This window comes from Nelumbo lutea, chromosome 3 (genome assembly GCF_056320005.1).
Source record: "Nelumbo lutea isolate HS-2025 chromosome 3, American lotus-T2T, whole genome shotgun sequence".
NCBI classification, from domain to species: Eukaryota; Viridiplantae; Streptophyta; class Magnoliopsida; order Proteales; family Nelumbonaceae; genus Nelumbo; species Nelumbo lutea.
In genome coordinates this window covers 14910938-14972963 of record NC_142686.1, presented here as the reverse complement: position 1 = coordinate 14972963, position 62026 = coordinate 14910938, and the positions used below count along the sequence as shown (strand labels likewise).

At 38.7% G+C, this 62026-nt stretch overlaps 3 protein-coding genes and 1 pseudogene across 7 annotated transcripts; 3 read left to right on the top strand and 1 right to left on the bottom strand.

Moving 5' to 3' along the window:
* Window positions 1-8168: 8168 nt before the first annotated feature.
* On the top strand, window positions 8169-10912 carry LOC148863118 (transcription factor TCP15-like). 2 transcript variants are annotated; one of them, XM_088974176.1, is made up of 3 exons: window positions 8220-8411; window positions 8515-9690; window positions 10335-10912. In XM_088974176.1, the coding sequence occupies exon 2, from the start codon at window positions 8631-8633 to the stop codon at window positions 9675-9677; it is 1047 nt and encodes a 348-aa protein (XP_088830302.1). In that variant the 5' UTR covers window positions 8220-8411; window positions 8515-8630; the 3' UTR covers window positions 9678-9690; window positions 10335-10912. The 2 variants fall into 2 exon arrangements, with proteins under 2 accessions (XP_088830301.1, XP_088830302.1); XM_088974175.1 differs by having other exon boundaries at window positions 8169-9690.
* Window positions 10913-27466: 16554 nt separating this feature from the next.
* Window positions 27467-36060, top strand: LOC148863117 (uncharacterized). 2 transcript variants are annotated; one of them, XM_088979425.1, is made up of 10 exons: window positions 27467-28203; window positions 28376-28539; window positions 28676-28740; window positions 29691-29731; window positions 29944-30032; window positions 30127-30240; window positions 31950-32027; window positions 32931-32996; window positions 34540-34620; window positions 35664-36060. In XM_088979425.1, exons 1-10 carry the CDS (start codon window positions 28065-28067, stop codon window positions 35769-35771), a joined length of 945 nt encoding a protein of 314 aa, XP_088835551.1. In that variant the 5' UTR covers window positions 27467-28064; the 3' UTR covers window positions 35772-36060. The 2 variants fall into 2 exon arrangements, with proteins under 2 accessions (XP_088835551.1, XP_088835552.1); XM_088979426.1 differs by having other exon boundaries at window positions 27845-28209.
* A 6815-nt stretch (window positions 36061-42875) lies between these two features.
* LOC148863116 (transcription factor BHLH062-like) lies at window positions 42876-49915 on the top strand. 3 transcript variants are annotated; one of them, XM_088981234.1, is made up of 6 exons: window positions 42876-43052; window positions 43201-43245; window positions 43903-44029; window positions 45625-45743; window positions 45965-46092; window positions 49387-49915. In XM_088981234.1, the coding sequence occupies exons 3-6, from the start codon at window positions 43956-43958 to the stop codon at window positions 49834-49836; spliced, it is 771 nt and encodes a 256-aa protein (XP_088837360.1). In that variant the 5' UTR covers window positions 42876-43052; window positions 43201-43245; window positions 43903-43955; the 3' UTR covers window positions 49837-49915. The 3 variants fall into 3 exon arrangements, with proteins under 3 accessions (XP_088837360.1, XP_088837361.1, XP_088837359.1); XM_088981235.1 differs by lacking the exon at window positions 43201-43245 and having other exon boundaries at window positions 42895-43052; XM_088981233.1 differs by having other exon boundaries at window positions 42904-43245.
* A 1409-nt stretch (window positions 49916-51324) lies between these two features.
* Window positions 51325-52489, bottom strand: LOC148863115 (pentatricopeptide repeat-containing protein At4g13650-like; annotated as a pseudogene).
* Window positions 52490-62026: the final 9537 nt, after the last annotated feature.

Here is a 62026-nt window from a genome sequence, read left to right as displayed (position 1 = left end):
CATTCTATTTGGTGCTTCACTTGTCCATGATGTAAACGACGGTGTCAAGTTGAGTATTTCTTTTTTGCATGTCCACAAAATTCACATGGGTGTATGTCTTTCACCTTCCTGATTTACTGCATACTTTGATTTACAGTTCCGAGTCTCTTGTGATTCTCGGTTTGTTTTCTTACACTTGACATGCTTGATGGAAGGAGAATAAGGAGGTTAGGAATTGGGGAATCAAGCATGCTGGGTGATGGGGATTGGTAACAATTTAACTGAAAAATACACTAGTTGCTTGTTACCATGACTTAACTTATTGACAGTTTTGTTCTTATATATCAACTCTGCAAGTATGTTATTACGCTGCTGAGCCAGTACCTCTGATTTATGTTCTCCAATTATTAGAATTATTCCCCTTTTCCTGTTCCTATTTGTTACTACTGAAAATACCCAAGAGCTCAACTGCAATTATAGCAAACTGTCTCACGTTTTCCAACACTGGATCCCACAATCCCTGGCGCTTGAACCGTGTTGACGTAAGTGGCCAATATGGGTGGTTAACAAGCAACCAAATGTCTTCATATGATTGACTAGAGAAAACTTGGCATATTCTGCAGAGGGGCCTCAGCTTTACATGGATGTGTGCTGAACATTTAACCTTCATGTCCTTAATGAAGATCGACCATGTAGCATAGGGTGGTCATTCCTTGACGGGCCACCTCTCCACCTTTATGCAGGTCGCATGGTCATAGTCCTCTCATTAGCTTGATACCTAAGAAGAATTGGACCCCAGAAAATTCATACATCAGATGGTTAAAATTGTCCGATTGTTGGAATTTGGACATACCCCACCAAAGATTCCCCAATTGCATATTGGTTACATGCCTCTGCCATATATGCGATGCCAAATACTACTGATCTCTCTCTCTTTTAGGGGGTTGGGGGCACATCTTATTGCAAGTGTCCATGATGTTTATTTTTGCCCAGAAAACAGGGCACTTTTGTAGGGGAAAGCATTATGCAGAGGTGTGTAGGGTATAAGGCTGGAGAAAGTAGAATTGAGAATTCTTTTTTTTTTTTCTTTTACATATATATTTTATGGAAAGAACCCAAGACCGCGTATATAGAAGTGACATCGTTTTCAAACCAAATCTTAGCACCAAAAAGTACAATATAAAGATAGGGATTTTATCGTTCTCATTTGGGTGCAATCTGTATATCTTTTGCTTATAAAAGTAAGAAAGTACTTCTCCTACTTTGCCCAGGACTACTTCATTTCAGCCAAAATATGATTAGGCAAAACGGCATCTGATATAATGCTCGTTTATATGTGTGTACACACGAGTATGAGAGAGATGGTATCATGCATTGTTATTGACTCCATAAAGGGGTGTCCAGACAATTTACCATTGATATTAAGACAATACTTTCCCGTATTGGAACACTATGGTTGATGCTTTTTTAGCTCATGTTGCATTATTATATTTTACATGTAGAATAATAGCATATGGAAACTTCTTTTGATAGCCTTAATCGTGGTGGTGCTTGACAATCATTGACTAGCCCCTCTAAGTGGTGAGGGAATTTCAATGGTCTGCCTCTTATTAAAGTAATAGTTGCTGACTTTTTTATAGGTATTTTAAGGAAGCAAATCACACAAATCATGCAAATATAAACTCGATAAGTTTAATTAGATAAACCTAAGTTGCTTATATATATATATATATATATATATATATATGTTTTTTTTGAAGTATTATGTCATTTGAAAACATGGGCTAATTAACAACTGTTCTTGAAGTTCTAACCTCCTTTTTTAACTAAAATTTTTAAGTACTGTCAGTGACAACTGATAACCCATTATTTCAGTTTTTTGTACTAAGCATGCAGCAGCAAATTCAGTTGCAGCCTGCAGGCCCTCTTCTGTTCTGAGGCTGTGAGCACCTTATCTATTTATTTGTCTATTATGGTTTATTTTATTCGGCACGAACCACTCCAAGCTGGGGATGTCTTTTATGGATTAGTCGCCATTGGGATTTTAACCCTTTTAGTCTTCTACGTGTCAACTGAAGTGGCAAGTTCATAGTGTTGAGTCTTTGCCACCTCATAACCCTGGCATATGGCAAGTATCAACTAATCAACTATAAACCAATTAACCCTCCACCATGTGGTGGAAAAGGAGCTCATTTTCATTGTTTATTAAATGTAAAAAAAAGGAAAGAAAAGAAAACCAAGAACATCAGTTTGTGCCTTAGTGGTAGAAAAGCCAAAAACACAGGACACAACTGTTGAAGAGGGTATCTTACAAACAACCTATCCAGAGGGTTTTTTGTCAGAGGGCTGTTTGGATTGGCCATGTCGTCTCCTCATACAGCTGAGAAAAAAAGGATGGGGGGATTCCGAGGTCTCTTTTCTATAGGGCCCTTTTATAAATAGTTTCCCTTGAATAATAGTGAATTCATTTGTTTACCTTGACGTGAATTCATCACTTCGTGCCAACATATTTTTATTCTATCCTAGATTTCGAATCTTATCCTATGCCATTGTCTTTCTCGGTGATCTGGGGAGATTAGACTTTAAAGGGATAGAAGAAACTCACCACTATAAAAAAGTTGGAATTTACATCCGCCACTCGATGCTAGTGTCCCAGTACTCCTTTGCTAATTAATTTACTATTCTCCCATGAAACATGGACATGCCCGAGATGAGAATTAAAAAGTAGTTCATGTGATGTTTTAAATTTATTTCCATTGCTGAGTTGTCTGTGGTTCATTGGGGGTTGTACGTGAATGTGCCATAAAAAATGACGTTTACTTGGGCTCAGTTTAAAAATAACAGAATACAAAGTAATACAAATACATGGTTACATACAAGGTTTTGCACTCTACATATTTGATTTTATACTTCTTCCAAACTGAGCCTTAGACTTAAGAATGGATAATCTGGGTTATCATTTTATTGCTCTAGTTCTTTGCTCTGTTATGTGTTGTCTTAGAATCCAATCTTGGTCCTGGGTCATGGAGTTCTTAAAGGATGTAATCCATAAAGAGATGTATTCTGAGCTCTCTTAATGCAAAGTATTGCAGTTTTATCTAAAAAATAAAGAAAAAAAACTCTTTTAATTTGCAATAATTATGCCATTGCCTTAGGTATATTCTGGTCAGATTACACTGCTTCGCTTATGCAAGAAAATTGGTTGCTATGGAACTGTATGACTACTTGACAAATGGTTGAATTTGAAAGAATTCCTTCCGATTTGTTTGTTAAGTAGATGTAACCAAGAATTAAAATATTAACATGATACAGCTAATGTTTTCAAAACTGACCCAGAGATCAAACCATTTTTGCCTCTGGGTCATGGGTCACCGGTTTGACTGGCTGGATTGAACAGTTTAGATTGTGCCACATCAACATATATTGACCAACTTAATGGTTTTTGACTGTATGACAGGTTTTGACTAAACTATACTTGAAATCCTAGCTGAGTGGGTGACAGTTCGAACGGTTCCACTGACTGGGGCAATGGCGAGTTAAAACATTGGATACACCTGATATGAGACATATCATATTGATTTCGAATGTCACTGATGTAAAAAATATTCAGAGTTAGGAGATAATAACAAACTAGTTTTCAAGGATCAAATTAAAAAAAAAAAAAAAGAGTATATAGCAATTGATACATATGATACTCAATTTTTATAGTCATTTTGTTTTTGGATTTATGTGCATCGATATTTTTAACCTTGATTGTAACTTGTAAGAATTTGGTCACTTGGTTAGCAATAAGAGCTATAGTATGTTTTCTTGGATAGCATTGCCTTCTAATGAGTTGACACTTTAGTATCCTTAAAACCTTACAGATAGATTCCAAAAGTAGACGCATTGGATCCATAAGAATAAGAGCTATAGTATGTTTATTTCAGCCTGTTCAATTTAAAGCGTCATGGTACAAGGTTTAAATAGTGTTAGAACTTAGAACAGTGTATGTTCTGTCTTCAAAAGCTTATTTAATATATACTAATATGACAGTCATGACATTAGCGCAGGTTGACTTGCCAAGACCCAACTAACCCGGCCCGGAGCTATTCCCCATGTGATGTTCAGTCATCCAGTTCTGATAACTACGGAGTGGATAGCGTAATTCATGACAAAACTACATCATCAAGAGGGAATTTCTTACTACTATCGTTATTCCTCGACTATGTCAAAGAAACAAGATAGAATCGTATATTAATCTAGTGACTTAAAATTTTTGAAGAAATCAGAGGAATCTGGGAATCGACACAGGAAACGTCACATGTGATTGTACACTTCAGAGCTTTCTGAAGCAGAGAACCATGGGCACCCTTTTGGAGTTTTAATTTGTCCAGAATCGTTTCTTGTGTGTTCAGAGCACAAAACAGAATATGAAGCTCACGCAAAATTTTGGATAGAAAATTGCTTGAATTCTCCCTTCGATAAACCAATTTCTCTGTTATGTTAACACACACAGACACACGTATCAACTCCAGTTTTCTTAGTAACAACTCACTTCATGTCTGCCTGCCAAAAATACAGTGTTTATAAAACATTCTCCTACAAAGAAAAAAAAAACCCAAAATTGTTCTTGGCATATAAAGAAATACAACCCTTCTCATTAAATTTCTTTCTAAACTCAGAAATTTTAATCATTCAACAAGATTTGGCCGAGATATTTGTGTTCCTTCTTGTTTTTGCTCTCTTTCTTTTAAATGTTTGGCCTCTGAAAAAGTTATTAGAAAAAAATACATACAACTTGAATACTACTAGCAGTAATAATGGTGAACTGGCTGTCGACTACACTGTGGACTTCTCATAAAGTCTTTTGATCAAATGGACAGTCAATTGTGTCTACTACTTGAAATATAGCAGTGCTTACTGCTCAGAGGGACCACTGCCTCAAGTATCAGTGATTTTTTCCACATTTTATTGTTATTATTATTATAATAATATCCCATCAAGAACTAAAGAGCCATTACAATTGTCCATGTCCATGATGTTGACTCCTATTGAAATTTGTGGTACCCAATTCCTATCAAATAATTGCTAAATCTAGATAATAATAAAATTTTTTCAAAGAAAAACAAGTCTTAATAATTTCTGCAGTGGCCCCACGCTTGACTCTCCCAACTCCGTAGTCCGTATTAATCCGTTCTTTTCATCTTTGGCATCTAGATTAACTAAAGATAAGCTTTGGGTAGGCTTGGTAATTATGGAAAAATAGAGGGGCAAGAGCAGAGACGACCCACTAATTGAAATGGATAGAATTATGTGGAGAAAAAAGATTAAAACAAGAAAAAAAAAAGTTAGTAGATAGCAGGAGGGACTGGCCGCCAGCTTATATGAGTCCGGAATAGCGGCAGGCAAAGTCGGGGAGTGATGTGACCCAACTGCCAGTTTTAAAGTCGTGTGACGTCAGCCCTAAGCGGTAGAGTCTAAGAGGAGAGTCTAGATGACGCAAGCCCTAAAGAGTGTGAATTGGTTGGTTGTTCCCCCAGGCAAGAAGATTCCAACTGTCGAGTCGACGTGGCGTTGTCAGCCCACCCACCATCCTCGCCAGAGGGGACTCGAGAAGGACATTCCTTTAGCGAGCTGGACCGTGGGTCCCTCCCCTAACTGCTTCTCTGTCCCCGAATAAATGGAGCCCAAGCCCCCTCCCCCCCCCCCGCTTTTGTCTCGGAACGGCTCCTACTTCGACTCCGGCTCGGCTCTCCCTTCTCAGTCCCTACCTACTAAAAGTTACTTTACCTCATTCAATGCCGAAACTGTCCTTATCCCTTTCCTTGGATATGGTGATTAGTACTGAATCATTAAGGGTACAATCGTCCTTGAGGAATCAACCCTGTTATTACTCTTTCTTATTTTTTACTTTGTTGATTTCCCTACGGTAGGGAATTTCCGTATGACGGAGAGTAGCCATACACGTGTCGGGCATGAAGGGAAGGAGAATCCCTAAGTAATGAGTCCCACCTACTAGATCTGCTAGGGTTGTAGGCTATAGGTCAACAACTAGGCTACTATGAGAATCAGATGATGGGAATGTGAGAGCTTTTACTTAATCCCTTCATCATATTCTGGCAGCATAAAAGTTCGAACTAAGATCAGACGGCTGTTTTGGAATGGTGAAAGGGTTTCCGTTTTCCGCACGTGTACTTTTTTATTATTTATTATTTTTACTGCATCTAAATAAACATCGCATTAAGCCTACGCCAGAACAAATATATTTAATTGAATGTTTGTAGGGTTCCTCATGAGGAGAGTCTCCTTGTATTATCCTCCTCCTTTTGTTTTGTCAAGGAAAGACTCCTTTGATGAGAACTCTCGCCTAAACTTCTTTTCAACCCTCTACTGGCCCCATCCCCATCTCTCTCCTCTCTCTCCTCTCTCTATCCATGTTCCCTATGACACCCACATACCACACTCCCTTCTTTAGAGATAAAATTGTAAATAGAATTCTCCCTGGTTTTAACTTTGTGATTAACAACATTACTTTGTACATGTCTTTGTCACTTGGACTATTTGTTTCCTAGAATAGAAAGAAGTACAATTACCATTGCACCCTTTTAGCTAATTTCGACAGATTAGATTAGGTAAATGGTTGTTAAGTTTGTAATCTTCTGTCGAGAATAGACCAGCTTAATCAACCGTTTAAGAGGTAGGGTTTTGAGGCCCAATTCGAAGCAGCATCCAAGCAAAAATTGATTTGGAATTGGGCAGAAAAGTATGCATATATATATATATATATGCATATATGTAGTGTGTTTGTGTATGGTAAGCCATCTTAGTCACCGGAAAAGGCGGCAAAGGCCGTGGTTTCACTATTAGCAGCACTGGGCTAAACCATGGGTCCCTTAATTCTGATAGGTGGTTCTCAATGTCATGGGTGTGGGACAGCGCACCGAGGGCAACAGCTTCGTCGGTAGTACCATGCAATGACGTTGTAATGTTGCCTAGAGTTTATAGAGACACAAATGTGGTATGTATCTGCCTCTATCCCTCAATAAAAAAGGCATCTAAGCTGAAAATATGTGGGTGCTCCCTTCACCTAATAGGCCTGCACCTTGTTCTCATTCTCATGCACAACTATTCTTACTTCTCTATTAGATCTATAACTGAATGTGATTATGTCGTTGGCTCATTTGGACGGTGCTAATGCTGATGCCTTGATGAGATTATATATCAATCTGCTGTTTGATTCTAAGTTTCCATCCATATCTGCCAAGGCCAAAAGGAGAGAGAGAAGATAGAAAGATACCTTCGCGTAAATGCGACAGGTTTGGACAATTACTCTATTGTCAGAGGTGAGAAGTACAGGTTGATGGCGATCCACCACGAGTTATATGACTGAGCATCATGTGATCAAGTTAATTCCGTAGCATGAACTTAATTGCAAAATAAATAAATAAATAAATAAATAATAATCATGTGAAATGGGCCCTCATCTCCCCTCCGTCTCTAGAGTACTGTTATGTTCATATCGAAGAAGAGCTTAATTAAGTTTTTGTTAACTAATTACACCATATATCTAACTCCAGACTCTCCAGTGAAAAGTAGTTTGCTGCACAATGAACAAGTGCAGCTCTTTCTGTTAAATTTACAACCTATTCAGGGAAAAGGGAAAAAGGGAAAAATAAGAATGGGAGAGAAAGAAGAAAAAATATGAAGAATAATAATCTAAATGGAGGACTGAGACTAAGAGGGCATCTCTCCAACTCCAAGTCCAAGGAGGAGAGACCAAAAAGTTAAAAACCCTGAACCCTAACGGGTGTAAGGGGGTGGTTTATTAATCTCAACCATGGTTAAGAACAAAGGCAAAGGCCAAAGGCAAAAGGCAATGATTACTTGAATGATATGGGACCCACTTGATTATCTTTTCTTTCTAATCTCTCGTTTTTTTGACTTGGGATCGGGTCCCACCTCGGCCACCACTGTCTTTATGGATTGAATGATAAAGAGCACCGCACGTGGAGTCTGAACCAAGGACCTGTCCAGCCACAATAAAAGGAAGCAAGATTTAGAAAGGGGAGAGAAAAAAATTTATTGTGTAAACTGAAAATTACGAAAAAAAAATGAAAATTTAAAGGGGGAAAATAAAGCTTATAGTAAAGCATTTTTTTTTTCAGAAAACATTGCTTTTCAAGCCCACCATATAATTCCCACTCATTGTATTTGTTGCTTAAAGCTTGCCCTCCTCCCTTATCTTCTAGAGTCTAGAGGGAGACCCAACCGAGCTCTCAAACGAATATGAAAGCTGTTGCAGGCTAACGGTAGAGCGACTACTCTAATCCCATCTCACTGCTGAGTGCTGACTTGATGTTGATGAGGGAGAGAGAGAGTAAGAGAGACCCACAACCAGAAGAGATTAAATTAAGTAGGAGTCATCCCTTCTACAGGTCACAGAATCACAGGTGATTATTAATTCATTGTATGTATTCTTCTTCTCCTTCTTCCTCTTCTTGTTATTATTATTAGCAGGAGTAGTTCATCTGTATGTAATCGATCAAATGGAAGGAGAAAATGAGATCCGTAGGCCGAACTTTCCACTGCAATTACTAGAGAAGAAGGAGGACGAGGATATCTGTTCAAGCTCAGGCTACCCATCTCTAGCTATATCCGCTGAGACAAGCATGATCCGATCCAATTCCAGTCTACAAACGGTCGACCCAGCAGCGAAGAAACCCCCTCCAAAGAGGACTTCGACCAAAGATCGACACACCAAGGTTGATGGAAGGGGACGACGCATCCGTATGCCTGCTACATGTGCGGCTAGGGTGTTCCAGCTCACCAGAGAACTGGGCCACAAGTCCGACGGCGAAACTATCGAGTGGTTGCTACAGCAGGCGGAGCCGGCGGTGATTGCCGCCACGGGTACGGGCACAATTCCTGCCAATTTCACGTCCCTCAACATTTCACTCCGTAGCTCGGGGTCCAGTATGTCGGCCCCGTCTCAGCTGAGGACCACGTACTTCAATCCAAGCTTCGCGACAACGCCACAATTGAGGATGAGAAGCGAATGGGAACGCAACATCATGGACGAGTCTCAACAACGTCGAATTCTATTCCCAGGCGTTGGGTTGTCATCGGATAACTCCTCCTCCACCTCCTCCACCTCTACACTGCTAAATTTTCACACCAACAATGTAAACCCCATGATACAAGCTAAGCAGGAGCTGCGTGACCCATGCCTAGACATGTCAGATACTGATACTAGTATTGGCGGGAGAAAGCGTCGACCAGAGCAGGATCCTTCGTCTCAACAACATCAAATGGGAAACTACCTGTTGCAATCAAGCGCAGGCCCAATTCCGGCCAGCCATGGTCAGATTCCGGCGAATTTTTGGATGGTTACTAACCCTAACAACCAAGTGATGAGTGGTGATCCCATATGGACATTCCCTTCGGTTAGTAATACTACTATGTATAGAGGGTCCATGTCCAGTGGGCTACATTTCATGAATTTCCCTACCCCAATGGCTCTCTTGCCAAGCCAACAGTTATCTCCTTCGGGCATCGGTGGTAGCGGTGGCTCATCCGAGGGACACTTGGGCATGCTTGCCGCCCTCAATGCTTATCGGCCGTTGCCGGGCACCGGCGCTTCTGAATCTCAGGCGAGTGGGTCCCAACAGCATCACGGGGGGAGTGAACGACATGACACGCCTGGTCACCATTCCTAGATCATTTACACATGTATGGCTTGATTTTTTTTTTCTTTTTAAATATATAATATGCACTTGCAACACACGTGCCGTTTGATTGCTCGAAATTTGAATTCACTATCCCCCTTTCTATTTCTTCTAGTTGTGTGTGTTTTTGAGTAGTAACTGGTAAGGATTCTAGCTAGCTAGCTTATTCTAGGGTATTGGAAGACAGAATTTAACAATGGGATATTGGCTGCTGTTTTCTTTCTAAGGGTCTATTGCGGTGTTATTCAGCATTAATTTCTTATCACTATTTATTGTTTATTATATTTCATTAAGGTCACTCTACGACTCTTGCAATTGCAAATTAAATGTAAGCTTTCGATGATTCAACATGCATGCAATGCTTCAGGCTTATTCTTACTTGCTTTAGGGTTTATTTCACGAGTTTAACTAGCCTGCACATTACATAAGAGAAGTTGATAATCTCTCTCTCTCTCTCTCTCTCTCTCTCTCTCTCTGTGCCTGCGTGCTTTTGTGTGGGTGGGTGAAACACTGAACCTGGGAAATTTAGATAGAGGGTGAAAGATGCAAAGTACTATATTGCACTGTATTATACAAGTACTGCTTTCCTATTTGATTCTCTAGCTATATCTCTTCCATGCATCTCACGTTACTGTGGCTGTGGTTTAGGTACTACCAGAGTCGTAGTGGGTCCGTCTATTTACTATAAGATGGTGGGAACCACATCTTATCAGTTTCAGGTGTTGCTCAGGATGGTGAGCCCCAGTTGCTAGTTATTGTCTAAACCAATGTACAATGTCACTGACTAACAAGAGGATCATTCCTCCCTTTTTATACACGGTGATTGATGGCACACTTGATCGGTTGTGGCTGTTCTTGACCCTCCACATGGTCCTCCATCTGACCAATCAGGAGCATTCTTCCTCTTGGACGGGATACTACACATAAAATATGCTTATACACATCTTCTTTGACAGTTCTATAACTATCATATCAATTTTATATTTTATTTCTTCTCTTATATATGTGTCCATTTAAGAGGAAGGATGCTAACTTTTGAGCCTTCCTTAATAGTATATGTAGTCTCCAAAGGGGGCGTTTTTCTGCAACATACCTGTACTCTGATGAGCTTGTAGGGACTACAAGTCTGTACCTCTTTACAGAGAATATAATATATTACATTCTCTGAAGATGAACATACATGATTTTATTTATAGTGTTAAGCTATCTGGATTGCTTTTACAAGCAAACTCACTCTTGTTATAACTGTTGCATTAGTATCATTATAAACATAGTGCACCTAGAGGATTAGATACTGCTTTTTTTTGGAGGGTATTAGAATGTGAGTTGTGTCTATAGCTAGGCATAATCATATATATAATTTGGACGGGTGAGTAAAATATCTAATAACTTTTTATCAAGTTGTTATTGTTCTTTTCTTTTGTTTAGTTTCAGTTTTACAGATTGACACAATATTGTAATGCTTTGAATAATTTGCTCCACATGGCTATGGGCGGTTCTAGGTGTAAGCTTTTGAACAGAAAGGCCCAACTCATAAGATCCCATGGATGATCTTGACCGTCTATGCAATTAGGTTGTTTGGACAAAACGGTCGAGAAACATATAGGTGCCAACCCAAGGAATTGGAGACATGATGGCCATTAATTAGGGTGTAATAGTGCTTTATTTGTTAATTTATACAACTTCCACATCATCAAAAGCAATATGATTTTGCTGATATGGCAGTTGTTTTTGTTTTCAAAAACAATAACCTAAACATTTACAAACACCCACTAGATGATTAGGTCCAACTAGTTCTGCTAAATTTTTCAGTAGGGAGATCCTTTAGCTTGGGTCCATCAACTGGTCAATAGAAATCAATAAGCATGTGCACCCCATATTAAAGAACCTTGCTATTATATATAGGCATAATAGTGTTACAGAATCCCATCATTCCCCCTTTAGTTTTTCCCCATATGGTCTAGATTTTCCCTTTGTTTCACAAAAATAAGATGTTTGAAATAAATTTGAAGATGGTTAGGATTTGGTGGATTTCAGTGGGTGAGTTGGCTTTTTTCCGAATAGTGGGTCCAGATTTTAAATGCCATAACTATAATGTTTCTGGTGCTTTTATTTACTTATTTCTAGTTAGAGAATGTCTACATATACACTTTTTTTTTGGTAAAATGCTGTCTTGCTGATCAAGGAAAAAAAGGCTAAGTTTTTAATTATTAAGTTGGTAAATGAAGATTTTCTTTCAGACTAATTAATGGAGCTTGAACACCCTTTATTGAAAGCTTTGATTTCTAATTTTTACCTAATATAAATCAAACTATAATTCTGTTTTATGTTAACATCAACTTTGAAAAATAAAAAGAAGCTATCACTTTGATTATTAGATGTAACAAATTTAAATTCATAAATAACAAATTAGGTTTATATTTTTGGTGATTAATTAGGTTTGCCTTCATTTTTTAAGTATTATATCTTTGTTGAAAACAATTCTGTTGTCTTTGTACCTAATATTACTCAAGTTAACTGTAATTATCATAAAATCAAAGTCATAAGATTTATATTGGGTTTAATATATTGGTGGTTTAGTTTGCTTTTTTTTTTTCTGCAAGGTGGTTTAGTTTGCTTTGAGTTGTTTAATCCCATTTCATGATTTGGGTTATATATCTCAATACAATATGTCCAGGTTCTTGTTAAAAATAATAAAATATGGCCAGGTTGGGTATTGGCCGATATGTACGAAACCCTAAAATGCAATCTATTGGCACCTCTATTAAACTATCCATGCACTTTAATTATAGCTTTTTATTACCATCTTGCCTTTGTCCGTAGGGCTACAACTTTGTATTCAAAAGTGCCCTATCATGATTTATGAGTAGTGATCTGGTAGCTATCTATCCTAACAGCTCAAAGTTTCCAGATCTTATGAGCTCAAAAGCTTTGTATAACTCCACTTTTGGTATCTGAATTACGCTGAGCATTCCAGCTTTTAGATGTGTAAATTATCTTGTCAGTCCACTAGCTTTATATGTGTAGAGATCCATGGCGTCCAACAAAGAAGCTAATTTATTGTGTCCATGTTAGAGCGCAGACTAATCTTATTCATATAAATCCTATAATTTGAATAACTAATTTCTATATGTCTGCAAATTTCTAATACTAAACTGCAACTCAATAAAAGGATCTTATATGTACTTGCTTTTAGTATTCCTTCTATTTTATAGAAATGCTTTCTTTTTCCTTGTTTTTGAATAAATATAAAAACCTTTTCCTTAAAATTTGGTTCCTCTACTAAGGAATAGCAATTAACCCCTATCTCCCTACACACACGTGGGGTGGGGTGGGGTGGGGGGTTGGAATATTCGTGTTGTGTTGCCATTGCATTTTTGGTTATTAATAAAAATTTATCAGAAATATATGCTGGCACATCATATATAAGTGTCATTTTAATTTGAAAACTGCATGTGTATGAGAAACATTAATTTGACCATTTAGATAAACTATTAAGTGTGTACATATTTTGTATGCGGAAATTTTTGATAGTGGCAATTTTTTATGATGATGATGATGATAGAAAATAATATGCTTTTAAAATTTTCTACAATTTTTTTATATTTTTATGTATATAAAAGTTATTCTTACTTGTCACACTTATTTTAGTTTAATATGATGAATATACAATATTAGAGATGTGCCCAAATGTTTTTTACAATTTTTTAAATATTTTTTATACTTTTATATGTTTTTTATTTTTTAATTATTATTTAATTATGACATCAAGGATTTATACATTTGACTCAAGAGGTTGAATTGTTGACTTGCCACCAAAACGGGAAAATGACTGCATTTTGTGTTGGTTTTAAATTTGTCTTTTATTTCTCATTAATAAAAACATTTATTCCTTATCATACTTAAATTTTCTTTAACATAGTTAATTAATATAGGATTCAATGAAAGAATGAGAGTTAATACCATAAAGTTAATGAGAGGGACTTGATCAATGTGAATAAATGTAATAGTTGAATTTATATTTTGCACGGGCATTCTAGTCAAGAACAAGATTCTATGAATGTTGATGGGAGTTAATATCTTAAGTATATGACTTAATGAGAGGACTTTGAATAAGGAAAAAATTGGTTATTCAAATTACATTTTTATCCTTATAATTAAAGCACACCCAAATTCAAAAATTTGGGTATCTTAATCAAACAAAAGTTTCACACTCTTCAAAATTTATGACATATTTCCTATTCTCATTTGTTTGGCTTCCACTTGTAAAATTTGCATGTGCATTGCAGGCAATATGTTTCCATTAGTACCAAAAGTACAGTATTCTAAAAACAGTTAATAAAAATCATTAATATTTTAAAGTTTCACAGATAATGGTTCAATATCATCGACCTTTTTATTTGGAGCCATTAAACAGTTTGAGTAAAATGAACAAAGAAAAGAGAAAAAATTGAGTACACATATACCTATCAAACAAATACTTCACATCAAAATGCAGTATGATTTGAATTTTTGAAAGAAAAATGCAAGACAAGTTTTAGATTCCACTAACAAACAATTTAGATGCATGCAGTGTAGCCAGCCAAAAATGGGAACACTTTGCTTTAGCAAAACCCCATCTTTTCCAGGTGGCAAATATCAGCTTAGTACCCCTCAGCTTCATGGCAAAGGAGTCCTTTGCTTCGCCTAAATGGTCACTACCATTAGTAGTACAGTTTTGAACGTCCAGGTGCAAATTAAATACTGTCCAGCTGCAAAGCATGGAAGCTATCATACTACAACTCATCTACCTCCAAGAAGGTGCATAAGCTTTGGATCCTTTTACCAACTCAGCTGGCTATAAAGCCATAATTCTCTTTCCTAGTTGTAAACCAGTTAGAGCTATCCAGGCGCTTTTTTAATTTTTTATTTTTGGTAAACTAAGGAAAATCCTTTTGTGGCGAACTAAAATCCTTCTTCAAGAAAGCCCTTCCAATACTGCAACAGTATATGGTTGAATGGATAGAAGGATTGGCTCTTTGGGATGCATTTAATATAATTTTCGTCATTTTTTGTGGACCCTGGACTTAATGATATCTTGAGAGCTGAGAATATTAACCGATACTCCCCTACTGTCGCATGTGATACCGTGGTGTAGTGGTTATCACGTTAGTCTTACACATTAAAGGTCTCCAGTTCAATCCTGGGCAGCATCATTAATTTCACTTTTAACTAATTTTTTGTTTACATTGGGAAGCTTTGCATCTTTGGAACTGATCTTAGATCATGTCCTCTCTACTAGGGAATGCTAGGGCAAGTCTTTTTTATTTTTTTAACTTCTCCAAGACTGGATTTTCTTCCCCCATCACCCTTAAAAAGAGATTGGATTTGCTCCTCATAGAGCACGCTTTGCATCAATCTCACAGTCCATCGAAGCAGTGTGTTGATATCATCTTTTGCACACATGATGTTATCATTTATGGGAAGATGTTCCCAATGCATGACTAAGATGCACTGTGAGAATGGTGTGAGGCAGGCTTTGTGGAGCAGATCTGAACTCCTTTAATAATGAGAGTCTGATATGAAATCAACCGGTACCATGGAAATATAAACTATCAATTGGCATTCATCAAAATTCATGGGATGTTTTGATTGGTCAAACTTCTGGAGTATCATATCCTTTCCAGCATAAAAAATGCAAACAAAGTTTAGCTGAATGTTTTAGCTGTTCAACGGGTTGTTTCATGTCAGATTTGAAATACATAAGGCCCGCATCTTTTTCCATTGGGCCCATAAATATTTTACTGATGTAGAAGCTCATCATTGGTTTCACAGCCGACTGAACATTTAAAGCCTTCAGCTAATCCAAATTCAGAAAATGCACTAATAATGCATTTAAAAAAAATACTACCTTCATCATTATTAATCATTAACAGTTGTATGGTACAGTAACATGTTTTTCTGTAGTGGTACTATGAAATGCACCTTATGCTATAGATGTTACACCCTTACCTGTTACATCAATATTGCAAATACATGAGGTGCACCATCACGATGTCTTGTTGTGGCATTTATAGCTCATCATGGTATTGGTATAGACTTGAGTGGGGTGTTTTTGAACACATGGCAGGTTCTTTCAAGCAGAAATTTGTTTCATGAATATAAAATATGTGTTTGGATTTATTGGCCTTTATTGAAAAAATGCCGCCACATCAACGCCACATAGGCATTAGCATTTATTGCATATGAAGCAAAATGAATCAACTGTTTGGTTTCATCGTTTATCAAATAAATGGTAAAAAACTAAAACGGTTTGATTTTTGTGCATGGGACATTTGGGGAAACGTCAAATTCTTGTTTCCCCCAATGCCCCAGCGTTTCTTGAAACTAAATGTTGATGTGTCACACTTTAATGGGTATTAATCTGAGGTGGAGAATAAAAAATATTTAAAATGAATCCCAACCAAACAACAAAAACAGAAAATGTTTAAAGTTAAAAAATATAAATAAGCATTTAAAGTAAAAAAGTACAAACAAACAACCACCCATAAACATAAACAGAACCAAACACCCTCTTTAATTGGAGAGGAATAAAACTCCAAAGTAAGTTGCCATGCAAATAATTCCTGTATTATTTAGACTTCTCCACAAATTACTTGTCTTGCTGACTGAACTCTTGCCCTGTTTATTATTATTGTATGGCATCAGACTTCTTATATAATCTTATTATGTAATGTTACATAGTGGTATATAGTTTGATATAAATATAGAATATTTTATATCTTTGGTTTATCATTCTTTAGAGAGGGGACTGATGGCACATCCTCAATTTCTAATAAACTTGCTTCATCCCTAGTGAGAAGACAGAGAAATCCCTATATTTCATAATAGAAATCAATATATAGTTCTTTTTGCCTAATGATACGGGCATGTCATATATATATATATATATATATATATATATATAATTGTTAATAAGTTAGGATTTTATAGTGCCACTCTTTCTCCGTATTTTTTTATTCTAACTTTTCTCCCTTTAGGCTCAATTTTGATATATATATATATATATATAATGCATTTACAAAAGAAATATATATAATTGTTAATAAGTTAGGATTTTATAGTGCCACTCTTTCTCCGTATTTTTTTTTTATTCCAAGTTTTCTCCCTTTAGGCTCAATTTTGATATATATATATATATATATATATATATATAGAGAGAGAGAGAGAGAGAGAGAGAGAGAGAGAGAGAGAATAATGCATTTACAAAAGAAATATATATAATTGTTAATAAGTTAGGATTTTATAGTGCCACTCTTTCTCCGTATTTTTTTATTCCAAGTTTTCTCCCTTTAGGCTCAATTTTGAATGAGTACAAAAACAAATATATATGGTATAAATATATATAAAATACAAGGTTTTTCATTCTACATATTTGTATTTGTATTCCTCCCAAACCGAGTCTTAGGGGACATTTGATAACATTTTTTAAACGTCTGAAGTTTAAAAACGTTACTTTTCAAATGTCAAAACTGTTTGAAAATGCATTTGAATTTGGATCTGAAATAAATTTTCAGATCTGAACTAATAAGTCATAAGCCAGGTGCTGAATGGGGTCAGATGCGTTTTAAAAATTGGATCTGAAATGGACTAACCTCGTTGTATAGCCCCTTGGAGGAAAAAAAAAAACTAGTAGAAGTGTTGGTTTTTTCTGGGTACTTTTTGTTGCGTTGTAAAGTGTTGGCTTTTAACTTTTCTTTTATTCTTGTAAAACATTAGAGGAGCTTATAAATTAATGTACATGACTCTACCTACAGTTGCATATATAGAGATAGGGTGACAAAGGCCGGCTGCCTTTTTTCAGCCCTTTGGGTGGTAGAAATTGAAACCAAGGCTCAGTTTGGAAAGAGTATAAATACAAATATGTATAGTGTAAATACATACAAAATATATGATTTTGCACTCTACATATTCCTATCTGTACTCCTTCTAAATTGAGCCCAAGGAAATCATTGTGAACATTCATTAGATGTTTGAGTAAGGGTGTCAATACACCAGTTTTGGATTAGATTCTGTGCAGTCCAAAATCAATTTGTATGTATTGGATGGACTAATAAGACATTTACTTGGACCAATATGGTCTAAAATATTTATTAGATTGGATTAGACCTGGTCTGTCTATAATAAATTTATATTAGATTGGGTTAGATTAAGCCAATATTTAGCCCATTGATATAAGATAAGAATATAAATGTCAATGGACCAGATTTGAGTTAAAACCAATCTAAATCAAAATGAATTTAAACTTACTGAACAGTCCCAACATTGAATTGGACCGGTCCAAAATATTCATTGGATTGGACTGGACCTAATTCATTTATAATGGACTTACATTGGACTGAATTGGATTGGACCAAACCTCGTCCAATTGACACCCCTATGTATGAGGTTATGAACAAACTTACTTTTGTTATAAAAAACAAAGTTTTCCTTCCAACCAGGGTGCTTAGAAGTTCATGAGCCAATATGCTCTCTTGAAAAGATTGTTTCTTTAATATGCGAAGATATTGCTTTTTATTGTTTTTCCTTCTTTTCTCCATAAAGAAGGTACTTCAGTAGTTCAATTAACCAAGCTATTGGAAATAATCTTATGGGAAAAGTCAAAGAAGCTCACTTGTCTACATTAATAATTGATGATGAAAACATTTTGTTCCCTAGGAATAACGTATATGCTCGCTAGTATACATTATTTAATTTGCTAGGACCACTCTCATGATACCATGATCTGCAATGCAAATGGCTTTGGTTCCTTTGAGGGTCCCAACTTAATGATGCCATTCTCGTAGTAATTAAACTCAATACCTGCATAAATGTGAATGAAACCATTTTTTGGTCACCCATTCTATGTCAATTTAGAGAGGACTTGTACTGCATAATTGTAGTCTCTCTTCTCTTGTTGATGTTGTAGGTTGCTTAGCTGTATGAAAAACTTTACTTCATTTTGAAGTTATCAATACTTGCGTATTTGACATCAGTCACTAATTATACTCTAAAATAATAATGACTAGAGGATGGACAGAGAGGGAGAGAGAAGCAAATGGTATGTGAGGGTCATAGGCCAGTAAACAAGAAGATTTACTTTCCTTATATGTATGATGATTGTAATAAGCAAATAATTTTTTATGAGGGATGATTTTGCCTTTTAATGACATCGTGACATGTAGCAATATAGAACAGTCAAGTGACACCTCAGTGCTATGTAAACATTGGACACATTGCACCCGTCTTGGCCTCTTTGACCCCACCTCGGCAGGCCAATCTGTGAGCCCCAAATAGTGTTAGGTTGGCGTAAGTGGCGACCTGCCTCCGTCAATCTGACTGTGGCCCAATTAGCAACCTGCATGACATGCCTAGCAACCTCACAAGCGGGTTATCATCTCCGATTCTTCCGGGCTTATGTCACAACATCAGCGGAACTGAGTCATGCCTCATCCGCTTTGGAGGCAACCAAATAAGTATTACTGTTTTATGCAGAGTCTGCTTCCGGGCATAAAACCACCTTCGAATTAGATGGGTCGATAATCTAGACGTGCTATGTGAAGACCACAGTAAACTGGACCTATATAAAAGAGCACCCATTCTTTAGAAAAGGTAAGCACAATTTAGTTCTCACTGTTCTCAAACTTATTTGCTTTTTATCTCTCCAAACACTCTTCTCTGACTTAAGCATTAGAGTATCTACCCCGAATAAAGCAAATCAGACATTCCGATTCTATCCTTTTGCAACTCAACTAGAGAACCTCATCAACTAGATCACGCATCACCAGTTTTAAAATTTTTTCTCCACTGTTAACTATGAAACCTTAATCTTTATCCTATGATTGATAAACCAAAAAACAATACAACCCTATGAATTTAACCTAAGAAAATTAAACCTATAATTGTCGTCCTTCCAATGAAGAGGCCACCAGCCATACCATATTTTTTAAGTCTTTAACCATTCAGGTACTTTGAAGGGAAAAGTAATGGAAGATATTAAAAGGCGGAAAGGAGAAAATATAGCCTAATTGACACACACAATATTTAATTTTAGCACTAGGACAATAATTCACAATAAAACTATCATGGAAAGTGCCTAGAAGATCCATAACCATCCATGAATGATGGTTTCCTCAAGGTGCCTAACATCATTTTTCCATAATTTCCATCCATGAAAGATGATGCATTTGTACAATTGGACAAAAAATAAAAGAAAAAGGGAGTGATTGGGGCACATCCATGAGTTTATAGGACAACGAAGCCACTGTTTCCTGATGGTAAAAGGGTTGTCAATGCATGGGCCGTGTCTACCATACATAACCGAACCAACCGATCATTATGTTGGTTCCGGTCTGTGGTTTTGTCTTGATTAATAATTCGATCGGAACTGGTTTTTGTTGTTCTGAGCCAATTAAGACCTGAATTTATTATATAATTAATAATATATGAAAGGTCTCCTGGTTTTCTTGTAAATTAAAATTTACAAGAAACACTTGTTTCTTGTTTTATCAATATATAAGCAATCTATTATATAATATATATATAAGATAATTTTGGTTAAAAACACTTGTTTTATCAATATATAAACAATTTTTTATTTTCTGTTGATGATTTTATTAAAGTTATATTCAATGTTCAAAATTTTCTCACATATTGTGGTGTATTGTATAGTATTGACCCAACACCAATATGTGAAATATTAAGTATATTAATATTTTAATATAACACGGGGCAGACCTTTCTATGACTACCCACCTATAAAATTTTGGGAAAAATTAAAAGAAAATATGAAGTGCGTTGGTGAAAAGCTGAATACGGTGTATTGGGGTGTATTAATATTTTGAACCTTGATTATATTATAAGAAATGAAGTATTGTTTTTAACCTAAGAAATTATAGATGGTAAGGCCGTTTCCGGGATTCTATTGGAGGGAGACTCTCTCATACAATCCCATTTACCGATTCCTCTATGTTCTTTTTGAGGATTTAGGTGGGACTGACAATAAATATCGTTTTCCCTAGGTATTAGTTTGTTGTTGGGTAAGTGTTACCTTTTCCGATTTGAAAAGTCTTGAGTGGAGAGTAACCGCTCGGAATGCAATTTGTCAAAAATACCTATTAAAAACAATATAATCTAAAAAGCATAGACTTGAATTCAAGGGTAAGAATGCCAAAAAAATGCAAGATTTAACTATTTATTCAAGAAAATGAATAAGACAAAAAGAACATGAAAAAGTTGAAAAACCTCATTTACCTATATAAATTTTACTAAAAAATACCCGGTCAAGTAAGTGATAAATGCACTTATCCAGATAAATAGCCTCTTGAGAAACGAACGACGCCTAAGTATAATCAGGTGTTATGGGTCAAACCCGATTATCCTGTTTCGACCCATTAATAATCGGGCTGGGACCGATACACCCTGTACCGAAGCAGACGCAACCCATTGACAGCATGGGTAAAAATCTATAAGGCATGGAGTATTTTCTGTCAGTTTCTTTTTGAAAGCGTATTTCTGTCATTTTAAACATATAGAACGAGACGCGCCCAAATCGGTTATCAGTCTGAAAAAATTGAAGGGAGGAGGTAAAAACTGATATTATATAATTCTGATCCGAGTGATATGATTTCTGAACGAAGCGTACGCTAAGGTGGCGGTGGGGATGATCAAGTGATTTGATTTGATTTTGACAGCCTTGATAAATAAACGAAGTATGTATAGATAGATTTCTAAGGTCTCGGGCCTCTCGGCGTCTCGCATCTGCAGTTACAGCGAACGCGTGTGAGCGGGCGGCAGAAATCCAAGAATATCTTTTTCCATGCAAAAGACCATCCCGAAAAGTGAATTGATGTAACCGCGAAAGCAATCAATCCCCAACGCCAACCCCTGATCCTGATGTTACGCCAATGACTTTTGGTCCACCAATTACAATACCACCACTGAGTACTGAGTGAGTAGTGAGTAGTACTGACTCTCCCCACTGTAAACACTAACTAATATTACTATTTTTTTTCTTTTTTTTTGGGTTTGCTTATTAATGGCGAGTACGGTTTCAGGGCATGTGAGGTTGCATATCCCTGTCAGTTTTCTTGGCTCCCACCCACCGAACGAAAAACTTTTGCAGGAAGAAGCACAATAAAAAAAAAAGGACTAAAGGAGTCCTCTGAAATGAGTCAATGACACGAGCCACACCAATCGCGATGACTCTTTTGGATTATTTCTCAACGCCCAACATCGCGGTCCCCAGATTTAAAATTCGAAATTATGATGGAACAGGGCGTTTTCGTATTAATAGACCATAATGAGTCTAGTCAATTTTCATCTCGACACTTTTACTATCCTTCTTTAATGGTTTACTGGATTAAGGTATTGGAGTGGTTTTGTCTTGTGGCAGTTGTGTACAGTTCAACCAGGCAAACTTTAGCAACTGGACGCATTTCTTTATGGTTTGATTTCCAGACCACCATTTACGGGTGCTAACAGTTTAATATTATGATTATATATATGAGCATGCCAGGTGCCAACTTGTTAGTTGATCAGGTTTCTGCCTGAATTAGGAATTAGGATTGTTCGTAAGACCCGAATTATTAGGTTTTTAATTATTTTTAGTCGGCTTCGATTCATACATTATGTATAATCGATATGATCCGATTATATATATTTATGATAATGTTTTATATTTTAAATTAAAATTTTTTATATAAAAATGGGAAATTTTTCATATTTCTTATTTTAAAATATTTTATATTTTAAATTTAAATTTTAATAATATTATTATAATTATTAATTTTAACTTTGTTGTTTTAAATTTTTTATCCAATCAAATCATGTTTCTTAGTTTAACAAACTAGTTTTGGGTTATTTCATCAAATTGACTCAAATTGACACAATTAAAGTTGATCGGTTTTCATTAATGATTGATCAGTTTTAAGTAGTTAATTTCTCAAAACAGATCGATTTGATTGGACAAATAACATGAAATCGAACTGAACCAACCTGTGAACACCCCTAGATCAAATTATGTTTACAACAAGGTTTGGGGATGGGCTGCCTGTTGTATAAATTGAACCAATTGATTCGATTAACTAGATTTTGTTCGGTTTTTTTATTATTTATGAGCACCCCTGCCAATATTGATTTAAACCAGTGATCGAATGATTTAACTAGTCCTAAAATCAATTAAATGAATGGGCCATAAAACAAGTTATTTTTCTAAGTTTCATTTGGTTTAATCTGGTAACATTGCACATTATTCGTGGACCTGTGGATTTGCGTCTAAAATTGGTGGGCTTTATAGGACTTTGCTAGTGGACCTCTTGCTTGGATCTGATCGTGTAAAAAGTTGAGGTATGGGCCTAAGAGTTGGTTAGGGAAATTGGATGCATATGATGGTCTGGGGGCCCAAGCAACATGCACATGCCGTGCATGTATTTCGATTTCAGAGGAACTGAACCTAGTTCTGTTCAGCGGGGCCAATGCCTAATAATTATTCTTTTGCTAATTCATCGCATCAAATCATCTATAAAAAAAGTACAGAGTTGAGAAAATCAGGAATTAAAGATCATGTGATTGTTGTTTGAACATCACAGAAAATTTAGCAAATATTGTGAATTGCCATGTTGCCTGCACAAGAACCTTAACACCGATCTCATAGACATCCTATCGAATATTACAATTACATGTAAATCCAGGAAATGCTCCCGATATACGATTAGAACATGCTGTGAAACTGCTGTGAGGAGTGCTCTGCGAGAGCAGATCCAGACTCTACGCACAAAGGATGTGGGGAGATTAAGGCTTGCTGAAAAGCGAAAACCATGCAAAGGGTCTTGCAATCTGAGATGATAGAGTTTTAAATCACCATACCTCATATAGAGATCGAAAAACCTATGATGTGGAAAGATATGACACCGGAAAGGTTTTGACCAATCAAAACCCTTATAAAATTTGATAAAAATTTACATGACTGGTTCTTTTATGATACGAATTGATTGGTTATAATTTTTTTTTTTATCATGTCTTTCCATCATAAATTCATAATAGTAGAACTCAAAACAGAAACCAGAGAAGGTTAATTAAGGGCTGGAAATGTTTTGAGCAATCAAAACCCTTGTAAAATTTGATGAAAATAGGTTAATTGATTGGTTATAATTTTTTTTTATCGTGTCTTTTCATCATATCAAAAGAGAATCCAGAGAAGGTTAATTGCGGGCTGTTTGGTAATTCTTTTTAGGTAGATCTTTCAACAATCCAATAGATAAGAAAATGGATTGAGATTTTGGACTCTTATCTTTAAAGACCAAGACTGTTTGGTTAGATGGTGAATTCAGTTCTCACAAAATTGTGTTTACACCATTCTCATAGCCTTTTTCACCATGCACTGAGAACATCTCCATATTTATATTTTTTATTGGAGATATTCTTAATACATGGTTGAAAAGGGCGGTGAGAATGGTATAAGCACACTTTTGTAAGCACCAAATTTGCTTTCATTTGATTCACATAATGGTCTAATTGACTGTTAAAAACAGATGAAAAAGCTATTTTCACCACGGAAAGACCAAAACCTTCATTTAAAGCTTCCCGTTTTTTGATATTTTCAGTTTCTCCAGCACTCATCTTCGGGTCTTTTGGCCTACATGATACGAAGGGAAAAAGACCATTTTTTGGTCTTTTAAACTTTTGTAGACCAAAAGACGCACTGAAAAGACACGCCAAATATCACCTTAACTTTGATCCATCTTTTTCAACATATCATGTTAGCGCTATAATTGGATTGGATTTAGCTACACCTGAATCTATTCCGATTATTGAAAGTTCAAATTGGTCCCATTCTACTTTACATCCATTAAAATAAAATAAAATAAAAACTACTTATTCTTTAACTTATACATATATAGAAAAAGGTATATAAATATAAAATGCCATATATAAAATATATATTAATGCATTATTATATATATTACATATCATCGGATCCAAATCAGCCTTATTTATGTTCTAATTCCTTTAAACTAGGGGTAATCATTTCAGCCCGACCTGTACAAGTTAGGCCTGAAAATTATAGATTTGGGCATGGGTTTTGTGTTCAGGCTCGAGCTGAACACACACATACACACACATATATATATATAAGGTTCAAAATATCGATATGTATCATTTCGGGAGTTCCTCGATACGCCCCTAAAGAGGGTGTATCGAGTTTCTGACTGGTTTAGGGGGTGGAAGAGTCTTAAACTGGCCCCGTTGAACCGGTTTTGAAAAAATAAAAAAGTAAAAAAAAAAAGTACCGATATAGCCTAATACACCCCTACCGACATATATATATATATATATAGAGAGAGAGAGAGAGAGAGAGAGAGAGTACACATGTTACATGATATTACATTATATATATTTTATATATTAATATTATAATATGATACGCATAATTTATATTATGGTTAATATTTTATATTAGATAATGTATAAAATAAATTTATATGCATGCTATATGTCTTTTATATGTATAATGTTTTATATATGAAAGACATAATTCGAGAGTCATGACCACCCCGGCCCAGGCCTGTATAGACCTGGGCCCGGGCTTATATTTCAAACTCATAACCCCAGTACAGGTCGGGCGTGCAAAGCTTGGCCCGCCCCATGATCACTGCTACTTTAAACTATAAAGCAAAGCCCATACAACAATGCAAAGGAAAACGCGAAAGAAAGAAGCTACACTAATACACAACTCTCGTCTCAAACAAGTAACAAATTGCAACTTCTCCATTTAAAGTCGTCCCCTAGAAGCCCATATCTTTAAACCAGGTGGCGTTTGGTGGTGTGTAAATATCGTGGACGGGACCGTTTTGATCATGTCCATGGTAAGATATGGTGTTCTGCTATGTGTGGGCGGCCCCGTCTACAAAATAGTGTGGACAGGGATGGGGCCACACCCCAATTTTTTGTGGGAAGGTTTCAGTGTAACGCACCTGTGTTACATTACATTGGTCCAATTACTCCGATGATTATCCTTTTTCACTATTTTTTTCATTATTTAAATATTATTTTTTATTTAAAATAATACTTTTTAATTATTTAAAAAATGCAATTTGATGTAGTGCGACCTGACTGCTCCCTGCTGGAGGATGATCTGGATTCCAGTCGGTCGGCGAGATAGGTGGATCTACAAGATAAGACCAGAGAACCCGAGGTGGCTAGTCCGGCGAGGTTGCTCTGATGCTTAAGTTAGTAAGCTTGTTGCAAGCTGAAGTAGCTTTTTGGAAATATAGAGAGCTAAAGAGCAGAGAAATCACATGTACCTTATGCCCTCGGGGTTGGAGCCTTTATATAGCTTAGTCCTCGCGGGTTTTGCAGATCGGTTCCGAGATCTTCGTCATGATGGGATCCGTTTCCACTTTAATTAGAAGATAATGCTACCAACTGATAAGGCTTATCAATTCCTCCCGAACCGGGCGGGGAGGAGATAAGGCTTGCCGTTATGCGGCATGATCCCGCGAGGTTTGGGGTCTATTAGAGAGATTTCCGAGGTTGCCACGTAGTGGTCTGGATCGGTATCCCCGAGCTGATACTTTTTAGTTCCAAACTGACTAAATGTCGAAGTGCCTTAGGACCGAGGTGGCCTTGTCCTGAGGTGACTTAATGCCGAACTGGTTGGGGGTCCGAGCTCAATTCTGTTGCCACGTAGTGGTCTGGATCGGTATCCCCGAGTTGATACTTTTTAGTTTCGAAATGACTAAATGCCGAAGTGCCTTGGGACCGAGGTGGCCTTGTCCCGAGGTGACTTAATGCCGAACTGGTTGGGGGTTTGTGCTCAACTATTGCGAACTAGGCATGTCGGGCTGAGTTGTCATCTCTTGGTCAAGTTGTGTCCACGTGTCCCCTTTATACTAGGTCGGGCCAATCACCCTTAATCACAATACTTGCCAAAATATTATTTTATTGATGCCTTTTTTTTCAATTTATTTACTATATAAAATGTAAACATTAAATAACATGATTGAATATATAGATCTTCTATAAAATATATATGAGATATGTAGAATAAAAAAGTGTGATATGAACTAATCCACACCATACCATTTTAATGCCACTATAAATATGAACTCATCCCGTCCACACAATCTATTCACAACTAGACCTGTTCATGGGCTGGGTAGCCCGATGGCCCGACCCGCACCCCGGTCGGGCTTGGTCATGTAATTAGGCCCGCGGGCCTGACCTCAGGCCTAACATAGTAAGCCCGACTGTGTTACAGGTCGGGCTCGGGATTTGTCAAAAAAGCCCAACCCGAGCCCGACCTGGCTCGACTTAGCATTATATATTTTATAAAATACATAATATGTATTTTATATATTATATAAAATATATAAATAATATATATTTATAATTTAATATATACATTTTTTAATTTTTTCTTTATAATTTCTCTCTCTCTATTCAGCCACTTCAGTAATAGTAACAACATGGGCTAAATTTCGGACTCAGGCCCAGGCCCGGACTTCGGGCTTTTTATGAGGGCCAGGCTTGGACCCAAATTATAGGCCCGATGGTCAAGTCGGGCTCGGGCTTAGACCTTAAAATAATCTATTAATACAGAGTGAAAGCCGGGCCTAACCCGGCCCGGGCCATGAACATGTCTATTCACAATTTAAAAAAACTGTGGATTGTGTAGTGTGTACCTGTCACATGGTGTAGGTGTGATGCGGACAAGGACACCCCCCTCAATCTATGTTTTAGATCAAACTGTCTAGAATGTATCATTGAGTGAGAGCAGCCACATGGATTTTCTTTCCGGCCTCTCTCCGGAGGTTCCGTTGTTTACCATCTGCGTGAATTTCGTACCGTCGATTAAGGATTATCATTTCGTGTTATTTCTAATTCCACGCAATGCACATCGGATGATCGGAATCATTGGCCGGAAATGATCAAGCCCTAATATCCCTCCCCTCCAATTTGCAAAATTGCAGGAGAATTCATCCTTTTCTTTGCCACGTGTCCCTAACAGTCTGTATCATTTGTAATTTTGGAAAACAGAAATTCTTTGGATTATGTATCAACCGAATCCAGAATTCCAGATCTGAGTTCTCGGAAAATTAATGTGAATAATAAATGCAGCTTGTTCAAGTGTTACTGTTATGGATAGATTTCAACAAGCCTATGATGTGCGGAGTTTGATACTAACAGATCCGCTCCCATATCAACCTCCAATCCTATCGGCCAAGAGGATAAGATTCAAAATGAGCGGTTCTGATCTGCTGCACGATCATGAATTGCCTACAACGGGTCCGGCGCGTAACCCAACCACTGTTTAAGTTTTAGAACAGAAGACTTCCGAGCTCCCCTTGACGCATAAAAATGGCGAGGACGATTAGAATTTGTAAGAGTCATGTTAGAAGAGCAGCTCTGGTTTGGTTTCTCTCTGCTCTTCTGTTCTTTCTGCTGTTTCGAATGGCCGTCCGATCCTCATCCCAAAATGATCGATTTACTGATTCAGGTACTTGTAAGTTTCCCTTTTCAGATTTTCTGATTGGTCTGTGAAATTTAGAGCTTTGCACTTGAAATAGTATTTTAATAGGAACTAGTCTATGTGCTGTAAATGATAGCTCCATCCTAACAGCTTCTCTTAAGGTTGTTGCTTAACAAGTTTCACGTTTTAAACTCATCAGAATCCCCCAGTTTGAATTCCGAAAGGTCGAAACTGTACGATAAAATGGCACGAGATTTGGATGAACATGGAGCGGTTTTCCTTCGAGGCGGAGAAACTTCTCAGTCGTTATCCATTTCTGATATTTTTTCTCTCAAGGATGGGGCTGTCACTCCTATACTTAAGGTTGTAAACTTGAAATAAGAGGAAAAAGAAAAGGGAATTAGTTAACCTCACTAGATTGCGTAAGTAACCTTAATTATTTCACCAACATCGTAATTATACTATTTCTTTATCTTCTGTTTTTTCTAAACTTGTTTAGGCTGCAAATCCTCCTGTTCGAGCTAATGTTCTATACATGAGTCCAGAATTCTCGGTTCCTATCTCGTAAGTTTATCTTATTCTTCCCCTTATTGGATTAGTCAATTACCGTCTTCATATGCCAAAATTTAAACTTGTGCTTGCATTGCTTGATATTCATCAATATGTCAATCAGTAGCAGCCCAACTTTTACATTTCACATGTCTCACTAAACCAAAATCAACCATTCGCTAAACTAGCAAAAACATGAATAGGGAATGCATTGTCTGATTACCCATAACACAAACATGTTCATGTATGTAGGTATGTGGCAAGAACACAAGGATGAATACCTCAATCTTTTAATGGATCCAACTTAAGATGTCAACAGGAACAGAAATTAATAAACTTGATGATGCAACAATTTAATTCTACACTAGTTCTTAGGTTGGAGGGAGAAGCTCTGTTGAAAGGTTCTAGAAAATCTTTAGTTGGATTGTCATAGTATTTATGCTCTCTTTTTTATCTTGGAAATCTCCCAGCTAGGGCCCACTGTGTGGCAGGTTTTCACCTTGCAAGTAAATACCTGGGCTAGATCGTATGATTTTAGATGCTAGATTTGTGATATCAGACAAGAAGTGGTGACAATTATGCAATAATAGATGACTAGGAGAAGCCATGACCATGGCGGCGAATTCAGATTAAATAGTAATTAAAAGGACCAAAGATGCTTGAAAAATGATTATTCAGATAAAAAACAAAAAGATAACGATGAGGAGATTGATACCATGGCTCTATCCCAATCCTACAGGATTTTGTCTTTCCATCTTGATATCCTTAGGTTGATTGGCAGTATGTCTAAAAATGTACCAGCAAAAAATCCGGTGTAATGTTTTGCTGATTTTCATTTCTTGGATTTATAAGAATAGAACTGATTTAATGTGCTTTTCAGTTTCTTCTGTTTTCTTCCTTTTGTTCTTTAATCTACTGATATTGAATGTTGCATGGGTCATACTTGCATCCTTGGCTTGCTGCAGGCAGGCTGTAAGGGATGTATTTCTTCCCTACTTTGATAAAGGTGATGTGTCTTTCCATTTGGACCATCTTTTCACTTGAGTGTTGTAGTTTGAGACTGAAGGTATATAAGATTCAATTGTTACTGCTTAAATAAAAGATTGGTTTAGGTTCAGTCACAAGTGAGTATTCTATTACCCGCTCCTGAACCTTTGCCATTCTTTCTTTTATCTTTCTCTTATCATTCATTGACATTCTTCCTCTTTTCTTGGCCAGCAATCTGGTTCCAGAACTCTAGTTTATATCACTTCAGTATGTTTCATGCCTCACATCATATAGAACCTGTTCCTGCTACAAATGATGAGGTATTTGGGTATTCTGAGGCATTTTAAATATAACATTTGCTTAGTCATGAATAATCATCTTCACTACATTGAAATCTCTGCCATATTTTGCAAGATTGAGGCTGAAGCAAATGCAGTTAAAGCTGTTGCAGAGACCCTTTGCCCGCTGAAAATTATCCTAGATAGAGTGGTTTTAACTTCAACCGGTGTGCTTGTGGGGTGCTGGCAGGTACCTCCTAGTAACATGAATTCCCTTTCTTTTCTGTAAGCTGTACCAACTTTCTTCCATGTTTTGTTATGGCGAATGATAGTGAGTTTTGAGGCTGTATATAACAAAGGTTCCATTTCTGAAAACTTTGAGCCACCAAACCCTGAGGGGACACCACTAATCATCAAAAGCTTTAGATATACATTGGCTTAGCAATTTTTATTTAAGTTCCTGTCTATTGTTTTACTTCTGATCAAAATTCAAATGAAAATAAGAAAACAGAGTATGCTTCTCATTCACTGAGAAGGAGAATAAAAGGGGCAGAGCCCTGAGCCCATGCTTTTTTCACAGAGGAGAATAAGAATAAAGGATGGAGCCAAGAAGAAGAAAGAAAGAAAGAATAGGGTGGTTCCCCAACACCCCCTTGTTCTGTTCTCACGAAGAAGTGAAGTTTTTCAACATAAAGGGAGAAAACCTAAAAAAAGGCAGCCTTGTTGAAAGTTTAATAAGACGAAGAGTGAAGAGTGGCCACCATTCTCTGCAAAATCTTCTCTTTGGATGCCACCTTGTTTTCAAAAATCCTGAGGTTCATTTCCTTATGATCCTCAATATTATTAGTGGTGTGGTACTCCAAAGGATCTTCCTTCGTCTGTTTACCAGTTAGTAGCTTCCCAATGGTTCTTGGATGGACCACTTGTAAATGTTTCCTTTTTGGCTATTACAGGTCTACTATAAGGTGTTTTCCTCTTAGTTGTTGGGAAAAAAAAGTGAAATATATGATTCTTTGTATTTTGAACATCAAAACCCTGCCTTAACTTTTTTTTTTTCTTTTTGGGCTACAAAAAACCTGCCATACCTTGGGATATATGTTGAAAAGCCTTGCCTTATCACCTTTCAAAACAATGAGGCCAACCTAATTAGTGGGTTTGTTGTCCTTCTTCCTGAAGTGACAACTTGGTTCCTTCTGTAATGAGACCTCCTATCTGAACTTATGGGCCTTTTTTTTTGATGAATGAAAATAATTTATTAAATCAGAATATAAGGCAATACAGGAAACCCATGAAGAGGCACGAGCTGTTACCTCTTCTAACAAAGTATTACATCAATTAAGAACCGGATAAGCAGAAATAATCAGAAATAAAATTACATAGCAGCCCAAAACAAATGATCCCTTGAAACCCCTTGCTTAGCTAGTCCATCCGCTAAGGAATTTGCTGATCTTTCTACCCAAAGAGAGGTAACTGTCATATTTCTTGTGAGCCAATTGACTTTCCTCAATTGATAACAGCTAAAGATGCTGAACTGAAAACTTGTTCCTTTGTTTAGTGAATAAGTTTTAAGGAGGTTGTGAGCTCCTTAATGGCCGAAACTGAAGTTGGGTAGATAACTATACCCTTGAAAATTTTATTATTTAATTACTTTTAAAATTAAAAGGCATTATCAAACAGCCCCTTTGATCTGTTACACTGATGTTTCCACTTGGCCCTGATTATCAGATATGTTAATCTGCTTCAGTGTCCCTAGATCACATGGTTGCAGGCATCTATCAGATTGCTTCTTAGATTCAAGATACTTTGACTTATCGATGTGACATTTATCATCTATAGTTAACACCTAGAATTGGGCTAAGATCCACTTGAATAATCTTGGCCAATCAAATTCAAAAAAATAATCAGATATATTTCTGGTCCTTGGTTTATCATGATAATTATACTTGTTTGCTTCTGTAGGTGATCTCTGGGACAGATCCCATGGTTATACGTTTAAAACTGAGAGATAGTCTTCCACGTGCACCTCAAAAGCAACTTGTAAGAGTTTGAACTTTCTAATTTCATTGTATGGTTGCATTGTTTCAATAGCAGTTCTATGTGGTCAACAGATGGACCACAAGCAGCATTACAAGGATCTAGAAGTAGAGATAGTGCTTTTGTGGGCACTGGTTCCACTGTTTGGTGGATCTCACCTAACAAATATTGAGAATTATTGTTGTTTTTTTACCGTCCTAGATTGTTAGTGCACTAAGCTTTGAATCATCCTAATGGGTTAATTTTTGGCACACCTCTGTAATTGGAGCCTTCCAATGGGAAGTTCTCTGCTAATTACTAATTGTATTCATGTGACCTGGACTGGATGAGTGCTATTCTGATTTACCCAATTGGTACTTTAGGATTTTCTCATTATCCTTTCTGGCTATTTGTATATGAAGTCTCTTTCCTGCTGCTAATATATCTCCAAATCACTTCTCCCCCCACCCCCAATATGTGCACATAGGGGACAGGTCTGCTAGTTAGGATGTTTGGTGAGAATGTATAAATCCTATTCTTGTCACCCTCTTTTCATAGGGAAGTAATGAGCTTAAACTCTTCCATGTGGCCCAAACAAGTCCTTGGGTGGTGTTTTTCTCTTAATTAAAATTGAAAATTTGAATGGCTTGTCTTACTCAAGGAAACATCCAAGACAAAGTGGGGGTAGATCTTTCATGTGGCCAATCTAGATTTCTCCTTATCCAAAGGATGGCTTCAATTAACCACAAGATTTGCCCATGTCGCAGAAATAGGGCGGTTGTTAGGATGTTTCCCTGATTGACCTGATTAAGAAACTATTATTCCATTTACATATACGTATAAATAAAAATGTGTATTGCTTTCCATGCCTACAAAAGAAAGTTGCTGTGACCACTAAGCATTACTAATGTTCTTTTTGTGCTGTAGTATGACCCTGCTTTACTTCATACCTCATTTGCTCGTCTTCTGGGGCACCCTAAATTTTCTCCTGAGGTAACTATGGGAAAACTATTGGAAATTCTGCTTGATATGAATATAGAAACACAAATATCTACTGAAACAGGCATTTTTGTGCTTTATCATTAGTAAAACTCAGATTTGGCTATGAAGAGCATGAAGGAGTGTGTTTTATTATAGCTTGTACTAACATCTATGTATTAAGCTTTATTCCAAGTGCATGAGGTCAGAAACATGAATCCTGTTTCACCACTCCATTCCATCCAGGGGCATTCCACTTTATTAAGGGTTCTATATGATATATAATATGCTTAAGGATGACAAGTGTTAGTCAACAAAATCATGCAGGCAGGAATTATAAAGGTAGTACAAATATGTTTTATGTCATGGCGGACTCTCTCTCTCTCTCTCTCTCTCTGAAATATAGAGAGATATGCAGAAAGTGCGACATCTGTGTGAAGTCTTGGTTTTTAACCCCTTTTAACTTAAGTACATACTTAAATTATTTGTTATAGAAACATGATATTATATAAATCTACATATCAAGCCTCTTGATATACATGTCTAAAATTTGTCCAAGATACAAATGGGTGTCCATCTCCTAGCCAAGGTTTAAAGTATTAGTGTCAGTGGAAAATACTGTTCTTCCAAATATAGGGAAAATGTTGGAAATGTTGAAAGTATTGTATGGAAATATTGTGAAAATTATAGACATAGTGGAACACTGTGAAATATGCAAAAATATAGAATGATGTTTTTTGAAATGATAAAATAAACATAGGTACACCCTTTTAAATTATTATCTTGTTCCAAAGCATCAAAAAAAGCCAAGAAACCAAACTTAATAGACAACTGAATTATTTTATATTACCTATGCGAAAAAAAATAATACACTATGAAGTTGTCCTGTAAACTTTAAGACTGTGTTTGGTTTGAAGGAAAAGGTAGGGAAACCCATACAAAACTGTGTAGGTTTCCGTACCTTTCCCTTCCTTTTCCTTCAAACCAAACACAACCTAAGAGTCAAAACGACATGATAGAGTTCAAGCAAATTTTAAACCCGTAAAAGTGCAGATATTTTTAATAGATCAACCAAATAATCTATTATATGGAAAAACTAAGATTTAACTTCATGTCTGAATAGCTGATGAAAAAAACTTCATGTCTGAATAGAATTTTGAGTTGGCTCAAAGTGGTAATCATGTCAATTACATGGCCAATAATACTGCTACTCCACATATCTACAATATTTTTGCCAACTTACATTAGAATACCAACTCTTGTGGATTTGTACTCATATAGCACCAATTGTTTTCACTGGGGAATATGCCAATTTTGGTAATCTTTTGTGTTTTGTACCCATGGAAATGGAAATGCCATAGAAAAAAAAGGAAATAAATGGATATTTTATACCATGCATTGAACACAACAGAATGGCGAAACAGGATTCATGCAACCCATATATTTGGAACAAGGCTTAGATGATGATGGACATTTTAAACCACGCCCAATTTGCATTTTGTCTATAAAAATTATTTTGTTATTTTTCTTGTTTATCATGTGCTCTTTTGGTATGTAGGAGCTACAAAAGCATCCTGATGAACTCCAATTCTTCCATGAACTGGTTACCTGCTTAAATAATAAAGTTCGTGGATTCGAGGTAATATTTAGTTTTACAGTTATAAAATATACTTGGAACTGTTGTATGTAGAGGAGTACTTGAATCAAGATAGGAGGGTGGAAGAGGCTGTGTTCTTTGGTGCTGTAATGAGGAGGATGCATAGAGGTGGTTTGGGAGCTTACAACTTGGAGAAGATAAGGGAGTTTTGAGTAGTCATTACCTTTGGTTCTAATAAAGGAGCTCCTGAGGTGAAGAATATGATGGAATTAAGTAGGGTGTTTGAGAAGGAAGTTCAAGTTGGTTTTAATCTGGGACAGTTCTTTCTGGGTGGAGAAGAATTTTCTAGAATAGCTTGGAACTAAAAACTAGAGAGAGCACTGAAAAGTCTGTTTCTTCAGGATAGGATGGCTACAGCTATCTTTCCTTTGGTCAGTTATACTTGTAGTGTGTTGGGTCTGCCAGTTGTGAGTGGATAGGTAGTTGGATCTGTCTGATTTTTGGGGTTGATAAATCTTTGTGTTTTTATGTTTGTGTTTGAGGAGGCCCTTGTTACAGTCCATTTTGTTTTGTGGGTGCATATGTATTAGAGTTAATTGGGTGGTGAGTTCTCTGGTATTTGCAATTGGTTGAATGGTTATTCTGCATGATGTGTTTTATCCTAAATGTTAGAGGTGTCTATGTGGGGTGCTTGGACTGCAAAGCCTGAATACTCCTTTAAATACTCTTCCTTTTCTTTCATTAATTAATTGTCTTTTATATTATGAAAAAATTATAATAATTTGACTGAATCAGCTAATGGGCCTTCCTATCCATTGCATCTTTTCTAGTGATTAGAAAACTATCCTGAATGCTTTTTTTTTTTCCAAAAAAGGTTCAGCTTTAGACATGTTATTGGTTCAAAGGAAATGGTCCTTGCAGATGTCTGCATTTATGACATTTCTATGAATTAATTGTAGTTGAGGCCTCTTACCAATTTGATGCAAAGGCTGATTAGTTTTGGATGTTTATGCTTATACAAACATTGCTTTATTGGGTTTACATTTGGCTTACAAGCTGGCAGCACTTTTGTGTAAATCATGCAGGCCATTGTTTCCGAGCTCTGGTATGTGGAGGAATTTGATGTGCTAGCACTTGCCTTAAATGGTAGAATTATGGCACGCCGTTTCCATATGGGCTGCTCAAAAATTTGACAAATTGAGAAATACAAGATGAGGCCTCCCCGTAAAATACAAATACTTGCGCAATATACAAGGCTGGATTGAGACTTAGTAGGATGTATCAACCATCAATGTAGCCACGGTTTTCCCCCCCTCCAAGATTGTATTGCCTCTGCCTATGTGATGCTGATAAAGTGAGAATAGTTGGGGGTTGTTAATATCTTTGTTTTTATTAGAAGGGACTATTTTTAGAGCACGGGTGCTACTCGCGTGTGCATTTAAAATATTAATCATATATATGATATATGGCATTTGCATTTAACTTTTTTGATTTATAGTATTGGCTTTATATAGTAGATAGATGAATTGGAAGCCATTAAAATTTGGTGATGGTATTGAAGATGCCACTGGTAGAGTTGATGTCTAAACTAGCAAATGACCCATGCTCAACATTGAGAAATTATTTTGATTAGTATCTAACAATTTTAGAAAAATAATTTTCATTGTATATTATGTTTATTTAAAATATCATCGGCCTTTGTTTGGTAACTTATAATTTGATTTGAGTTCTTTATATTTATAATAAACCATTTGGGTGTTGTTTAAACTTTAAACAGTTCCTAATGTTGCAGAATTCTTTTATTTAGTATTTAATCAAAATAAGGAAGCCTTATTTGGGGCAAAAAGAATTTTGAATCTCCCTTTTTCTATTTATTTTAGGATAAATTACAGTCAACCACCCTATTCAAGGGGTGCTAACACTTAGCCGGTTAGCCCTTGAACATTGTTTTGTAACACCAAACTTCTATATTCCAGCATCTTGCTTCTAATCCACTAATGGGGCTGATGCCTTGATGGTTGTACGCACACCATTTTTACACTTAAATCCAGTCCACCAATCAACTTTGGTGTTTTAGCTATTTCACCTTTTAAGGGCATTTTAATCATTATTTTTTTTTCAAGCTTTATGGCTTCGGGCTTCCCCACCTCTTTGAGGAAAACCCAGTCATTTCAGACCCCCGAACTGGATCCCAGATCAGTGACCTGACCCAGAAAAAACCTCCCTATTGCATGAAAAAAGTCCATCCATCCCTTTGAAAAGGAAGCCAAGTTGGAAAAACCCTAAGTTGGTGTTTGGCATCGATGCCATTTTCTGAGAAAATGGTGCTACATAGGCGCCACATCAGAAAAATTGATATTTCAAACAGCGTCCTCTTGTTTGGTATCGTTTTTCTAAAAAAAAACATTGTTCCAAATCACGCCTTGAAAATCGGAAAAGTGGTTTGGAGCAAATGCCAAATTCAGTATATGTTTGACATCAATGCTAAAAAGCTAAACTAAAGCAAATTCCAACCACTTCAAAACTAAGGGGGTGTTTGGTACAGTGGTGTCTTGTTGCCATAGCGTTTTTGGTTAATCAATACAAATTTGTGAGGAAAATGTATTGCCACATTGTATATGAATGCCATTTCAATTAGAAAAATGCATGTAAGAAACATCAAATTTGATATTTTAGGTAAAAATAGCAATTTGTATTGATCAACTTAAAACACTTTCAAAACACTTGAGGTAGAAAAATCTTTCATACAAATTTGTATCGGTCAACCCAAAACACAATGACAACACAACACCATTGTTCCAAACACCCCTTAAAGGCAATGAATAGGTAACACATAGGCAAAGACTCTAACTTCTATAATAACTTTGAATACCCTTTATTAATCTTTCTATCTAAGACTAATGTAAAGAAACCACGAAGCAAATTTAAAAACTCAAAAATCCAAAAGGACCAAAACATCCAAAGTTTATGAAGTTGCCATTGAATGAGGTTAGGAGAAAAGAGGAAAGAGAAGATCAACTATTATCCACGAGTAATTCAATATGAACCTATTGAGATCTACTGGTTTATTTTGTAAGTTTTTTTATGTTGCTATTTTCAGGGGCATTTATGTCCTTTCTATCACTATTGTGTTACACTTGACAAGCACAAAAACACAGGTTTGAGTTTAAGAATAACCATTTTATGAACCAAAGGTTAGGTCTGTATCCAGTCCATCCCTCCCAAAACCCCCAGATAGTTGGAACTAACATTAGTTAATGGCCATCACTTGACAGTTGTTATTCATATAAATGGAAAAGGGAGTTCCCTCTAGGCCTCAACTAGGAAGCTAACTCAAAACAAATTCTTACTTAAAACCAAGGCAACCCAATGGGTAACACATAGGGACACTCAAATTAAGGACTCTAACTCCTATTAATAAATTCAAAATTATTAAATACTAATTTTGATTTTACTAATAGAAATACATTTCTATAAGATTTAAAAACCTTATTCATAAGACGCCCAAATGCAAAAATAAATTAAAAAACTCAAAAAATCCAAAACATCCGAAAATTATGAAATTGCGATTGGACGAGGAATTGCCAAAAATAAAAACTGTTTGCTTTCTCCATGGATTGTTTCCTTGCTTCCATGCCTCCATCATGAATATTTTAGACAAGTTGCCCACTGCTACCAAGTTTTGGCCAACTGGTTTCTTGCTCATGAGCATCTAGTAACATGCCACCATGTTTTTACTTTATATATACCAACATCATGCAGAAGGAGCTGGGAGTGATTGTGGCTTCAAACTGCAATTCTGTAGTAAGGTACATAATTCCATATTTGATGCACTTCATTAAGATTCACAAGACTCAAAGTAAGAGAACTTCCTTTGCCCAATGAAGTTGGATAATATACATATATTAGAGTTTTAGTGGGTGGATATTATTTTTCCATTCAATACGCCACATACACTATATATATAAAATCTTACTTTACCTATCTATCTATCTATCTATATATATATATATATATATATTGTAAGGTAAAGTAGGATTTTATTAAATCAGATAGTACAAGTTACAACAGAAAAGTTAGCCACATAAGGACCAAACAGAGCACTAAGCCAAGTTACAAACTCCAAATGGACTTGGATCTAAACAAATCGGTTACATTCAGATTCTTAAAGTGAGGAGTAACAGACATACAAGAAATCAGCTTGCTGACTGCCTGCTGCACTACCTCATGAGTGCGCTTAGTCTTGTTACAAAAAAACTCTCATGTTTCTTTCTAACCAAATTACCCAAAGAATAGCCATAGGAATTGTCTTTTCCTCTTTTCTTCAGGCCTGTAATCTCTTGGCATCTTTCCCCCTTGGTATTGACCCCAATTGTACAATTGTATTATGAATTATGAGGTGGAGTGAACGATAAAAACCCCTAAAAACTTCAAAAGAAGAATCAACTGTAAATTTTCAAAATTTTGTATAGATTCGCTATGACCAATTTGGGTTGGCACGCATTATATTTTCATGTATCTGGGTCCGGGCTAACTGGTATTGGTACCGGGTTGGATTGGGAAAACGAGAAGAGAGATGGAGGGAAGTGTGTCTGGCACGCGACTAGCCGACCACCAATCTCCAATCCATTTTTGGTGAGGTGACATGTCATCTCTTTCCTGCATTCTTGTGGTCATGGTTTTCAAAACCGGATCGGAAAAACCGGGAATCAGTTAAGTGATTAGTTTTGTTTTATCTCAAAACCGTTATTTTGCCCAAAATCATTGATTTGGTAAATAAACTACTGATTCAAGTGGTCAAACCGTTTGAATCGTTCAACGGTTTTGGTCGTTTTATTTTTAATTATTTTTATTTTTTTTGTCAAAATGGGTCGTCCATTTGGTTTAAATGGTTGGACCGTTCAACCTAGGAACTAGACTCCTAATTGGTTCGTTGTTCGGTTCGGTTTTAAAAACCTTGCTTATGGTAGAGTTCAAATCTGTGCCCCATTGGATGGGGCCCAAAAACATCCCACACAATTAGAAACGGCCACGTGTCCTTCCACATGCATGCCATTTTTTGAGAAAACAACACCACATAGGCGCACCACATCAGAGAAAGTGGTGCTTCAAACAATGCCTTTTTGTTTGGTGCCCTTTTTTCCATAAAAAAAAATGTTGCTCCAGGCCACGTCTTAGAAATGGGGAAAGTATGATTTATAGCAATGCCAAATTCAATGTTTTCTAAGAAAATGGTGCATTGCTTCCAATGGTGCAATGATGTGACATCATCTTGGAAATTGGATAATATAGGTCAATGTTGAAAACATTGCTATCAACACTAATATCAAACAAAACCAGTGCAATTGTTTAAGAAAATACCTATGTGGCAAAACCGATTCCAAACAAAAAACCACATGTCCAACACCATTTTTATGAGAAAACGGTGCGATGTTCCCAGCACTGATGCTAAACACTTACATGGTTGTTAGTTTGTCTCATTAGCTCCAATTTCACCCAAAACTTAATTACCCTAACTGGTGGTTTGGTTCGTCAGTTTTTCAATTTTTTGTTTTTATAATATATTATAATAATATATATAAATATATAATTAAAACTAAATATATATTCTACTATATTTTAAGTAATAAATAATATATTATATATTATAAATATCTATATATATTTATATATATAATGCATGTTTATGAATTTATAATATATAAAAATATAATATACATAAATACATATAAAATATATGTATACCTGTCAGTTCAATTAACTGCCAGCTTTCTATATTGGTTAACCAAAACTGAATTGGTACCTTCAATTTTTTAAAATACAAAATCAAAACTGAATCGGATTTTCAGTTCGATTTCGATTGTTTTTTTTTTATTTTTCTTGCTCACCCCCATTTGAAACTCACACCCCTTCATCTCCTGCCCCATCCGATGAGGAATTTGAAGACACGATCGTTCCAACAAATGCATTGGAGGTACTCCCCGTCCGGCAACATAAAACAGGGGGGAGTACAAATAGAAAAAATCAATTCAAATCAGAGAAGGGAAGTTTCACCCACCACTGGCCATATCCAGCGACCAGCAGCAGCAACAGTAAACAGAGAAGGGGAGGGTGAAACCGCAAGATTGAGGTTCCTAACTGATTCTTGCGGCAAGCTCGTGGTTGCCTGGTTTGGGCCTTGACGTCTTCTACTTCTAACAAATATCTCAAAGAACCATTCAACTTAAAAGCTTAGGCTATTAGGTGAGGTCCTATTGAATATGTTGATATTTTCTAATATGCCCCCTCACACACAAGGATAGGACCACCCATACATTTTAAGAACCATTCAACCTAAAAACTTAACCTATTAGGCGAGGTCTTTTAATATGTTGATATTTTCTAAGAAAATTGATATTAATGACAACTCAGGCGACAATGGGGTTGATCCTTTGGGACTCGCAGAAGACTTCCAACAACCTGAAATAGTTCATCCAGGTGGAGCTTCAGAATGGGAGGTGGGCCATGTTGGGTGTCGCAGGGATGATGTTGCCCGAAATCCTCACCAAGATCGGCATTTATCAATGTACCAGCATTGTGGTACGATACTAGGAAAGGTGAATACTTTGTGTCGTCTTCTACCCTCTTTGAGATTGAGTTCATCTTGCCCTGTAACCATGGGTTGGTGGTATTTAAGTGAAACAATCTTTACCATAGAAAAATGAAACCTTCAATGCACAGGGGAGTTAAGAAGACGTTATTGCTGTAGTTGAATCTACATTTGCCTCTATTCTATTATTACTCACAAAATTGGCTTCGCAAACAGAAGAGAAAGGAAGAAATTTCACATATTTTTTTACTGCTAAAATAACATTTCCAAAGAAAAAAATCCAGAAAATGTTAAAGTTTTAATTTACATTGGTCGCCAGGGATCCATTTTTCTGTATTTTGTATTGAAAAAAGAAAATAAATAAAGAATGTGTGAGAGAGAGAAATGAGATGAAAGGGACAGGTTCGTATCTCCAATGTATTTGCCTTAAAGGTTGTCGGTGCCGGAAATGATTGGATCGGAGGAGTGCAGGGTTGCATAGGGTTCAGATTTAGAGTGGATAAAGTGGGAAGAGGGTGCTTTGTAAGACCGGGGGGGGGGGGGCGATTTTGGTTTTGGGCACAGATTTGAAGCTAACGGTCGTCCCATTAGCTACACGCACGCTAATATGAAAGATATTTTCAATGCAGAGTAAGATGTGCATGTGGGGCGTTTTTCGGGCACATTCTGTGAAATCAGATGTGAAATCAGATAACAATAACTTTCCATCCATGAAACTAATGCGTCTCAACTCTCGTCAAATCCGCAACTCAAGTGTGTCTGCTCATGGACAAGTAACTAATGGAATCAGTCATGAGAGCTTCTAGAAAAAATGTTTTTCTCGGACACATGCCTTACTCTCCCTTGTTCTTTTTATTTGAATCTGTATTTGCACTGTATTGATACTTTAATGCTCAGTTTTAAAGGAATTATTCAAAAAAAAATGCTCAGTTTTAAAGGAATATAAATACAATTAGTCCAGTGCAAAATTGTATGTATTTGTATAGTATATATGTGCATTTGTATTCTTTCCAAACTGAATCTAAATAGTAATTGAAATCCCTCCACCAACTTTCAATAAAAAGATAAACTGCTGAAACCTCCTCTGAAGTTTCTGGTTATTGCTGAAGTCTCAATTGGAATTCAGTGGTTGCAATCACTTCCCCTTAACTTTCTGACATAGTTGCAATTAAATCTCCTTTGTTATAATCCTCCAGAAAAATGTATGAAAATGTTCAAAATATTCATACAATTACTTTTGACTAAAATGTTTATTTTTCAAAATTTTTCTTCATACCAATTATTTCCCTGAACCTTTCTTATTTATTTCCTAAAATTAATTTATTTCTCAAATTTGTGCTTCATATCAATTGCTTGAAAGTAAACTTGCAAGTTTAAATTCCTATTATTATTGTTTGTTATTCATAAATATAGTATTTTTTTATAATGATTGTACCAAAGGGGTTTACTGTATTACAAAGTTCAAGAGAGATGATTTTAATTACCAAACTTCAGGCTCAGTTTGGAAAGAGTACAAATACAAACAAAATTTAAGGTTTTGCACTCTAGAAATTTGTATTTGTACTCTGGAGATTTCAGCAATTTACAAGAAAAGAAGAAAAACATCGGCCACGTCGACCTCCACCTTACACGGTTACACCGAGAGGGAGAGATAGGGTGGCTGTCTGTCCGTGGACCACAAGACAAGAGGTGGGCGATCTAAATATACGAACAATTTTTATCGAAATGTGGAATCCACGTTATATGCTCGTGCCCCTTGATTCAATGCGTGTAAAGGGAGGGTGCTCACCACACGCGTCGCGTGGAATGGCTCACAGTCACAGCCATAGTTTCCTGTTTCCTGTTTCCCTCCAACCCCGGTGCCCGCCCAAAACACTCCCACTAAGTATAGATTTTTTCTTTTCTTAATTTGTTTGCTATCGTTCATATTTTATTGTTCTTCTACTCCTTCCTCCTTTTTGTTTTCTTCAATTTTCTCCCTTCGTTACTCAATAATTTATCTCCTTTTACGTTTATTCTTGTTATTGGATTAGCTCTAGTTCTCTGTTCTGGTCCAGATCGATTCGAAAGCGTTGGAGGTATGTCTGCCCTAGGTCCCCTTGTTTCTTCTCTCTTCAGCTAACTAGATTACTTTTTTTTTCTTTCCAATTTCATAAGTTGATTTTTTTTTTTTATGCTCAGAATCATGATTTCCTGATCATAATGATCGATAAATTGAGAGATAGGTCTTGGCAGTCTCATTTAATTGTGGTTCTTGTTTGGTTGGTAGTATTGCTGCTGCCAGGAATCCATCTATTGATTCTACGAATTTTAGATTTTTTTTTTCTACATTTACCTTCTCTTTCGACTATTTCTAGTTATCTTTTTCTCGGTTTTTAATCGATTTTAGGATTTTCTTCTTCTATTTTCTGTTAATCTTGACTAAACTAGAGCTTCTTGGTTTTGAAAGAGTGCTATATAGGAAAAGATCTATGCCTAGAGTCAATACGTTGCTTGGAATTTATGACAAGTGTACAACGGAATGGCATCTAGGTTATGTATGCCGAGTAAATAGAGAATCAATTTTGCTGCTATGGTGATCAGTAAGGGGTGCTAGATAGTGACATAGTCGAATAGCATTGGTTGAATGGGATTATTCTTTTCTACCTTTTGTTTGCAGGGTGGATGATCATTTCTGATTCGATCTGTTTATTGAGCATTCCAAAGCCTTGATTTCATTAAGTTGTTTTTTACAGGCGTTCGAATATTCCTTTCGACATCTATTTTGAACCTGGTGACCTGACATAAAATGGTTTCAGAGGCTCCTGCTTCAACGGCTAAGGCTAAGGAGGTCAGTCAGGTGTCAGAGAAACCAGCTTGCAGGTCAGTGATTGAAGTTCTGAAAGTTTTGGACTATGAAACGTCATTTAATTGTTTGTCATATTTACTTGTTTTTTGATGGATTCCCAGGATGGTATTGTGATAAAGAAGATAAATAAAATGGAAAATGCTTGTTTTCTTGGTTCTTTATGTGTATATTTGGTTTTGCGTATGACCTTCCTTTCCCTCCATAAGTAGTCTCGGAAGACAGGAAAAGCACAAGATATTAGAGGTAGGCGTTTTACTGTTAGTGGTGGTGACTGGTAGTCCTTATACCTGTAACAGGAAGCAGCTGAGGTGGCAGAATGCTAAAAGTACCCATCTAACTGGATTGAAACAACCTACTAACTTTTTTTATAGGAAAAAAAGGATAATTAAAAGAATAAGACATGCATCAATGGTGATGAGATTCACCAAAACAGAGTAGCTCCAAAACAAATACATTGTCAATTTATCTTCATTAACAATCCAATTCATGATTCAAAAGTAGCCCAAAAATTGACCCCAAATTCTTCTTTACTTAATTAATCACAAATTTAGTTTTATTCTTGATTGAAAATTCTCATCGAAGATACACCTATTCCTTCCTCTCCAAATACCCAACATGCAGTAGATGGGATAATATTATAGCTATTGTGGTAGTGCCACCTTTTCCCCTTCACCCCCAATATTGTCCATGTTGAAAAAGTCTCCACTGGCCTTGTGGGCAATTTTTTCTGAAATTAAAAATAGCAAAGAAATTTTCTAAATTAATTCTGCCCAGCAGCATTGGATAAAAAAATCACGTATTCTTATCTCCTCCTCATCAACTAAACTTTGTCCCAACTATATGGATTCGGCTACATTAATCCCATTTCACTATTCTATTCAGTTTAGTGCCATATTCATGATTCTGTTTCTTCTTGTCTCCTACATAGGACAAAGCATATTTGGCAACTGAAAATTTCTCTAATTCAGATAATCAACTGTTAGTCCAGTGCAAGCAGCCAAACAAAATCTTCAACTGTGGAGGAACAGGACGTCATCACAGTCTTCCAATAGAAGACCTTTCAATATAATTCTTGGATAAAGCTTCATAAAAAAACTTAACTGAAAACTTCCCATTGGTGCACTCCCGGCTTCCACTATCTTGCACCTGCATAATTAAGAGTCCATCCTCATCACCTCTAGCTTCGAAAATAGTGAAATGCATTCTTCTACTTCCCTATCAAGCAGAAGACATCTAAATTTTGCACACCATACAACTTGATCTCCCCTCTTTTTAAAGTACTAGCTTACTGTAATGTCTCAGGTGCTTAACTTATACAAAGCCTTGGGCATAAATCACTAATGGATGCTTAATTTATAACCCCTAATGGATGCTCAATTTCCATAGATTAAAACAAGTCACAAAAACAAAAAAGCCCTCGCTAGCAAAACAAATAACTCATCTTTGGATAAGCCGCAAAATAGACCATACAGTGGGATTATTAAATAAATGGAGAAAATATCCGGTTGGCATCTGGATTTTTTAATTTGTAGTAAATCCACAAATGGCTAAATAACAACAATGGCGACAATGGGAATTTGTCTAAATATCCTTTGTTGCTCTTATGCAGCTCTTTGCCTAACAAAAGGAACCATGGGAAAATTCCAAAGAAAATTCACAAAGCTGAGAGAGAGAAACAGAAGCGTGATCATTTGAATGAGCTCTTTCATGAGCTAGGAATTTCTCTTGGTATATTTTCCTCCCTTTTGTTATTGTTTCTTTTGTTTCTCTGGATGACCTCTTTCTTTAAAGGCTACTTGAAGCTTAGTCTCAACATATTTATTTATCTTAAAGGATCATTGTAGTCTATTTAGCTCTCGTTCTCTTTCTTATGATTGCCCAGCTTGATTAGCTCTATTTTGAAGTCGCGAGATTTATATATTTGTTGAAGAGTGTCACCTATTTTACAGAACCAGCTCGACAGAACAATGGAAAGGCCTCTATATTGGGAGATTCCACCCGATTACTGCAGGATCTGCTAGCTCAGGTTGAATCTCTCAAAAGAGAGCATGCAGCTCTGTTATCTGAATCCCATTATGTAAGCATTTGAAACCTATGTTGCTTTCTTTTCAAATTATGTTGTTCTCTAATACCAAACTCTTTTCCACCTAATTCCTTTTCCTCAGCTCTCTTGTCAGGCTCATCTTAATGGTTTTCTAACACATGTACTGATCCTATTGAAGATTCTTTTTGGTTGTTCCTTTAGATTATTGGTGTTTGGGATTTTTGACAGTGCCTTATCTAGGTTAATCCTACATTAATGTTCACAGCCATTTCAAGAACCAAGCTATATTTTACAATTTTGCACTGGTTTCAATTCAAATCATGTTACCAATCCTTAAATCATAAGATTAAAACGGATTTAAAAAATCATAAGAATATTAATAAAAAGGATATGAAGAACGGTAGGTATGGCTAATTTAACATTAATGAGTTGAAGTAAGAAATTGGTTTCATAAGTGCATTTAGAAATCATCATCGTCATCATCCAAGCCTTATCCCAACTATATAGGATCAGCCACATGTGCGATTCAGTTCCTGTTTAATGCCATATCCATTGTTAAATTATGGGCACTTAAATCATTTCTAACTTCTTTGTTCCATGTTCTTTTTGGTCTAACCTTAGCCCGTCTAGCCCCTTCAACTTGCAACTGACCAGTTCTTCTCATGGGTGCTGTTATTGGTCTTCTATGCATGTGACGAAACCATCTTAGTTTACTTTCTTTCATTTTATCACCTGTCAGAGCTACTCCTATATTCTTTGAATGACTTCTTTTCTGCCCCTATCCTTTCTAGTTTTTCCACTCATCCATTTCAGCATATACCTTTTTCCTACACATTTTTTGAACATGTTTCTTGACTACCCAACATTCTGTCCCATGCAACATAACCGGCCTAACAACTGTTCTATAAAATTTTCCTTTCAATCTAAGTAGTATATGTTTATCACTAAAGACTCCGGATGCACTCCTCCATTTTGCCCATCCCATTCTAATTCTATTGGTTGCAATTCTTTCTTTACCTGATCCTGCAACTTGTCAGTTTATGTGCACGTGTATCTTGTGTCCAATTCCAACTAGATTAAAATTTAAATCCAGTTTGGTCGTGATTGTGCATTTTCCGATATATTTATTTTCAGAAAAGTATTCAGTTAAAGCATTTGGTTTCTCCTGGTTTGGATTGGTTAATGTCTGATTGTGATCCCAAATTTTTCAACTGGTTGACTGACCATTTAGTTTAAGGCCCCACTGATTCCATTACTAAAATAGTTGGTTGATATCCATGATATGGTTGCCTGGGATGACTAGATTGACTAATGATTTAATATGGTTAGCCTAATCAACCACAATTTGATTTTTTATTTTTCTTTGTTTGTATCAGTGTTTTAAAAGGCGTGGGAGCCTGGGAGGCGTATGCGTGGAGGCATGCCTCCAGGCAAGGTGCCCCCCAAAACGCCCTGAGGTGTATGCCAGAGGTGCATACGCCTCAGGTGCAAGAGGCGTACACCTCATACTCCTTTTTCATGAAGTGTGCTAGAGGCATACACCTCATGCGTCTCACACGCACACCTCGTATAAAAAGACAAAAAAAAGAAAGGGAAGCTTACACCTCTTACGATCTGAATTACGCCTCACACCTCTAGGTAGTGGAACGTCTCGCGTCACGCCTCCACGTTTTAAAATATTGGTTTGTATTGATCTCCGATCATTTAGAACAATATCATATATATTATTTGTTCCTTTATTTTGCAAAAATCAAGGTAGTTGCTTTAAACATTTACAAGTGACATGTGGTCAGATAATGGTATATAAAATAAAAATAAGGCATAAAGAAAAGTGGAGTACTTTCAGATATTCTCCAATCAGTGGAATGCTGGTTTGGAGTTTCACAAACACAGGGACAACATCATAAGTGGCTGACCATCATACCAAGGGTTCCTCCTGAATCTTACCTACTACAATTCCCTCTCTTGTACTGGTTACCTTTGACGAAGTGTAGCATTTCCTAATTTCTCTTTTATTTATTACCAAAAAAATATTTCTTAGGCTCACCCAGATCCCAGCCCTTTTCCTCATGCCAAACTTGACCATGACACTCTATAAGCTCTTTGATTACTCATTAAATCTCCAAAACCATTTTCCAAGCAAGGCCAAGTTTACCACTCTCAAGTTTCTTTCTCCTAGTGAGTCCTAACCCTCCAGACTCTTTCAGGCTGCCGACCTTGTTCCATTTTATGGATTGTTTGCTCTTCTTTCCATCCTTTCAGCAAGAAATCTCTAATCCTTATTTCTAGATGATTTGTCACTGTTGTTGGCAAGGGGAAGAGATAAAGTATGCATGGGCAATTCTGGAAGGACACTTTTAAATAATCTGGATGATTATTTATGGGGTTGTAAACTTGTAATACAGTCACTTGTGGGCTAAATTGAAAGTTATGATATGGGACCAGGAGTGCAACCAAAATAGCTGGTTCCCTTTTTCCTTTTGGCCCCGTTCGCTTTTCGGTAAGTTACTTACCCGGGTAAATGCACTTACCTAGGTAAGTGTTTCCCAGGTAAGACTTATCCAGGTAAATGCATTTAGCCATTTTCTTTTATTTCCCATGTAAAATAAGGCAATGGCCATTTTAGTCATAAAAATCCATTCTTATAAGGGGCATTTTTGACCCATTCAAGTGTTGGCAACTTTCCCCCAAGGTGGGAAAGTTATTTACCCACCCAAGAGATGGGTACCAGGAAAATAAACTTTCTCGTGTCCTCACATAAATCTGAAAAAAGAACATGGGATTCTTGGTCAATGGGAACCAAAATCCCATCGACCAACTTTCCCTCCTCTCAAAATCCAGAAGAAGAGCGCCCCCTTTGTGTTTTCCATTTTCTTTTCCACTCATTTTCTCTTCTATCATCTTCATCTGTAATAGAAATTGTCATGTCTCAACTCTTGAGGAATCTGCAATTCTTCCTCTATGGCTCTGACAGCCATGGAAGCTGCAAAGAGATGACATGGACAAAAAAAAGTTAGCAAGAGCTTATTTCTAAATTCTTTTTTTTTTTTTCCAAACAGATAGGGGGTTCATTGCTTTTTACTGGTCACCTTTTCTAAATGGTGTTAACTTTGGTAGACGAATGAGGATTTCATCCTCACCTAGCCACCAAAAAATACATGATGCTATAAGCATCCATCTTTCTGAAAAACATCTCTTCTAAACTGAAAATTGTATCCTCTCACAGATGCAAATGATCATGGAAATCAATCTGTTTATGTCTTCATCCTAGATTTTTTTTCCTACCTTGATTTTGACCATCTATCCTTTTGAATGGTTGATTGGCAGGTAACCATTGAGAAGAATGAGCTGAAAGAAGAGAATTCTGTCCTAGAAGCTGAAATTGAGAAGTTACAGACTGAACTACAGGAAAGGGTTCAATGTATACCTACATGGGATGCAGCTACTGCCCAAATGCAGCATAAGAACTCGGGATCACATTTACCTGAAGATCATCTTAGGTTGCCTGTTGTAGATGCCAAATTGCAGTCGGCCCCTGTTGGTTCAGTGTTTGTTATTCCCTTCCATCATGAGCTTAAAGCTTATCCAGAGCCCATGAGTACACATGCTCCATCAAATCCTCCCTCGCAGGTGAGCAGACCTCATGCTCGATATCCTACTCCATCAGACTCTTGGCCAGCACAACTTCTTTCTGACCAGTTAAATACAACAAAAGATATACTTAGTAAAAACACCACAGGCATCAGCAGGGGCGGACAAGTCGCTGGCAGTGTATAAACTTGTCAAGATCTAGTTTGGTCAGATGGTTTAAACGTATTCACCATACACCTAAAATTATTTAAATGTTTGTCCTCAATTACCCCCTATCTTTCTTGGATATATTTGGGTTAGTTAGTTGGTTATAGGTTTCAGTATAGGCATGTGTTTAGTGCCACATACAATGACTATGCCACTGGCGATGACAACGGTTGGATCCGGGTAATGGTGCTTTGGGGGATTAATAATTAAAAAAAAAATTAGCGTTCCTGGTGGTGGATGTAAAGGGTCAGTTTGGAAGGAGTACAAATACAAATTTGTAGAGTGCAAAACCTTACATTTTGTATGTATTTGTACTGTACATATTTGTATTTATATTCCTAGCCAAATGAGCATTTATCACCAATAAATGGTTTTTCTTAGCGTATTCTGAAAATCAGGATGTACGTTTGTGAATCGTGAATTACAATTTTGGTTCGAATTCGATTGCTATGCATGGACCAATGTCAACTGTTAAATGATATTATTGTCGTGATCAGTTTTTGTCCTCATTCAGAAGGATTAAGGGCAAGGTGCCAGCCAGCTGGTAAGGTCTCCTCCTGCTTGCTGGTCGTAGCAGCAGAGACGTGGGATCGAACCCGCCTGCACCTAGGTTGGGGGATAGGCTACCCCGTTGTGGCCCTTCGCAAGATATTAAAAAAAATGAAAATTTTCTGATAGGTACCTTGTATTTTAAGCTGTCAATTTAGTGTCGGAATTTTAAAATGTGAAAATCTAGTATCAAAACTTTTAAAATGCGTACCTATGTTTAATGGGCTGTCAGTTATGTATATTACATGACCTCATGTGCCATTTAATATTTTTAAAATGTCAAAATTACCCTTAAAATAAAATACATTATTCATTATCTTCTTTTTCACGAAAATAAAACAGATCTCAAGCTTTCAACAGTCTAGATGAAAACCGAAGAATTTGCTTGTGCTTGTTGCTCGCTATCCTCTGCCCAAACTGTAAACCACTAGTATGGAATGAAGAAACGTTGGCCATTAGAGACAGACGTTAAGGTTTTGAATTGGAAGCATGTTGAGGAATTGGTTGACAGAGATCTTGATGTGAGAGAAGGTGGTGCCTTTCTGCACAAATGATGAAGGCTTGAAGAACAAAAGGTGATCTTTGGTGCGGTGGCCATTGTCTATCAAACTCCCACCTTTGTATCACAACACAACAAATTCTTTTCTTCCCTGTTATAGATTTTGGATGGATATCTTATTTGTTGGCATCGACTCCATTATCAACACAATAAATGTTGACTTCTGAGTTGGTAGAGGGAAATAGTTCTAGTGGGTCATCTGGATTTTGCTTGAGGTTGAATGAGCTAAAACACAAATTGTATGATGATACGATACGTCATCAGTATGATTTTTGGGCTGTGATTGACTTTACAGATTGATAAGTATACCTGCAGCAAAATAATGTGAACATACCGGGAGTAAGTAGTTGCACATGATGTCAAGAGTAACCATGATTGATTGACTCAATAAAGTTGTAACATGTCTCTTTTCTCATTTCACTCATTTTCTTGTATTCTCTAATTTTCATGGACATCTTTGTATCACCAATTTCATAATAGAAGCTCGATGCCTACAATAGCACTGTAGGATTGTCTGGGTTGAGCTTCAGCAAAGCTATTGTAGCTCTTCTTCCTACCTTCTCATTTTGATGTACTATACAACTACGCAACAGGGAGCTCCACATTACTGAATCACCCTTAATTGGTGAGCATTTTAGCAACACTTTTGCTTCCTTTAACAAGCCTGCTCACCCCAAAAGATCAACCGTGCATGAATAGTGCCTCCTATCTAGGTAGATGGCATGGATGGTTTCCATTGATTCAAATATTAATTGCCCTTCTCTCACCAAACCTGAGTGTCTGCAACCCATTAACATAGACAAGAAAGTTACAACATCTGGCTTCAGACCCTCCTGGATCATGGTCTCAAGCATCTTGAGGCCCTCTCTACCCATTCTATGTCGAGCACAGGCATATATTAAATAGCAGAAAGTAACACCATTTGGATCAACCCCAACATCTGATTTCATCTTCAAGTAGAATCCTAACACCTCATATGCTCGACCCAATTGATAGAACCCACGAAGAACCAAATTCCACGTTGCTAAACTTCTACCAGGCAATTCATCGAACAATTGCATAGCAGGGTTAAGATATGAAGCTTGCGGGTACAAATCAATCAGTGCGGACCCAACAAATAAGTTTGCGTTGAACCCAAGCAAAACCACTCTGCAATGAACTTGAATGCCTTCTTGGTAGAACCCAACATCACTGCAAATACCAAAAACTAAAGAACATGTGGATGGGCTTTCTCTAAGGCCTCGAGAAACCATTTCTTTGAAGAGATCAAGGGCCAGCTCTTGAAACCCATGGCGAGCATGACCAGTTATTACCAAGTTACAGGAGACGACATCACGGATAATCAAGACGGCCACATTTGATCAAGGTATCGATCTTTCGGTTGCAGGAGAACACACCCACGTGATAACTTCCATCCAGCTTCAATAAAGCAAAAGAGAAAGAAGCTCGGGTTGTTGTTTTTGGTATAACAATAACGACAATCGATTGTGCAAAGCTTAATAAACTTCTTGTTTGCAATCGCATTGCTTGCAATTGCAAGCGCCTTTAGTTTTGATTTTAGCATATAGGTTGATAAAGAAAATTAGATTATATTTTAAGGGTATTTTTGTCTTTTCATGTGCCATTTAACGACTGATTAAAGGCAAATACTAGATTGTCGCATTTTGAAAATTCAGATACTAGATTGTCATTCAGGTATTAAATTAGTATTTGAACTAAAGTACAGGATACCTATCAGAAATTTTCCCAAAAAAAAGTGCGGCAATGCTTGAGAGGGTTGTGGGTCGTTAACACGTTATTTAGCTGTGGCGATAACCTGTGCAATTGGCTACCAGGTTCACTAAATACCATTATAGTGGAAAACATAGTAATGTAAAAATAAAAGAAAAAGATAAACGTATTCCGGATTTGCTTTTTACTTTCATGTACGTCTGTCAAAAAAGTGTTTAGAGTAGGCACAATCATATATAAAGGTCACGAAAAGAATTAAACGGTTCGAGCCCCCTCTAATATGTTATAAGTAATGCAAAAGAAGAAGAAAGGAGGTATCCTTGTGCATTTTTAAGACTTATTTCTTTATTTAGGGTACTTTTAGTTTGTAGTTGAAATCGGAATTAGAATGATTTATTTCGATAGTATGTTTGGCTCAGACGGAAATGAGAATGAGGAAATGTCATTTCAGTAGAAATGGAAATGAGATTCTGATTCCTTCCAACCAAATAATTGAAATTGGAGTAGTCCATTCCAATTCTAATTCCGGACTCTTATTCCTACGAGTCAAATGGGGCCTTACTTTTGAAAAATAGGATTAATTGAGGGACTTAACATCCTTCTTCCACTGGTCTTTTACAAGCTGTTGCTTTACAGGTGATGAAGGAAGATTTGGCCCGACCTCATAGTTACGCAACACGTGGCAAAGGCAACAGCTCGACACAAAAGCATGCCTAAGGCGCAAGCACCAAGGGGAGAAACCAACGGACCGAACTCCCCTAACAGCAGTCTGAACTCCCTACTAGGAGCTCAAACTCTCCCTTCGGCCCCAAGCCACTCAGACAGTAACCCGAACTGGCGTGCCATGTAACAGTTCGGGACACACCTCGCCGAACTGGCCTGCCTGCAGTTCGGGACACACCTCACCGAACTGACCTGCCTTATAGCATTTCGGGACACACCTCGCCGAACTGGCCAGCCTTATAGCAGTTCGGGACTCACCTCACCGAACTAGTCTGCACTATGGCAATACAGGACATACCTCCGAACTCAAGACTTCACCTCCCTCACCACTCCAGCACATCGCCTCCAGGACGCCAAACCGAACAAACTGTACCATGCCTAACGCTGAGGAAGTTCGTACCCAGGGGCGGCGCACCTAACTGACTTGGGATCTGACGCTTGACGGCCGCACTTCAAGCGGCCACCTGCCACCGCCACCTGACACCGCCATCTCCAGTTACAGATATGGCTCCGACAAGGAGTAGTGGCGGTCCTATCCCAACAGAAAGGACGACACCCGAACTGGCAGAAACAAAGGTAATCATACTCGACCTGACAGGGGCTTCGGAGTGAGTACGCGAAGTGGTTATAAAAGGCCCCCTACCCCCTACAACAATGTATGTGAACTTTGCGCCATCTGGTCTTTACTTTGCCTTTGAGAGAATACTAACTTGAGCTTCGGAGTTATCTCACCGGGTTCCCCCCGAGTTCCCTCATCTTCTCCGTTTCAGGCTCCTCGTCGCTCCAGTCAGAGGTGAAATCGTTGACAGCTAAGACTGGCCGGATTGCGCTTCATCAATTGGCGCCGTCTGTGGAACGCTTCTAAAAGCCTCCCTCTAAATCTCTCTTACCTCTCTTACCTACCCTTCTTTCAAAATCTCCAACACCCATGGCCTCCTCCAACAATGCCGGACGTGGAACAGAAATGGCCACCACCGGAGAGCAACTCCAAGTTCCCGTGGTGTGCATTGGGCAGTTCACCATCCCTCTTTTAGTAGATGGGATCCCCAGTTTGAATGTGCCACAAGCAGTGGCGCCCCTGAACCCTCCTTCGTTGAACACCCCTCTTCCACTCCCTATTGAAACAAACTTCGTTGAACCAACTGTTGTCCCACTGGCAACCCACCAGAACCAGCTGGACGACCTGATGCAATGCATGCGGGCAATGCAAGCCTAAATGCAACAATTCCAGTAGCACCAACTCCAGCAACACCAGGTACTGCACCACCTCTCCCAACACCATTATCAGCAGCGGTTCCCTCAGCTACCCCTAAACCAGTCACTACTCCCCCCCCCAACACCTTGTTTCGAAGCCAGTTAAGGCCTCCCCTCAAGGTGAATGACCTCACCGAGGAGAAGCTTCCCAACCCCAGAACCCCCCTAATAGCCAGGCCTCATCCCCATGCCAAAAGTAAAGAAAAATTATCCCCGCCTTGCAGCTCGCAGGAGGGTCAGGAACCTCGCCCACAAAGTCACCTCGGCGCTCCAAGCCCGAGTTCCCACTCACGGAGAACTGGTTCAGCGCCCTAGTAGCAGACCAACATTCCGGGCCCATCGAGCTCGGCAACACGGAGGCCAGCAGCGCTAGCACCAGGCCCGCTCAAAGAAGGCACTGGCGAAGTCGCCGAACTGCTACCCGCGTCCTACCTGAGCTCAGAGGCAAGTAAGAGACGAGCTCAGGCGAGGTAAAAACTGTCCCAATTCTCTCAGTTCCTTTCCCCCTTTCATCAGAACTTCAGGTAGTCCCCTTGCCCAGTGACTTCAAACTTCCATCTCTAGATAAGTATGATGGGTACTTTGACCCCAACGACCACGTCGGCTCATTCCAGTCACAAATGCACTTTGCTAGGGCCAGTGAGTCATGCATGTGCGTGGCCTTCACCACCACCTTTAGGGGGTGGCCCGCACCTGGTACCGGAACCTAGCTCCTAGGTCAATAAGAAGCTGGGCCGAGTTCATGCAGATCTTCACTGCACACTTTGTCACCAGCAAGCGGTGCCCCAAAACCGAGGAAAGTATCTTCGAGGTAATCCAGAGGGAAGGAGAATCCATCCGGAGCTACATCAAGCGGTTCAATGAAGCATGCTTGCAGATACCACGGTTAGACCCCGCGGTACAGCTCACAGCGGCCAAAAGAGGGGTAACACACAAAGAATTCAAATGGCACATGGTGGCCAGCCAGCGAGCAACCGTGGCCGATTTCCTCAAGCTCGCGGACAAGTTCATGAGAACAGAGGAAGAAATCAACCAAAGAACCGAAGGTGGGGTCGAAAAAAGAAAAAGAGAAGGCAAACCCTCCAACCCAGGCGACAGAAGAAGCCAGACCCGAGAGGCGAAGCCAAGCTTGCCGTCCCGAGCTCCCTTAGCAGTTCGGACGGATTACACGCCGTTGAATACAAGGCAGACCGAGATCTTGATGACGATCAAGGACGCCCCTTACATAAAGTGGCCACCTCGCCTAAAGAGTAATCCAAACGAGAGAAATAAAAATCTATACTGTAGTTTTCATAAAGATCACAGTCATAGTATCGAACAATGTAACAATCTCCGGGATGAGATAGAGGGACTCATCCGTCGCGGATACTTGAGAAATTTTGTACATAACGACAATAATAATAAATCAGGTCAGCAAGGGGAACATGGAAAGGATGCCCCCGAGTCCAGCAGCAGACCGGTCGAAGCCTTGCAGCGACCTCCCCTAGAAGAGAGGCCGGTTCGGGGAACCATCCACGTGATAGTGGGCGGTTTGGTGGTAACAGGTTGCACTTCGGCAGTAGCACGGACGTCAGTTCGCGAGGCGGCCCGAGAGGAGCAGAACCCTCCAAAGAGGCCGAAGACAGGAGAACCGATCTTTTTCACAGATGACGACACGCAAGGTGTTCACTATCCCCACGATGATGCACTCGTCATAAAACTAAGGATCAGCGACTTCGAAGTCCGGCACGTACTTGTGGACTCAGGCAGTTCGGCGGACATCCTCTTCAAATCGGCGTTCGACCAATTACCGTTGCAGAGAAGCGGGTTGAAACCCGCGCACACTCCTCTGGTGGGCTTCAGCGGAGAGGAAGTCAAGCCCCTGGTGAAGATAACAGTACCTGTGGAGGTCGGCACATGGCCATGCGCGGTAAGACTCAACCACGATTTCTTGATGGTCGCGACCCCCTCCCCATACAACGCCATAATAGGGCGGCCAGTTACGCATATTCTGCGGGCAGTGGTCTCCACCTACTATCTGGCAATTAAGTTCCCCACGGACTTCGGTGTGGGGGTAGCGCGGGGCGACCAGCTTGAGTCCCACAAATGCTATGTTGCCGCCCTAAAGGGAAAAACCAAGGTAGCCGACGACCTCGAACTGGAGCGGCCTATGGAGTAGGGCGAGGAACGAGATTCGCCCATTGAGGAAACAGTCACAGTCCTGACCTCGACTACAGATCCGGCGTGAACGCTACAGATCGGTGCTTCCGTCAAGGAGCCTCTACGAACTGAACTTGTGAGTTTCTTACTTCAAAATTTAGATATTTTTGCATGGTCTACGGTGGATATGCCCAGCATTGACCCTGGTCTTATAACTCACAAACTTAACACTGACCCTGTAGTCAGACCCATTAGACAGAAAAAACGCAACTTAGCCCTGGAGCGTTGGAAGGCGGTCGACGAAGAAGTCGAAAAGCTCCTCGCAACGGACTTCATAAGGGAAGTTCATTACCCGAGCTGGGTAGCCAACCCAGTGCTAGTGAAAAAAGCAAACGGCAAGTGGCGCATGTGCATCGACTACACCGACCTGAACCGAGCTTGCCCAAAAGACTGCTTCCCCCTGCCCCGAATCGACCGCCTAGTGGACGCGACCTCGGGACATGAGCTGCTAAGCTTCCTGGATGCCTACTCAGGCTATAACCAAATCAAGATGGACCAGTCCGACGAGGAAAAAACCAGCTTCATAACCGAGTTCGGCCTGTACTGTTACAAGGTCATGCACTTCGGACTAAAGAATACTGGGACGACCTTCCAAAGACTTGTAAATAACCTTTTTCGGCCCTTAATTGGCACGAAAGTAGAATGTTATGTAGACGACATGGTCGTCAAAACACAGTTCTCACAGGAATTAATAAAAGACTTAAATTCTCTCTTCCAAATTCTGCGTCAATATAGAATGAGACTGAACCCAAACAAGTGTGTCTTCGGTCTCACATTGGGTAAGTTCCTAGGGTACATTGTCAACCAGCGTGGTGTTGAGGCCAACTCGGACAAAATAAAGGCCATCCTAGATATGAGACCACCCCGAAAAGTAAAAGAGGTTCAGAGGCTAAACGGCCGCATAGCCGCTCTGAGCCACTTCATGTCCAAATCGGCAGACCGCTGCCTGCCTTTCTTTAAGGCAATCAAAGGCAAATGGTTCGAATGGACCTGAGATTGCCAGCTTGCGTTCAACGAGCTAAATACCTACCTCACCATTGTGCCAACCTTAGCCAGATCCGAGGAGGGCGAGGTCTTAGAACTATACCTGTTGGCGAGCGACAAGGTGGTCAGTTCGGTATTAATAAAGGAAGTAGATCGGGTCCAGCAGCCCGTCTATTACGTTAGTAAAATTCTGCAGGGAGCAGAGACGAGATACCCACAGATAGAAAAAATAGCGTATGCACTGGTGATTTCAGCTTGAAACAGGTCGCGCGAGTGCAATAACCCGGGCAAGAAACAGATCAGGTATATTATCGTTCGAAAAAAAAGAACAACACTTAACCAAAAAGATTATCTATTTCATTGTAAGAAAAGGAAGAGTACAAAAAAAAATTTACAAGCCCGGAGCTACTTCTTCCCCATCAGAAGGCACTTCAACGACTCCCGAAGGCCCTGCCTCGCCCTCGGAATCTGGCTCACCATCAGCAGCGTTAGCCATCTCCTGGGTTATAGGTGAAGTGGATATGACGCTAATATCGAGGTCAGGGTATGTGTTCCGGATCATCCACCGGCAAAATTTGAATCCCCTTCTGTAAGAATCCACCATCAGGTCGTCAAAACGCGGCGAGGCGATGTAGTCCTCAACGGCCTTCTTCTTGGCATCTTCGATACCTTGGGAAAAGATTTGCGTTTTCTCCCTGATGTCCTCCTGAAGTTATTCGACTTGATACTGTACGTTCAACCTCAGATCCTCCATATGCTTCACGACTACCCCCATGGCCTCGACATCCCGCTGAGACATCGCCTGCCTGGCCATAGCAACGCGAGCAACCTCTTCGGCAGCATGAGCGGCCGCCTCGGCAGCTCGGGTATTCGCCTCGGCAGCACGAAAGGCCTCTTCGGCAGCTCGCGCCTGCCTTGAGCTCCTCTCCACCTGGGCCACTAAGGCGTGAATATAGGAGTTCACCTACCAAAAGGAACAAAGGATAGGATTAGCAACAACAAGAAGGATAGAAAACAAAGAGGGCAGACAAAATTTGACCCACCACCATAGCATGAGTTACGGAACGACAGACAATCTGGTTCAAGGGAAGATCGGTCCACGCCGCGATCTCCTTGGGAAAAGTGGCCTCCCTACTCTTCTGAAGAGCGTAGTTCGGGGACAACACGCTCCTGAACTCCCCTTGAGCTCCCGAGCCCGAGGGCCCAACTCGCGTATGAGCGGACCCAGAATAAGCGGGAGCACTAGAGTAGGCGGGAGCACCCGTGTGAGTGGTCTTGACGTAAGGGGCCCTGGTTGCTTCCTGCATTGAAGGATCCACCTCGGGCTCCCTGGGCAGATCCTCCGATGTGTGGTTTGGAGCTTGTGGCTCCTTTTGGGGCAGCTTAGTACGAGTTCGCTTGGCGACCCGCTTCCTCCTCTTCATGCCTTGGAACAGGCGTCCCCCATGAGTCCTCTCTGAGTCCATCACACCTGTAGAAAAGAGTTCGACATTAGAAAAAATGAAGGAACAAAGCGAACAAGAAACCTCTGAGCAAGAAACCTACCCGAACTCAGGCCGGCCGCAATAAGCTTGGCCTTCGTTAAGTACTGATGGCATTTTAACCCTTGTCGTGCCCATTACCGGAGGCCCTTCACCGTCTCTTTATCGAGAGTGACACCAGAATCAGGAGCGGCCTCCCCCCACCCGGTCTAAAAGGCCACCCTTGTGCACTTTGCATCCCAAAGTAGTCCTGCTTACACGTCGGGACCTTGTTGGCAAGTTCGTGCAGAAGCTTAAAACCCGGGCGAGGAGACAGGTAATACGTCCATCTTCCCCCGGGAAGAGAACTCGCTTGTTTCTTGAGCATTTAAATAGAGGAGAATATCTCCAAGTCTAAAGGGAAGCCCTGTTCACAAAAAAGGGAGGCTGTCCCCACCAAATAGAGGAGAATATCTCCAAGCTGGCCAACGGTAACGCCGAAGTGGTTTATGACCTCGACGAGAAGGGGGTGGAAAGGCAATCACAGCCCTGCAGCAAGTTGCTCCCGAAATATCACGATCTCATCAGGACTGTGTTCCCAAGGAAAGCTACCCAAAGGAATGAAATAGGCGTACCCGCCAGGCAAATGGTAAGAAATAATAAGAGATTGGAGCTCCTCGGGCGTCATGGTCGAAGGACCAAACCTATCTAGCATCTGACCTCGACAAGAGGTAGACGCCAAATTGCCTGAAGTGGCTCGGCCTATGGGTTCGAAGTCGTCCTCAAGTTCCACCTCAGGATCAGTAAAGCCATCGGGGGATGAGACTCAGTTCGTAGAACCTACATCAGACCTACTCGAAGAATCATCTGAGCTATCCAAGCTAGACATTGAGGAGAAAAGGTGGATTCAAGAATGTACTCAACCGAAAAAATGTTTTGAAGGCTCTGGAAACTGAAACAAGCAAGAAGACCTTGGAGGCGAAATAACAAGCCTAGACGCGAACTAAAAGGCCTGGGCGTGAGCTGAAAAATTGGACGCGAGCTCAAGAAGCAAACCGCAGAAGTGACAAATCGACTGGGGTCCCCTACTATTTATAGCTACAATAACCAAGAACCAACAGTGCAGATCAAAGCCAATCTGACGGTCCGCTTTCGCGCTGACCGCACATCCCCTAAGACCGAGACGTGATTGGCACACGTCTCTCCGAAATGGATGAAACGTTAGCGCACGTCTTTCTGAAACCGACGATGCACTGGCGCACGTCTTTCTGAAACTGACAATGTGCCGCACACGTCTTTCTGCAACTGACAACTGCCAGTGCACGTCTCCTCAAAACGGTAGTGGTGCATTTTTTTTTTTCAAAATCAAAAGACCCGTTGTCACGTTCCCAGCGGCGTGGTTTTTTGAATTTTAAAATAAACGCACGCTGCCACGTCTGTCAACATTTGTAAGCAGGTAGGCACGTCTCCCGCCTTTTTGGACACTCCAGAAAACTGAAGAACCTTGACAAAGCACCTCGCGGTATCAAGATTTGAAGAACGAGACAAATCCACCTACCACCTCGCAAACTCCCCGCGTCAAGACAAGACCCTTGGTGCGAGGAGTGGGGGACAATTGATGAAGGAAGATTTGGCCCGACCTTATAGTTACGCAACATGTGGCAAAGGCAACAGCTCAGCACAAAAGCACGCCTAAGGCGCGAGCACCAAGGGGAGAAACCAGCGAACCGAACTCCCCTAATAGCAGTCCGAACTCCCTACTAGGAGCTCGAACTCTCCCTTCGGCCCCAAGCCATTCAAACAGTAACCCGAACTGGCCTGCCATGTAGCAGTTCGGGACACACCTCACCGAACTGGCCTACCTTATAGTAGTTCGGGACACACCTCGCCGAACTGGCCTGCCTTATAGCAGTTCAGGACTTACATCACCGAACTAGACTGCACTATGGCAATACAGGACATACCTCCAAACTCAAGACTTCACCTTGCTCACCACTCCAGCACATCGCCTCCAGGACGCCAAACCGAACAAACTGTACCATGCCTGACGCCGAGGAAGTTCGTAACCAGGGGCGGCATACCTGACTGACTTGGGATCTGACGCTTGACGACCGCACTTCAAACGGCTATCTGCCACCGCCACCTGACACCGCCATCTCCAGTTATAGAGACGGCTCCGACAAGGAGTAGTGGCAGTCCTGTCCCAGTAGAAAGGACGACACCCGAATTGGCAAAAACAAAGTTAATCATACCCGACCTGACAGGGGCTTCGGAGTGAGTACGCGAAGTGGTTATAAAAGGCCCCCTACCCCCACAACAATGTATGTGAACTTTGCGCCATCTGGTCTTTACTTTGCCTTTGAGAGAATACTAACTTGAGCTTCGGAGTTATCTCACCGGGTTCCCCCCGGAATTCACTCATCTTCTCCGTTTTAGGCTCCTCGTCGCTCCAGTCAGAGGCGAAATCATTGACAGCTAAAACCGGCCAAATTGTGCTTCATCAACAACTCAACCTACTTGAACTCCACATGTTTATTTATATATATTTACATATAAATATGCATGCATATATTTATGCATATATATCAATTGGCTTAAAAATGTATATGCATCACCAATTTTAAGTTTAAAATCAAAGATTTTGTAATGATGCCAAAGCTAATTAATCGTAATTAGCTAGTTTTTTTTTTCAGAAATCAATATATCATAT

Excerpts from the sequence above, each read along its gene's own strand:
- LOC148863118 (XM_088974175.1), top strand. The coding sequence starts at position 8,508 with ATGGAAGGAGAAAATGAGATCCGTAGGCCGAACTTTCCACTGCAATTA.
- LOC148863117 (XM_088979425.1), top strand. The coding sequence starts at position 28,065 with ATGGCGAGGACGATTAGAATTTGTAAGAGTCATGTTAGAAGAGCAGCT. Across the intron at positions 28,741-29,690 it reads GAATTCTCGGTTCCTATCTC|GCAGGCTGTAAGGGATGTAT; the intron begins GTAAGTTTATCT and ends GGCTTGCTGCAG. Across the intron at positions 30,033-30,126 it reads TTCCTGCTACAAATGATGAG|ATTGAGGCTGAAGCAAATGC; the intron begins GTATTTGGGTAT and ends ATATTTTGCAAG.
- LOC148863116 (XM_088981234.1), top strand. The coding sequence starts at position 43,956 with ATGGTTTCAGAGGCTCCTGCTTCAACGGCTAAGGCTAAGGAGGTCAGT. Across the intron at positions 45,744-45,964 it reads TGAGCTAGGAATTTCTCTTG|AACCAGCTCGACAGAACAAT; the intron begins GTATATTTTCCT and ends CCTATTTTACAG. Across the intron at positions 46,093-49,386 it reads TGTTATCTGAATCCCATTAT|GTAACCATTGAGAAGAATGA; the intron begins GTAAGCATTTGA and ends GTTGATTGGCAG.